This window comes from Hyla sarda, chromosome 10, assembly GCF_029499605.1.
Source record: "Hyla sarda isolate aHylSar1 chromosome 10, aHylSar1.hap1, whole genome shotgun sequence".
NCBI lineage: Eukaryota > Metazoa > Chordata > Amphibia > Anura > Hylidae > Hyla > Hyla sarda.
The window spans coordinates 36,927,705-36,999,793 of record NC_079198.1 but is presented as its reverse complement, the minus strand read 5'-3'; the positions used below and the strand labels follow the sequence as shown (position 1 = coordinate 36,999,793).

The 72,089-nt window shown below is 43.4% G+C and overlaps 1 protein-coding gene across 1 annotated transcript; it reads right to left on the bottom strand.

Moving 5' to 3' along the window:
- Nucleotides 1-29,156: 29,156 nt before the first annotated feature.
- Nucleotides 29,157-71,576, bottom strand: LOC130293198 (uncharacterized). Its single transcript, XM_056541700.1, has 5 exons — nt 71,539-71,576; nt 68,729-68,818; nt 64,437-64,473; nt 30,024-30,124; nt 29,157-29,928 (listed from the first exon to the last, which is right to left on the bottom strand). The coding sequence occupies exons 3-5, from the start codon at nt 64,449-64,451 to the stop codon at nt 29,157-29,159; spliced, it is 888 nt and encodes a 295-aa protein (XP_056397675.1). The 5' UTR covers nt 64,452-64,473; nt 68,729-68,818; nt 71,539-71,576.
- Nucleotides 71,577-72,089: the final 513 nt, after the last annotated feature.

The window sequence follows — 72,089 nt, the reverse complement described above, 5'->3', positions numbered from 1 at the left end:
CTTCTCCACTATCGTGGCCCCCATAGTGGCCTTGACCAAGAAAGATGCGAATCCGAGATCCTGGCCTTCCCAAGCAGAAGAAGCTTTTACTCGCCTTAAAGCCGCCTTCGCCTGCGCACCAGTCTTGACCAGGCCTGATCCTCTGAAGCCATTCTTCCTCGAGGTGGATGCCTCTTCAATTGGAGCCGGAGCGGTTCTTCTTCAGAAAAATGCTAAAGGGAAAAACGTCACCTGCAGTTTTTTCTCTAAAACATTTTCCCCTCCTGAAAAAAATTACGCTATTGGTGACCGAGAATTGCTGGCCATTAAAATGGCACTCGAGGAGTGGAGGCATCTCCTGGAAGGGTCTCTCCACCCGATCACCATCTACACTGACCACAAAAATCTGTCATACCTGCAGTCCGCCCAGCGTTTAAATCCTCGCCAGGCCAGGTGGTCATTGTTCTTCGCTCGCTTTAATTTCCAGATACATTTTCGTCCTGCAGACAAGAATGTCAGGGCGGATGCCCTTTCTCGTTCCACTGATGCCACGGAGGCAGAAACCGCTCCTCAACACATCGTTTCCCCTGAGTGTCTGATCTCTGCTGCTCCGGCTTCCCTGGCACCAGTTCCTCCAGGAAAAACCTTTGTCCCTCCACGTCTTCGCCTCCGGATTCTCAAATGGGGTCACTCCTCCCACCTGGCAGGTCACGCTGGAGTCAAAAAATCCACTCAGTTGATTGCCAGACACTATTGGTGGCCTTCCCTTGAAAAAGATGTAACTGACTTCGTACGCTCCTGAACTGTCTGCGCACGTGATAAAATTCCTCGCCAAAGACCCGCGGGTCTTCTTCTTCCTCTGCCAGTTCCCGAACAGCCTTGGTCACACATAGCGATGGACTTCGTCACTGACCTTCCTGTATCCCATGGCAACACTGTCATCTGGGTGGTCGTTGATCGATTCTCCAAAATGGCCCATTTCGTTCCTCTCCCTGGCCTTCCTTCTGCGCCACAATTGGCGAAGCATTTTTTTTTGCACATTTTTCATCTCCACGAACTGCCTACACATATCATCTCCGATAGAGGCGTTCAAATTCTGGAGAGCACTCTGCACCCAATTAAAGATTAAATTGAATTTTTCCTCCGCCTACCACCCGCAATCTAATGGACAAGTGGAGAGAGTAAACCAAATCCTTGGTGACTACCTGCGACATTTTGTCTCCTCCCGCCAAGATGATTGGTTGACTTGTTACCCTGGGCCGAATTTTCGTACAATTTCAAAGACTCTGAGTCATCCGCCAAGTCTCCATTCTTTGTGGTGTACGGCCGTCACCCACTTCCCCCCCTCCCTATCCCCACTTCGTCTGGAGTCCCTGCCGTAGATGATTTGACCCGGGACTTTTCCTCTATCTGGAAGGAGACTCAGAGGTCGCTCTCGCTGGCCTCCTCTCGTATGAAGAAACACGCGGACAAGAAGAGAAGAATTCCTCCTGTCTTTGCCCCTGGTGACAAAGTGTGGCTCTCTGCCAAATATATTCGGTTCCGTGTCCCTAGCTACAAGCTGGGTCCACGTTACCTCGGGCCATTCAGGGTCAAAAGTCAAATCAACCCTGTCTCTTACAAGCTTCCTCTTCCTCCTTCTCTTCGTATTCCTAACTCCTTTCATGTTTCCCTCCTCAAGCCTCTCATTCTTAACCGCTTTTCTCCCAAGGTCACCGTTCCTGCTCCTGTCTCGGGCTCCTCTGACGTCTTCTTGGTTAAAGAGATTCTCGCTTCAAAGTTTGTCAGAGGTAAAAAAAAATTTCGTGTTGATTGGGAGAATTGTGGCCCCGAGGAGAGGTCTTAGGAGCCAGAGGACAATATTCTAGACAAAGAACTCATCTACAGATTCCTCGGCTCCAAGAAGAGGGGGAGACCCAAGGGGGGGGTACTGTCACGCCGAGCGCTCCGGGTGCCGCTGCCTTTCCGGAGCGCTCACGGCGTTCCTCTGGCTGCAGCGCTCCGGTCGGCATTGCTGACCGCGAGCGCTGCTCTCTGGTCCCCGGAGGGGACGCGATCCGAGGCACGGCTCGTGTCCGCCCTCTGATTGCGCCCCGTCTCTCTCACCTCTCGCTCCCGTCTGCTTCCTCCCGGCACGCGCGGTCCCGCTCCCTAGGGCGCGCGCGCGCGCGCCGACTTGCTTAAATTTAAAGGGCCAGTGCACCACTAATTGGTGCCTGGCCCAATCACGCCCTAATGTATATAAACCCACTTCCCCTTCCTCTCCTGGCCGGATCTTGTTGCCTTGTGCCCTGAGAAAGCGTTATACTGTGTCCCAAGCCTGTGTACCTAGACCTTCTGCTGTTGCCCCTGACTACGAACCTCGCTGCCTGCCCTGACCTTCTGCTACGTCTGACCTCGCCTCTGTCTAGTCCTTGTGTACCGCGCCAGTCTCAGCTGCCAGAGAGGTCGAGTCGCTACTGAGGAACACGACCTGGTAGTTACTGCCGCAGCAAGTCCATCCTGCTTTGCGGCGGGCTCTGGTGAACACCAGTAACTGCTTAGAACCGATTCCCCAGTACGGCCCGCGTCATCGCCTCTCTGGTACAGGGGATCCACCTCCAGTGTTATCTCCAGCCACTAGCCCGGACCCTGACAGGAGTCATGCTGAGGGCTAGAGATGAATTGGGGATCTATGCTGTTGACCAGGAATGAGATGGGGAACCGTGCTGCAGACAAGGAATGAGGATTAGGGATGAGATCGGGAGCCATTTTTGGGACCAGTAATAAAAGGAGGAAGCATAATGGGGACCAAGAATGAGATGGTGAGTCATGAGTGTAAATAACAGAGTAAAGCTGGGCAATAGGAATTAGAACAAAGTCATACTGGGGCAAGCAATGATAAACAAGTCCATCAGGAGTGGGAGGGAAAACCATTCTAGGGGACCAGCAGTGATATTGAGAGCCCTACTGGAAATTAGAAATGAGAGGGCATAGTAGATATGATTTGGGGCTGATCATTATTTGTATATATATGTGTGATCTACGTGTTTGCTCACACTATTAGACACTTAACCTGCATTCTTTATATGTTTCTTCTTTATAACGGACCCCCCTATAAAAACATTTCAAACTAGAAAGTCCTTCATTACAGAATAGTTATTAATGTTTAAACATGACTGATAGGGACACGCAGAAGCTTAAACCTTCAATGTTGCACCCTGGTCACAGAACAATGTTTCAGGGGCAGACCTCCCTAATTATGCTCACTGATCACTGGGATCATGAGATATTAAGTAAGCATGCATCAGCTTTAAATAACTAACAATTTTATATACATATAAATTGTACATGCAAAAATCATGAAAAGTATGAAAATGCTAAAAAAAAAATTTGAAGCAATGCAAATGTAGCAAACAAAAAAGTAAAAGACAGACCGAGATTGGCGCTATATAGTGCCGTTATCCTTGTGGAGAATGGTTCCAAAGAAGAAAAGTATAGAAGATGCTCACCTTATTGTGTTACGCTAGCAGGCATAACACTGTTCATAGCTTTTGTTATAGACCTGGGATCTTGTGTCCAGGATTTGGAACCTTCTGGCCGCCGGTACTGTGTTCATCATGGAGTGGTAGAAGATTTTTAGTAATAAGTTTGGTGGGGTATTCCTGGCTAGTGATGAACAGCATTGGCCATATTTGAAATCGTGATATTTTGCGAATATATGGGTGAATATTCGTCCTATATTCGCGAATTTCGCAAATTCGTTCTATTCATTGTGTATTTGCGTATTCGTTGCATATTTGCGTAATCGTGAATGCACGTATTCGTTACATATGCACATAATTGCGAATGCGCATTTTCATTGCATATTCATGTAATTTTGAACTCCCGTATTTGTTGCCTATTTGCGTGATTGCACATGAAACTGCAAAAAAAAATGCTGCTGGGAGGAATCTTATATAGTGAAGGTATGCAAAACTTTACTATTGGTTGCTAGGGATGGTGATAACCTCTGACAAGTGTATTTGAATCATTCTCATTGGCCCACAAGCTAAAAGAAGGAATATGCGAACATGCGCATATGCAAAATATTTGCACTCCACAGTCTCACACAGCAACTGGTATTGGAGCATTCTTTAGACCACAAGCTGGAAGCATGGAGGGATGATGATCACTGTGATGTGTTCTGTGAAAAAATATTAATATTCATAATTTCGAATATATAGCGAATATATTCATAATATTCACGAATTCGCAAATTTGCAATAAAAATTTGAAATGTGAATATTCGTGCCCAACACTATTCCTGGCAGGGAATCCCCCCTTGAGCTCCAACTTTGGAAGAGTGTAGATTACAAGGTACATCAGAGATGATGAAGAAATAATAAATGTTTATTTAGACTACTCTTCCAGTGAACTGGACCTGACGAAGGGGAGAGTAGTCCTCCTGAAATATGTTATCCGTACTTGTATTTCTAACTAAACATTTATTATTTCTTCTCCATCTCTGAAACACCTTGTAATCTATACTTGGTGAGTGCTTTAAGCCAAAAGTTGGATCTCAAGGGGGATTCCTTGCCAGGAATACCCTGCCAATCTTCTTACTCTAAATGCCTCTGAAGCAAACATTTTCTATTTTGCTGTTCATTTGTGTGTACTGAGACTTCTTCTATAATTTGCCATTTAATACCTGCATCATTGTGTCAATACTCCTTAAAATGAAATGTTACCATCGTTTCACCATACTTAATACTGACAGATTCTGATACATACATTCTGTATATTACTCACTAAGGTGTTTAATGGGGAGGGTGCAGCTGTGATTGGGGAGAAGATGGCTAGAAAGGTGGAGGAGTGTTTAAACTAGGGACTTGGGGGGAGGGAACCTACAGCAAAGAGGGGGAAGATAGTGTAGATAGAGAGGTGGGAATGATAAATGTACCTGGGGGTGGAGCGGAGGGAGGGGTTAGAATAGTTAATAGGAATAGGCTTCATAGGAAAATAAAACTTACACCCTTGAATCCCATTAACCCCAATAACATAAAGGATGGAAATGTAAAGTGTATTTTCACAAATGCCAGAAGCCTAGCAAATAAAATTGGGGAGCTTGAGGCCTTGATACTGGAGGAACATATTGATATAGTTGGGGTCACTGAGACATGGCTGGACTCCTCGCATGACTGGGCTGTCAATCTGCAGAGGTTTACATTGTTTCGGAAAGATAGAATGAACAGAAAAGGTGGTGGAGTCTGTCTGTATGTAAGAAGTGGTATGAAAGTCAGTGTGAACGATGCCATAGTGTGTGATGATTCTGAGGATGTGGAATCACTGTGGGTAGAATTACAAAAGGAGGGAAATACTGAAAAAATTATATTTGGTGTAATCTACAGACCACCTAATATCACTGAAGAGATAGAAGGTCGGCTGCATAAACAAATAGAGAGGGCCACCCGGGCAGGTAGAGTGGTAATAATGGGAGATTTTAACTATCCAGATATAGATTGGGGTCGGGGGCTGGCTAAAACTACAAAGGGGCGACAATTCCTAAATTTATTGCAGGATCATTTTATGGGCCAGTTTGTGGAGGACCCAACAAGAAGTGATGTCTTGTTGGATCTGATCATTTCCAACAACGCAGAGCTGGTTGGTAATGTAACTGTGAGGGAAAACCTTGGTAATAGCGACCACAATATAGTTACTTTTGACTTAAAATATAGAAAACAAAGACAGGCGGGGAAGGCAAAAACATATAACTTTAAAAAGGCAAACTTCCCTGGGCTGAGAGCTGCTCTACAGGACATAGACTGGGGGTAGGTGTTGTCAAATACTGATACAGAAGGTAAATGGGACATCTTTAAATCAACTCTAAATAACTATACAGCTAAATATATAACAAACGAGAACAAATATAAATGATTAAAACTAAATCCTACATGGCTGACAAATTATGTTAAAAGAGCAATAAACAACAAAAAAAAATAGCCTTCAAAAAAATCAAATCTGATGGGTCAGCTATAACATTTAAACAGTACAAAGATCTTAATAAAATCTGTAAAAATGTAATAAAAACAGCAAAAATTCAAAATGAGAGACAGGTGGCCAAAGAAAGCAAAACTAATCCTAAATATTTTTTTTAGATATATAAATGAAAAAAAAACAAGGACAGAGCATGTAGGACCCCTTAATAATGATAATGGGGAGGTTGTCACTGGCGATAAAGAGAAAGCAGAGCTACTGAATGGGTTCTTTAGTTCTGTGTATATACTAGGGAAGAAGGAGGAGCTTATATTGGACAGGTCCGTGCTGGTAACACATCATGTAATGTACTGAACTGGCTTAATGTAGAGATGGTACAAGGTAAGTTAAGTAATTTAAATGTAAGCAAATCTCCAGGGCCAGAGGGATTGCACCCAAGAGTTCTTAGAGAACTAAGTTCAGTAATATCTGTACCCCTGTTCATGATATTTAGAGATTCACTGGTGTCTGGTATTGTGCCAAGGGACTGGCGCAAGGCGAATGTTGTGCCAATCTTCAAAAAGGGCTCTAGGTCTTCCCCAGGAAACTATAGACCGGTAAGTTTAACGTGCATTGTGGGTAAATTGTTTGAAGGACTTATAAGGGATTACATACAGGAATACATAGAGGATAATTGTATTATAAATAGCCAGCATGGGTTTACTAAGGATAGAAGTTGTCAAACCAATCTAATTTGCTTTTATGAAGAGTTGAGTAGAAGCCTTGACAGAGGAATAGTGTTCTGTGGACTGTGGATATAGTGTTTCTGGATTTTGCTAAAGCGTTTGATACTGTCCCTCATAGATGTCTGACAGGTAAGTTAAGGTCTTTGGGATTGGAAATTTTAGTTTGTTACTGGCTCATGGATCATACCCAGAGAGTGGTGGTCAATGATTCGTACTCTGATTGGTCCCCGGATATTAGTGGTGTACCCCAAGGTTCAGTACTGGGCCCGCTGTTGTTTAATTTATTTATCAATGATATAGAGGATGGTATTAACAGCTCTGTTTCTATCTTTGCGGATGACACCAAGCTTTGTAGCACGGTACAGTCTATAGTGGATGTGTATAGGTTACAAGATGACTTGGATAGACTAAGTGTCTGGGCATCCCCTTGGCAAATGAGGTTTAATGTGGATAAATGTAAAGTTATGCATCTGGGTACTAATAACCTGCATGCATCGTATGTCTTAGGGGGATTAAACTGCCAGAGTCACTGGTAGAGAAGGATCTGGGTGTACTTGTAGATCACAGACTACAGAATAGCATGCAATGTCAGGCCGCTGCTTCCAAGGCTGTCAGGATATTGTCATGTATAAAAAGAGGCATGGACTCGAGGGACAGGGACATAATACTCCCCCTTTATAAAGCATTGGTACGGCCTCACCTGGAATATGCTGTTCAGTTTTGGTCACCAGTCCATAAAAGGGACACTGTGGAGCTGGAAAGGGTGCAGAGACGCGCGACTAAACTAATATGGGGCATGGAACATCTTAGCTATGAGGAGCGATTAAAGGCGTTACAATTGTTTAGTCTTGAGAAGAGACGTTTAAGGGGGGATATGATAAATGTATATAAGTATATTAATGGCCCATACAAAAAATATGGAGAAAAACTGTTCCAGGTTAAACCCCCCCAAAGGACGAGGGGGCACTCCCTTCGTCTGGAGAAGAAAAAGTTTAGTCTCAAGGGGCGACACGCCTTCTTTACCGTGAAAACTGTGAACTTATGGAACAGTCTACCTCAGGAACTGGTCATAGCAGGAAAAATTAACAGCTTTAAAACAGGATTAGATACATTCCTGGAACAAAATAACATCAATGCTTATGAAGAAATATAAAATCCCATCCCTTCTCCAATATCGCGCCACACCCCTACCCTTCAATTCCCTGGTTGAACTTGATGGACGTATGTCTTTTTTCAACCGTACTATGTAATCACTGCCTTGTGTTCAGATAATTGCATTTTAGTGTTTTTGGATGTTTGATCATAGCCTTAGCTGCATGGACATTTAAATACAGTGGTAGAAAACTTTAATCTGAATTTGATGTCCTTTTGATGGATAATAACTTATGTCTCCTATGATAACACTACTACAATGTACACAGGACAAGCATGCAAACATTCCTTGGCAGCAAGAAGATAAAAAAGCGTGTCTGTCGTTTTTGTTTTCTAATATATCGCTCCTTATTAAAGGGAACTCCGGTTTCAAATCAACTGGCTCCAGAAAGTTAAACAGACTTTTAAATCACTTCTATTTAAAAATATCAACCTTTCCAGTACTTATCAGCTGCATAAACTACAGATATACTACAGAGAAATTTGTGCTCTCTGCTAACACCTCAGAAACTGTCAGGAACTGTCCAGGGCAGAAGAGGTTTTCAATGGGGATATGCTTCTAATCTTGACAGTTCCTGACATGGACAGAGGTGTCAGCAGAGAGCACTGTTGTCAGACTGGAAAGAACTTCACAAATTTCTCTGTAGTGTACAGCAGCTGATAAGTACTGGAAGGCTTCACAATTTTTAAAAGTAATTTACAAAATGTTTAACTTTCTGGCACCAGTTGATTTGAAAACATTTGTTTTCTACTTGTTTCCACCGGAGTTCCACTTTAGGAATTTACTTAGAATCAAATTTTAATAAACTCAGATATTTTTTAATTGTATGTCTAAGTTAGATTTCATATGTAGAAATAGACAATCAATGGTTTGGCTTCTTCTCCAGGGCTAGATATGCTACGAGTGTGCTGGGCTGTATTGGGTGGGTGTATGTATTTATAAGTATGTCAATGTGTATGTATATAAATGTGTGAATGAGTGAGAAGAGAATGAATGAGAGTGACAATATACTTAATCTGCTTGTGGTTTAGAGGATGGTGGTTGAAAATGTATTGTGGGTTAGTTAGAATGTGACTATGTAGAGGTGTGAAACTATGTAGGTGAAAGATGTGGTGTGACACTGTATCAAATAAATCAATGTCTATGTCCAAGATATAAAAAATAATAATTTTATTGAGCTACAGTATAAAATTACATAAAATGGGAGTGCAGGATCCTTGCACTCACTAAGGCAATTACACTCATCAGATACAGTAAGTTGCTTAAGTTAGAATTAATAAAACATATTTGGCAAGTGTGATATGTGTCCAGATAATAAGTAGTACCAGTGGAGTGTGGTAAGAGTGCCTGCAAGTGCACTGCTGGAGGCCCCCTATTTGGAGCCCACTGTTCGTGCAAAGAGCAACTCAGTTCAATAGACAAGTATAGTCAATAGGTTTAGCTGAATCCACCAGCCCTCTGGGTCACAACAGAGCGGCGGCTGTATGATAAGGTGAATATAGGCAGCACGGCAGCTGTCAATGACAAATCACAGCACGGCGGCTGTCATGAGATGAAGTCCAGCCAGTACACAGTACAGCTTACCCTTAGATGGAGGATGTGGCGGTCCTCAGTGTTGGAGTCGGGTACAGCGGTGCAGGGTCAGGTTCCAGCGGTCCTGGAGCCGGGCAGTAGTGGAGTCGGAGGATATGGCAGTCGTCAAAGATGGTGTCGGGCGCAACGATGCAGAGTCCGGTTGCAGCGCTGCTGGAGTCAGAGGATATGGCAGTGGTAATGTCGAGCCCAGCGACGCAGGGTCTGGGTGCAAGGGAGCACGGTCCGGAGTCCAGATGTAGGTCTTAAGTGGGAACGCCCGCTCCTATGTGGAGGAGCGATGAATGGGGTGGAAATACAGCTTTGATGCCGGTCTGGGTCCCGGTGCAGTAGGGTGAGTTGCAGGGTGCTTCGCTGATGGTGCTAATATTATCTGTGTGTGGATCAGACGCGTTCAGTCCGCCTAGGACCTTCCTCAGTGATCATGAAGTATGCAATGAGTGTAGGTGCTTATATAAGAGCAAATTTGGCGGGAAAAGGTAGTTTGAGCCAAAACCCGGTTAGGACCATTTGGACATAGACAGGTGTTTGAATGGAAGATCAGGAATGGAGTTGTCTGGATGGGTATGATTAGTAAATGAATGGTGATCAGAGTCATAATTTACTATATGAATCGGTGTGTATGAGTATATATAAGTGTGGGATGAGACTATGTGGATATATAGGGGGAATGAGGTGTTGTATTTGGAGGAGACTGTGTAGGTGTACGGATGAGTATAAATGAATGGATATTATATCATGGTGAATAATCTAGTCTGGTCGTATGGTCACCATGTGTTATAAGGATAGGAATCATTAAAGATAGGAATACTAAAATAATATGTAAGATAAAATAAATAAAATAAAAAAAATAGTAAATAATAAATAAAAAAAATAATAAAAAAAAATAAAATTAAATAAAATAATAAAAATAAAATAAAATAAAAATAGAAATAAAAAAAATAATAAAACATAATAAAAATAAAAATAGATATAAATATAAAAAATATATATAAAAAAATATAATAATAAATAAATTAAAAATAATAAAAAATCTATACAAATAAATGAAATACAAAAATAAAATATTAATATTAAAAATAATATCAATATTAATAAAAATTATAATAATAAAAATAATAAAAATTATTGAAATGTTATAAAAATTATGGTAAAATTGTATGATAAAAAATGATGAGAAAATATTTTGATGCAAAGATGTAATAAAATCTATATAATGGGGAAAATAATACTCAAAGGAAGCCAAAGATCTCCATCTCTGAGTTTAAGCCATATGGTGCTATTGATTGGAACTCGTAAATGTTTCTACTTTCTATGCGTGACATCTTTGTGATATGGTTCCTGGCTTTCCAATCTTTTTTGACTGATTGGATTGCTGAAAAGGTTATACCTGATGGATCTTGGTTATGGTGTTCTTTAAAATGAGAAGATAATGAGTGGTTCATAAATCCTGTTTTGATGTTATAGATATGCTCTTTTATTCTTGTCTTTAGACTTCTTTTGGTCCGTCCTATGTACTGCTTTTTGCAAGGACATGTGATGATGTAGATAACGGAGGTGCTGTCGCAGGTTAACAGTTCGTCTATTTTGTGCTGATAGGCGTTAACTGTTGAGGTCACTGTTTCTGTCCTCTTCTGGAAGGTGGTTTGTTTGCAGTTGGTACATTTTCCACATCTGAAAAAACCTTGTAATGCCAACCATGTCTGAGACATCTCTTGTTTCTTGTTCAAAATAGGCTGCTTCGTGGTTGGTGCGATCTTCAGACCTAGGTTTTGTGCCTTAGTGTAGATTATTTTTGCCTTATCCGTCAGCATGGTAGCTAGTACTTTATCTTGTTTCAACAATGGCCAGTATTTGTTAATAATGCGTTCTATTTTTTTGTGTTGATTGTTGTAAGGTAAGATAATCTTCATTGGTTGTTTGTCTTCGTCTCTAGTTGTGATTTCTCTTTCTTCGAAGTAGGTCATCCTATCTTGTTTCCGGATTTTTTCTAGAGGTGAGGTGATTGTTTCTTCTGGGTAATTCTTCTGTTTAAACTCTTTAGTCAGGGTCTTGGCTTCTTCTTCAAACTTCTCTTCGTTTGTGCAATTTCGCTTCAGTCTCCTAAATTGGCCTTGAGGTACGTTGATTAACCATTTTGGTAAATGACAGCTTTCAAACAGAATGTATGAATTTTTTGCAGTTGGTTTTTTATGGGTTTGGCACTCCAGTTTTTTTCCTTTAACAGATATTTTTAAATCTAAAAACTACACGTAAAATGTGGTGATAAAAGGGGTAAAAATGAGGTTAAAATCATCGGAATTGATATGATTTAAAAAAGTTTGGAGATCTTCATTGGAACCTCGCCATACCAATAGAATGTCATCTATGTATCTCTTCCAGAGGACCAGATCTGCGCCTATGAATGGGTAGATATAGATGGACTCCCATTCCGCCATGAAAAAGTTAGCATAGCTTGGCGCAAATCTGGTCCCCATAGCGGTCCCGACTTTCTGGCGGTAAAATTTGTTGTCCAAACAGAAATAATTGTGGGTTAAAATGAACATAATACTTTCAGTTAAAAATCGATTTGTAATGGTGGCATATCTTCTTTTCCAGATAAAATGTTAAAAACTGCTTGTGTGCCTTGTTCGTGATTAATGCATGTATATAGTGAACTTACGTCCAAGGTCACTGATTGTCTATTTCTACTATTTTCTGTAGTGCTGAGAGGGTATCACTCCTTGGCTAAATTCTCGGTCAGATTTTTGTGTGGTAGATAGAGTACCTCCATGCTTTATTGTTTCCCATAGATTTCATATGTACTGACATACATTATTCTGTTCTTCTTTACATATTTACTTATTTTCCCTTTCTCTATTTTTTCAATCTTTCACCTATCATATCCCATTTTTTTTCAATAAAAAAATAAATAAAAAACAAATTTTTTTCTTTATTTCTTTAATATTCCTCATCCATGTTAGCAATTCCTCTGACCACATGAATTGGCTCTTTAAAGGGGTACTCCGGCGCTTAGACATCTTATCCCCTATCCAAAGGATAGGGGATAATATGCCTGATCGTGGGGGTCCTGCCACTGGGGACCCCCATGATCTTGCACGCACCATCCCAGTTAAAATCAGTCCCCGGAGCATGTTCACGATGGAGCAAGGTAAGGGGATCTCCGCTCGCATCCTAGCTGATCGGGACATCACAATTTTATCGCGATGGTCCCGATTAGCCCGACTGAGCTGCCGGGAAGCTTTCACTTTCATTTTTGACACTTTGATCGCCGCCTCTAAAATGAAAGTGAAAGCTTCCCGGCAGCTCAGTCGGGCTGATCGGGACCATCATGATAAAATCACGATGTCCCGATCAGCCAGGACGCGAGCGGAGGTCCCCTGCTCTGTTGCGTCCGATCGGCGATTGATTGCTCCAAGCCTGAAGGGTTAATAGTGTGCGGCACAACGATCGGTGCCGCAAACTATTAGCCCAGGGTCCTAGCTATCATTAGCCACCGGGACCGACTCGGTATGAAGCGGGGTCATGGCATGACCCCGTTTTATTTACCCGGTCCTGGCGTAGGGCGTACAGGTATGCCCTACGTCCTTAAGAGGTTAAAACTTTACTTTTGTAAGTAGAAATGTTAATTAAATCTTGAATAATTCTTTGTAAAAAGAAGATCTAATAAGGTCATAGAAAAGACATCATCCTTGTGAGGAACTGTGGGGTTAAATGGTTCTGACAGCTCTTACTCTGTTTTGTTTTGCCTTGGGCTATGCCCAGCTGTCTGGACTGGTCAGCTGACCTTGATGTGAGCACCTGGTCTGGGCCTATTTAAAGGGGTACTCCAATGGCCAGCATGGAACTAAATGTTCCCAACACTGTTTTCGCCCCATCAATGCAAGTCTGTGGGAGGGGGTGTGAAGGCTTTCATGCCCCCTCCCACAGACTTGCATTGAGGGGGCATGGTCATGATGTCATGAGGGGCGTGACTGACCCTTGCAGCACGAAAACAGCATTCGGAACATTTAATTCCATGGTGGCTAGTGGAGTACACCTTTAAGCTGTCAGTCTACTATCAATCCCTGCCTGCTAAAGAGCTCACTCTGTACTCCTAGCTAGCTTTCTACTGTTTGTGTAATATCTGGCATATTGACCCTTTGGCTCCTGGTTTAGACGGGGATAGTGGACTTTGACTTACTTTGTTAGTTTTGCTTCTGTTAGTCTGTCTAACAGACTAGTGTCTGTTACACTACAGATACAGTGTCTTGACCTGTGTCTGTATTTTTGTATTTTATTATTTTGACAGTGACTCCCATCACTTGTCTATGGAGGGACTGTCACCATGGTTATGGACCCGTTGCCAAGGACGGGTACGTAAGTTGGCAGGGATAGTGGGGTGAATGAGAATAGTGTGCACTCCTTCCCTGCCCAGACATGACAGTCCCTCCCTAGACAAGGTACTAACAGAAGCAAGGCTATCACACTCACACAATAAGTCAAAGTCCACTATGCATGTCAAAACCAGGAGTTGTCAAAGTACAAAATCGCTAATACCAGAGAAGAGTCAGAGAGTGAAGCCAAAGGGTCAAAATGCCAGATATTAGAGATACAGTGGAAAGCTTGCTAGGAGTACAAACTGAGCTCTTTAGCAGGCAAGGATTGAAAGTAGACTGCCAGCTTAAATAGGCCGAGACCAGGTGCGCACTGTCAGCACCAGCAGGGTTAACAGGGGCTGACAAGGTTTTGTTGCAAGGTTGCCGGGTTACGCCCTGCTGTCTGAGTGGCTAGCTACTGATTGACCACATGTGCATCTCCCTATTTTACCAGACATCAGTCACTGGGAAGATGCCTGTGAAAGCGGTCATTACCCAAGTAGCTAGCAATCCCTTATTTTATTGTATACCCGGCAACTTGACTTCTGGCTTCTTATCTGACTTTTCTTTTGTTATAGCAATTTGGCACCTCTTCCCACTCCTGGCTAGACTCGGTTTGACTGACATTGACTTTATGTGTGTATGTTTAGTTTGTCTTTGTTAGTTGCTTGTTTCCCTGTTGCTCCTGACTACGGACAGGATTGTATTTTATTGTGTTTACATTTGACTCCCCTCACTTATTTAGGAAGGGATTGTCGACCAGTTGCCGGCCTATCTTTTAGGATAGGCGAACAATTAGGCAGGGACAGGGGCGTGGGTGAGCTTAGCGAGCACTCCTTCCCTGCCCATACGTGACATTTTCACAGGCCCAAACTACTACCTGCATCTACTAAGATGGAAGCAATGACTGCTTTGGTAGAGCAAATGCAGGGATTAACCCTTTCAGTACAATCTCTTGCTGAGAGGGTTCAGGCTCAGGAGACAGCTAATGGTCAGTCAGTGGTCTGTCCTCTAGCTGTTTCAAGTGACCCTAAAATTAATCTTCCTGACCGTTTTTCAGGTGACCAAAAAAAATTTGTTGTTTTCAGAGAGAGTTGCAAGCTATATTTTCGCATAAGACCACAGTCTACTAGCACAGAGGACCAGAGAGTAGGACTTATATTGTCTTTGTTGCAAGAAGACCCTCAAGAGTGAGCTTTCTCCTTACCTTCCTCAGCTCCTGAATTAAGTTCAGTGGATGCTTTCTTTTCTGCTTTGGGCCTTCTTTATGATGAGCCAGACCGTGCAGCCTTTGCAGAATCACAGCTAGTCAATCTTAAGCAGGGAAAGAGAACAGCAGAGGAGTCCTGTGCGAGTTTTCGGAAGTGGTGCACGGCTCCGGGTTGGAATGATCCAGCCCTTAGGTGTCAGTTCAGACTAGGATTATCTGAAGGATGTTTTAGTAAGTTATCCATCACCTGACTCATTAGAACAAGCCATGACATTAGGTATACGACTTGACAGACGTATGAAAGAAAGAGATCGAGAGTGGACTTTTAATTCTGTTCCTCTCTCTCGTTCCTCCATGTTTTCTTCTTCTCCTGTCTCTGTCTCTTCCGAGGAACCCATGCAGAGAGGGCCCAACAGCAGAGAAAATCCTTTCGGAAGAGACGTCAGCGCCTAAAGGACAATCAGGGAGGTCGTTTAGGCGCACATGTACCTTCAAAATTATCTTCAAAAATGTTGTTACCAGTGCAAATATGTTTTCAAAAAAGAAAAATATTTGGTAAAGCTTTTGTTGATTCTGGCTCCGCTGCTAATTTTGTGGATCTAAGATTTATTAAGTCTCTAAATTTACCTTTGAAACGGTTGGAGAACCCGACTATCATTTCTAGAGTGGATAATTCACCCTTGTCAGGCGGTTGTGTCAGTTTTTCTACTTCCGAAGTTGGATTATTGGTCGGTTCTATACATTTTGAAAAAAATCACCTTTTTTGTTCTTAGAAATTTGTCTGTAAATGTGATTTTGGGTTTACCCTGGTTAAGAAATCATGACCCTGTTTTTGATTGGACCTCAGGGGAACTTATCAAGTGGGGACCTGAGTGTTCTAACAAATGCATTACAGTCTCTCTTACTACTCTCGGTGTGGGTAAAAGTATTCTACCCAAATTTATTTCAGATTTTTGTGACATTTTTTCTGAGGAGGCTTCCTCTGCTTTGCCCCCACACCGAGATTATGACTGTGCTATTAAACTTTTACCTGATGCCAAATATCCTAAGGGGCGTTTTTCTAATTTGTCTGGTCCCGAAAGGGAAGCTATGAAGGATTATATTCAGTCAAGTTTGCAAAAAGGTCATATTCATCCATCTGTTTCTCCTATGGGAGCAGGGTTCTTCTTTGTAGCCAAAAAAGATGGAGGACTCAGACCTTGTATTGATTATCAAGGTCTGAACAAGATCACAGTCAAAAATCAATACCCATTACCTCTGATTCCAGACTTGTTCAATCAATTGCAGGGGGCTTGTTGGTTTCCTAAACTGTACCTTCAAGGGGCTTATAATTTGATCAGAATAAAAGAGGGTGATGAATGGAAAACTGCTTTCAATACCCCTGAGGGTCATTTTGAGTATCTGGTAATGCCCTTTGGTCTCAATAATGCACCGGCTGTGTTTCAAAATTTGGTCAACGATATCTTTCGTGAATTTATGGGTAAATTTCTCGTAGTGTGTCTTGATTATATTCTAATTTTTTCTCGAGATTGATCGGCTCATGTTAATCATGTGCGTTCTGTTCTGCAGGTATTACGCCAAAACAAGTTGTTTGTTAAACAAGAGAAATGTGTTTTTGGTGTTAAGGAGGTTCAATTTTTGGGGTACATCTTAACTCCAGGACATTTTAAAATGGATCCTGAGAAGGTTAAGGCTGTATCTGACTGGGTGCGACCTATGTCATTAAAAGCACTACAGAGGTTTCTGGGTTTTGCAAATTATTGTAGGAAATTTATAAAGAATTTTTCTATTGTCGCAAATCCCTTAACTGATTTGACTCGTAAAGGGGCAGATCTGGTTAACTGGTCTCAGGAAGCAGAAGCTGCTTTTGAACATCTTAAGGAATGTTTCATTTCTGCTCCAATTTTAGTTCAACCAGATCAGACAAAACCCTTTATAGTTGAGGTAGATGCTTCTGAAGTAGGCGCCGGAGCAGTTTTGTCTCAGGGAACTGCCTCTTTTACAAATTTGCGTCCTTGCGCTTTCTTTTCTCGAAAATTTTCCACATCAGAACAGAATAATGATGTTGGAAACTGAGAACTTTTGGCTATCAAATGGGCTTTCGAGAAGTGGAGACATTTCCTTGAGGGGGCAGTTCATCGGGTCATGGTGATTACTGACCATAAAAATTTAACTTTTCTGGAATCTGCCAAACATCTCAATCCTCGTCAAGCCCGGTGGGCCTTGTTCTTTACACAGTTCGACTTTGTTATTACTTTTCACTCGGGTACTAAGAATGTCAAGGCCGATGCCTTGTCTCGAAGTTTCATCGCTTCTCAGCCTATAGACTCTAATCCTGAGACTATTCTTCCAGAAGGTGTGGTTATCTCTGCAGTATCTGCCAATTTAGCATCTGAAATTTTGAGTAATCAAGGTTTGGTTCCTCCAAAGAGTCCTAGAGGCAAAATCTTTGCACCTAGTCAGTTTCGCCTCCGTATAATTGAGGAATCTCATTGTTCTCCATTAGCAGGTCATCCTGGTATCCATGGTACAAGGAGATTGCTTCAAAGGAAATTTTGGTGGTCAACTCTGAACAGGGATGTGTAAGCTTTTGTTGCTTCTTGTGATGTGTGTGCCCGAGCTAAGACTCCTCGGATTCGTCCTGCAGGGGAGCTGTGTCCATTATCTATTCCTAAGAGACCCTGGACTCATATTTCTATGGATTTTATGACAGATCTGCCACCATCTGAGGGAAAAACTGTTTTATGGGTGGTGGTGGATAGGTTTAGCAAACAGTGTCATCTTATTCCTTTGAAAAATCTTCCTTCAGCTAAGATTCTTGCTGACTTATTTATGAGGCATGTTGTTAGGTACCATGGATTACCAGAAAATATTGTATCAGATCGAGGAGTAGAGTTTGTCTCTAAATTTTGGCAAGCTTTTTGTAAACAATTAGGTGTTCAGTTATCTTTTTCCTCCACTTTTCATCCGCAATCTAACGGTCAAACTGAAAGGTTTAATCAAAGTGTGGAACAATACTTGAGATGTTATGTGGCAGACAGGCAGAATGAATAGGTGTCCTTTCTGTCTATAGCTAAGTTTGCCTTGAATAACCAAGAACATTCTTCTACCGGTATGTCACCATTCTTTTGTGTTTATGGATTTAATCCACGGTTTTCTTCCTGTACCTATACAAATAGTGATAACCCTGAGGTCAACACCACTGTGAGTAAACTGTGCACAGTTTGGGCTCAGGTTCAGAAGAACCTGGAAAACGCCCAAGTACTACAAAAGGAATCTGCTGACAAGAGACGTACTTGCGGCATAAAATTTAAAGTTGGTTATAAAGTGTGGTTATCTACGAAAAATCTTCGTCTAAAGGTTCCGTCTAAGAAACTGGCATCTAGGTTCATTGGAGCTTATGAGGTAATTGAAGTTATTAATCCTGTGAGTTACAGATTAAAATGACCATCTTCTTTTAAGATTCATAATGTGTTCCATTGCTCCTTATTAAAACGTTATGTTCCTACTCAGTCTCCAGTCCCGAGACCGCCTCCTCCGGTTGAGGTTGACGAGAGCTTGAGTATGAGGTCGCTAGAATACTGGATAGCAAAAGGGTACAGAATTCTGTCCAGTACTTAGTTCATTGGAAAGGTTATGGTCCGGAGGAGAGATCGTGGGTTCCGGCCTCTTCTGTCCATGCGGCCACTTTAATTAAGAAATTCCACAATTCTCACCCAGACAAACCTAGACCCAGTTTTAAGGGTCCGGTGGCCCCTCTTAAAAGGGGGGGGGGGTACTGTCAGCACCAGCAGGGTTAACAGGTGCTGACCAGGTGTTGTTTGCAAGGTTGCCGGGTTACGCCCTGCTGTCTGAGTGGCTAGCTACTGATTGACCACATGTGCATCTCCCTATTTCCCCAGGCATCAGTAACTGGGAAGATGCCAGTGAAAGTGGTCATTACCCGAGTAGCTAGCAATCCCTTATTTTCTTGTATACCCAGCAACTTGACTTCTGGCTTCTTATCTGACTTCTCTTTTGTTATAGCGATTCGGCACCTCGTCCCACTCCTGGCTAGGCTCAGTTTGACTGACATTGACTTAATGTGTGTATGTTTAGTTTGTCTTTGTTAATTGCTTGTTTCCCTGTTGCTCCTGACTACTGACAGGATTGCATTTTATTGTGTTGACATTTGAGTCCCCTCACTTATTTAGGAAGGGATTGTTGACCAGTTTCCGGCCTATCATTTAGGATAGGCAGACAAGTAGGCAGGGACAGGGGCGTGGGTGAGCTTAGCGAGCACTCCTTCCCTGCCCATATGTGACACGCACATCAAGGTCAGCTGACCAGTCCAGAAAGCTGGGCGTAGCCTAAGACAAAACAAAACAGAGTGAGGGCTGTCACTGACAATCCTGTTATATAATGTAGAATTATTGGATAATATTTCTCTCACACAATTAATACCCTCTTGATTAGAGATATTAGTGTAAAGACTTTGAACATGCAAAGTATTTGAAGACTGTCCGAGTAAGTTTGCACCTAAATATTTCACAGTTACAGTTAAGAAAGACTAGATTGTTAACTATAGCTTAAATATCCATTACAAAATTGTTTAATGAAACTGGCAATACATTCCTACTTGAATTACACTCAGCAATCATCTTGTAGGTGTCTCTGCTTGTTTGAAGTATATTTCTGTTCTTGCCAATTGATCATTAAGCAACTGTGAATGCAGACAGAACTGTTGAAGATCACTTAGATATTCTCTTTTCGTGTTATATCTTCAGTAATGTTAGATGCTCATGAAGCTCTTTGTAGTGCAATTGCCTTAGGAGATGGTTGTATAACAATAATTAACACTTTGCTCTTAACAGGGTAATTCTGTTTAACGGTAGTGAATCATTGTTTTCTCTAAGTAGGATCTATCCTTAATACTTAACTACTGTACTTTTATACTAAAATTTGTGGATTGTAGAAAAATGTCCTCACAAAGAGGCATTATGAGTACCATTATGTAAGACATGAAATTGAACATTCTAAACAAAGTGATTATTTTATTGTACCAAATAATGTTTGAGCTTTAAAGATACATTTAGAAAAAAAGAACAAAAGAACAAATGATATATTCTGTTATGTAAATACATATCTGTGTATCATGAGTCGGAAGTAACAGTAAAATCACAATAACCCTAATTTATTAATCTGTCGGGGACCAAAGAACAGCCAATCACAGATCAGCTTGAATTTTTACCAGAGCTGGTCAAGATGTGAAGGCTGAGCAATGTTTTGTTGCTAAGGGCAAATCACTCCAGTTTTTGTTTATGACAGATTATGAAAAAATCGGCATTACTGCCCAGATTTATCAGTTAAATGATCATTCAACACACTTTGCATAATCAATAGTTTAATTGAATATGATAAACTTTATAATGTATTTTATTAGAGAAAGATTCTTACACAACGTATTAGGAAACTCCCTCCTTATTCCCCTAAACTTATCATTCACAAGAAAAACTACTAAGAATACATCTTGAGAGACAAGATAAACAAAGAGAGCAACTAAATGAAATGGAGACAGACTTTTTCTCTTACTACAATGCTTTATTAACAGCTTTCAGTACTGTTCTATAATGTCATCCACGATGCTTTTTCAAAGAGTGTACTAAATAAATTAAGTAGAGCAGGTTTTCCTCTTCTGTGAGCAGGGTATGGGAGATATCCCAGCTATTCTTTACCCACTAACACAGGAACAACAAAAAGTTTGAGTGGAAACCTGGTGAAAAATATGCCAGTCATGCAGATGTCTCCAACTTTAATTTTTCCTTAGTTTCACCATTTGTGCTTAAAATGCAGTCAAATCTGCAGGCATTATGTTACAGAGCCAAAGAAGCTGAATAGTGAGAATTTATCAAAAATGTGGTTCAACTACTCAATTCAAACCTCAACAATTGTTTGGTACTGACTGAACTATTTCTGTCAGAGCCTGATATTATTTTATTTTACTTTAAATAGATTCTCTGGGCCAGGTGCCCCACACACTACCCAAGGAATCTTTTCCCAGTCTAACACAGTAATCTAGGATACTATACACAGCTGTCACGATTCGGCTTACAGGTTGTGGATCCTCTGTGTCAGCGAGGGACTGGCGTGGACCGTGCTGGTGGACCGGTTCTAAGAGGCTACTGGTGTTCACCAGAGCCCGCCGCAAAGCGGGATGGTCTTGCTGCGGCAGTAGCAACCAGGTCGTATCCACTAGCAACGGCTCAACCTCGCTGACTGCTGAGAAGGCGTGGGACAGAAGGACTAGGCAGAGGCAAGGTCAGACGTAGCAGAAGGTCGGGGCAGGCGGCAAGGTTCGTAGTCAAGATGGATAGCAGGAGTTCAGGTAACACAGGCTTTGGACAACACTAAACGCTTTCACTGGCACAAGGAAACAAGATCCGGCCAGGGGGTGCAGGGGAAGTGAGTAGATATAGCCAGGGAACAGGTGGAAGCCAATTAAGCTAATTGGGCCAGGCACCAATCATTGGTGCACTGGCCCTTTAAGTCTCAGAGAGCTGGCGCGCGCGCGCCCTAGAGAGCGGAGCCGCGCGCGCCAGCACATGACAGCAGGGGACCGGGACGGGTAAGTGACTTGGGATGCGATTCGCGAGCGGGCGCGTCCCGCTGTGCGAATTGCATCCCCGACGGCCATGTCAGTGCAGCGCTCCCGGTCAGCGGGACTGACCGGGGCGCTGCAGGGCAAGAGACGCCGTGAGCGCTCCGGGGAGGAGCGGGGACCCGGAGCGCTCGGCGTAACAGTACCCCCCTCTTAGGTCTCCCCCTTTCTTTGTCCGGTAACTGCTTCCCATGGGATGAGGACACCGGGAGTGATTGAAGGGTTTCCTCAAAGGCAGGCCGTACAGCAGGAGTGGGAATGGGGAGGGAGGGCAGAGGGTGAAGCTTGGCACGGGGCAGGGTGACACAAGGACGGGGGCCATGAGGAGGCACTGAGGCTTGCCTGACAGGACTGGGAGGGGAGGAGAGGCATCTCTTGTGGCAAGCAGAGTCCCAGTTCTTGATCTCCCCGGTGGTCCAGTCAAGGGTGGGAGAATGAAGCTGGAGCCATGGCAGACCGAGGAGGACCTCAGAGGTGCAGTTGGGGAGGACGAAAAATTCAATCCTTTCGTGGCGGGGTCCAATGCACATTAAGAGGGGTTTTGTGCGGTAACGGACGGTGCAATCCAATCTAACTCCGTTGACCGCGGAAATGTAGAGCGGCTTGACGAGACGGGTCACCGGGATGCACAATTTATTCACCAAAGAATCCAAAATGAAATTCCCAGAGGCACCAGAGTCCAAGCAGGCCACGGCTGAGAGGGAGGAGTTGGCTGAAGGAGAAATCCGCACGGGCACCGTGAGACGTGGAGAAGCAGACTTTGAACCAAGAGACGCCACACCCACGTGAGCTGGGTGCGTGCGTGCGTTTCCCAGACGTGGAGGACGAATAGGGCAATCCACCAAGAAATGCTTGGTACTGGCACAGTACAGACAAAGATTTTCTTCCCTACGGCGATTCCTCTCTTCCTGGGTCAGGCGAGACCGATCCACTTGCATGGCCTCCTCGGCGGGAGGCCCAGGCGTACATTGCAAAGGATACTGTGGGAGAGGTGCCCAGAGATCTAAGTCTTTTTCCTGGCGGAGCTCCTGATGTCTCTCAGAAAGACGCATGTCAATGCGGGTGGCCAAATGGATAAGTTCTTGCAGGTTGGCAGGAATCTCTCGTGCGGCCAGCACATCCTTGATGCTACTGGATAGGCCTTTTTTAAAGGTCGCGCAGAGAGCCTCGTTATTCCATGATAATTCGGAAGCAAGAGTACGAAATTGGATGGCGTACTCGCCCACTGAAGAATTACCCTGGACCAGGTTCAGCAGGGCAGTCTCGGCAGAAGAAGCTCGGGCTGGTTCCTCGAAGACACTACGGACTTCAGCGAAGAAGGACTGGACTGTGGCTGTGGCAGGATCATTGCGGTCCCAGAGCGGTGTGGCCCAAGACAAGGCCTTTCCTGAAAGAAGGCTCACTACGAACGCCACCTTAGGAAACAAGTCCGACAACATCTCCATATGCAGGGAACATTGAGACAGAAATCCACGGCAGAGTCTAGAGTCCCCATCAAATTTGTCCGGCAGGGACAAGCGGAGGCTAGGAGCGGCCACTCGCTGCGGAGGAGGTGCAGGAGCTGGCGGAGGAGATGGTTGCTGCTGTAGCAGAGGCAGAAGTTGCTGTAGCGTGGCGGTCAACTGCGACAGCTGCTGTCCTTGTTGGGCAATTTGCTGCGATTGCTGAGCGACCACCGTGGTAAGGTCAGCGAGACTTGGCAGCGGCACCTCAGCGGGATCCATGGCCGGATCTACTGTCACGATTCGGCTTACAGGTTGTGGATCCTCTGTGTCAGCGAGGGACTGGCGTGGACCGTGCTGGTGGACCGGTTCTAAGAGGCTACTGGTGTTCACCAGAGCCCGCCGCAAAGCGGGATGGTCTTGCTGCGGCAGTAGAAACCAGGTCGTATCCACTAGCAACGGCTCAACCTCGCTGACTGCTGAGAAGGCGTGGGACAGAAGGACTAGGCAGAGGCAAGGTCAGACGTAGCAGAAGGTCGGGGCAGGCGGCAAGGTTCGTAGTCAAGATGGATAGCAGGAGTTCAGGTAACACAGGCTTTGGACAACACTAAACGCTTTCACTGGCACAAGGCAACAAGATCCGGCCAGGGAGTGCAGGGTAAGTGAGTAGATATAGCCAGGGAACAGGTGGAAGCCAATTAAGCTAATTGGGCCAGGCACCAATCATTGGTGCACTGGCCCTTTAAGTCTCAGAGAGCTGGCGCGCGCACCCCCTAGAGAGCGGAGCCGCGCGCGCCAGCACATGACAGCAGGGGACCGGGACGGGTAAGTGACTTGGGATGCAATTCGCGAGCGGGCGCGTCCCGCTGTGCGAATCGCATCCCCGACGGCCATGTCAGTGCAGCGCTCCCGGTCAGCGGGACTGACCGGGGTGCTGCAGGGAGAGAGGCGCCGTGAGCGCTCCGGGGAGGAGCGGGGACCCGGAGCGCTCGGCGTAACAGTACCCCCCCCTTAGGTCTCCCCCTTTCTTTGTCCGGTAACTGCTTCCCATGGGATGAGGACACCGGGAGTTACGCTCGGCGTAACAACAGCCTTGGCTTCCTCTTACTAGCTCAGAGATAAAGAAGATTGGGACTGCTTCTGCCATTATTACTCCAGTGCTCACCATAACCGAGGGTGCTGAGAACAGCCAAGTATTATTTCATGAATAAAGAAAAAAAGAAAAGAAAACAGAAAGTTGGACCACATTATTGTGCCCAATTTTGGGCACCTGTATATAAGAAAGACATGTCTGAACTGGAGAAGGTGCAAATGAGAGTAGAGTAACAAAGGTAATTCCTGGAATGTGTGGATTGCACTACCAAGATAGGTTATAAAGCTTGGGGTTATTTAGTTTAGAAAATACATCTTCGGGGCCATTGGATTACATGTACAAATATATGAATGAACAGTACATAGATCTTTCTAGTGATCTTTTTAGACCTAACCAATGGTAACCATGACATGAATCCCCTATGTCTAACGGAGAAAAGGTTTCACCATCATCATAAAGCACAGCGTAAGATTTCTAAAAGCCCTACATAATATTGTTGGGATCGCCTAGAAATGCATTCAAGTAGTTTCAAAGTGTTTTTGAGACAAAGTTATTGTAAATGTTACGGCGAAATCGGATAACCTATGGTAAACAACAGCTTGTTTAAAAGCACAATGCACTAGCAGATTTTGTATGTTTTTGAACATTAAAAAAAAAGGAGCATAACGCTTCCCTTTTTGTTGGCAGATGTCTGCCGGAGTTAAAATGCACACAGAAATATCAGAGGACGCAATGGCTTTTTCAAAGTGTTTCAAAAATTAAAACAAAAGTTACAACATGATTGGTATGTATCTCAAAATAGTGAAGAAAATAATTAAAAACATAATTTAAAATGTTCTCTTTATGGAAGTGGAAAGTGTCTCAAAATAATTTTTGGGGATCATGGCGGGTTGTGTATGTCTAGGCCTGGCTGGTATTATCAGTACAAGCCTTTGGTGGGTTTATGTCCGGTTTGAATACTGGATGTAAAAACTTTGTCATCATGTACTCAAACATGAGGATCCTGCTGCTCCTGCAGAGATAGCACTGGCAGATGGAATGAAGGGTTTACTAAGTAGGGAGCAGAGTGTTGACCTTTGTTCGGAAGATGTGTGCTGTTGGAAAGCTATTGTAAACTGGCTGCATATTTTCTTCATATAAAAATCCAGTTAAGCCTCCTTCTTGTAAAATAAAAATAAAAATCATCCATTCTGGCATTATACCGAGCGTCTAAGAATGTAAATATATCCTGTACTAAACTCTTTCATGCACTCTTCATGCACACAATACAACTGTCAGTGTCAGCAGACAGTGGAGGATAAGTGTTAACTGTAGCCAGAAAATAGCAGGCAGAGGTTGTTAATGGTACTTATTCTGATTGGGTGACTGTTACTAGTGGAGTACCACAGGGGTCCGTCTTGGGTCCAGTTCTGTTTAATATATTTATTAATGACCTTGTAGAGGAGTTGAATAGTAAAGTAACAATCTTTGCAGATGATACTAAACTCTGTAAAGCGGTAAACACAATAGAGGACAGTGCACTGTTACAACTGGATCTGGAAAGGTTAGAGGTTTGGGCTGGGAAGTGGCAAATGAGGTTCAACACTGATAAATGTAAGGTAATGCACATGGGGAGGAAAAGCCCGGGCTGGGATTATGTATTAAATGGGAGAACACTTGGGACAACATAGAAAAGGACTTAGGAGTCTTAGTTAACAGTAAATTTAGCTGTAGTGACCAGTGTCGGGCAGCTGTTGCCAAGGCTAATAAAATCAAGGGGTGCATCAATAGGGGCATAGATGTCCACGACAAGGAAATAATTCTACCGCTGTACAAATCACTAGTCAGACCACACATGGAATACTGTGTACAGTACAGGGCACCAGTGTACAAGAAAGATATAGTGGAGCTGTAGAGGGTTCAAAGACGGGCAACCAGGGTAATACGGGGAAAGGGAGGACTACAGTACACAGAAAGATTATCAGAATTAGGGTTATTTAGTTTAGAAAAAAGAAGGCTTAGGGGAGACCTAATAACTATGTATAAATATATGAGGGGGCCATACAGAGATCTCTCCCATGATCTATTTATACCCAGGACTGTATCTATAACAAGGGGGCATCCTCTATGTTTAGAGGAAAGAAGGTTTCTACACCAGCACAGACGGGGGTTCTTTACTGTAAGAGCAGTGAGACTGTGGAATACTCTCCCAGAGGAGGTGGTCGTGGTGAACTCTGTAAAAGAGTTCAAAACAGGTCTGGATGCATTTTTGGAGAATAATAACATTGCTGGTTATTTATACCAGATTTATAGGGACAGAACGTTGATCCAGGGATTTAAATATGATCAGCCCACTGGTTCTTGGACTAGCCCACATTCTTCCTTTTAAATACGCCCCTTATCCAGTTTGCAATCTCCATTTTCCTTTTTGGTCAAGTTGTGTTTTTTCTTGTGGCTTGGTGTTTGGCTTCCTTTCAGCTTTTTCTCCACACTAATTTAATATAATGTCGGATCTTACTTCTCCTGCAATCATTCCTGCCGTGGAACCACCAATTACGCACTTGCAACCCCCTGAGATGCGTGCTTTGATGAGCATTTTGGTGAATGTATTGCGTCGTCACAGGCAGCGTCAGGTAATTTCTTGTCAAACTTCTTTGTAAATTTAAAGGATGTTTTAATCAACTTTGTACCAATGTGAAATAGCTTTCATTGTGTATGTTGTTTTTAGTTGGAAGCCAGGAGGCTTCACCGTTATTGGGTTCACCCCATAAATCTGCTGCATGACGACTGTGGTCATATTGGTCATCTTTATGCTGAGTGTATATATGTATCCTGTAAAATTTTTATGTGTTTGTTACATATTTATTAACTTTTTTTTTTATTTCTATTGTAGTTTTCCTGATAAATTCTATGACTTTGTTTGTATGCCAATGGAGGCATTTGATAATCTTTTGTCCATTGTTGGACCACATCTTCAGCATTCCCACACACATTTGCGCAAAGCAATCTCACCAATGGAGCGTTTGTTGATCACCTTGAGGTAAATGTAATGTATTATTTGGATTCCTATGTGTAGTTTGATTATCAAACATTGTATTTTGTCTTATTTAATTTTCTTAGTTTGTTTTTTTATTTTATTAACTCATTAGAATGTAATATAAATCTTCAAAGCATTTTGTAGTATTTTCAAATATATATATGTTATGATTCAATAATGTTGACATAGATTTATATGTGACCTTTGGTCATACAGCTGTTTTTTTTTTTTTTTTTTCTTTTTTAGATTTCTTGCGACTGGGGAGAGTTATGCCTCGTTACATTTGCAATTCCGTGTTGGCAAATCAACCATCAGCGGTATTGTGAAGGAAACATGCACCTTGATTTGGCAGTACATGCAGCCAATTTTGTTGCCCAGTCCAAACCAGGAGAGATGGCTTCCGGCAGCATCAGGATTTCAGTCTGTTGCCCACTTTCCCAAATGCATATGCGGTAAGCATATTCGTGTAAGCCACCGGGATCCGGATCACGCTTCTACAATTATAAAAAGTATTTTTCAGTGGTCCTGATGGCGGTGGCTGATGTTCAGTACAAGTTTATTGCTATTGAAGTTGGTGCCTATAGCAGTACCGGGGACTCACGGGTGCTGATGTCTTCAGAATTTGGCCGTCATGTCCTTCAAAATCAACTTACTCTGCCTCCACCAAAGCCACTTCCTGGTACCATGAATCCTCTTCCCTATGTTTTTGTCTCTGATAAGGCTTTCCCACTTCTGCCAAACCTGATGCGCCCATACCCACAAAGGGGAATTGATGACCGGAAGCGAGTGTTCAACCAGAGGCTTACCCGGGCACGACACTTCGTGGAGTGCGCATTTGAGACCATGGCTGGGAAGTGGAGGATCTTGAGCACTGCTATTCAGTTGGATGTTACATAGTTACATAGTTAGTACGGTCGAAAAAAGACATATGTCCATCAAGTTCAACCAGGGAAACATGTTGAAACAGTAGACTCAGTCATTAAAGCGACATGTGTTCTCCACAAGTATATTCTGGACTATGCTAGCCCCGATATAGAAGAGAAGGAACATGTGTCGTGGGGTGAGTCTGCTGGGTCATGGGGTTCTGGACGCACAGCTCAACAAGCGATAGTGGTTAGAGAAGCATTCCCTTAGTATTTCCTGTCTACTGAAGGTGCCGTTCCCTGGACAAATTGACAGCCTTTTGTTGATAAACAGGTTGTCCATTTGAAGATGTCTTCTAGACACAAGAAGATGCTCATTGTTGTTCCTTCTTATGTCTTTTTTGTTAGATATGAAGAACATCATCCTTTGTAAATGTTGGATCATGCCTAATTTTCTGTGTTATTATTTTTTTTTACAAAAGCATGAGGAGTAAACTGAAATGATAATTTGCCTCAATGTCTTAAAAAATATATCTTTACCATATCCTGTATTCAACGTTCTGTATTGTGTTTCAAATTGATTTGAAGATGTATTTTACTTGTCATACTCTTCAAACCAAATTATACAGAAATGTATTGAAAATGTTGTGTGTATTAACCATGGCATCCTGAGGTCCTGTGTGGAAAATAGTTCAAAGTAGTAGATTTTGCCATATACATGTCACAATATATCAATGGTCAATGTGATTAGATTATAGTGTAAGGAATTTTCAAAGTGATTAGAATGACAATGTCATTGAATCGAAAATCTGCCACCTACATTAAATTCCCATGTTGAATCAACTATACATGACCATGGATATGTTGTAAGCTCAATATCCCAATATAAAGACCAGAGCAAGATTATAGACCCCCTAACTCCTTGAGGATCTCATTATATTTGTATAATAAATTAACAGACACAAAATTTAGATTTTTAGTGTAATTGTAAATTTGGCTAACTAGTCATAAAATTACACTTTATAAACATTTTCACATTTTAAAGCAACAATGCCTTAAAAATATTTTTACAAGATAAATATCTGGAGCAAAAATGTACAAACAATGCAACAAGAAAATATGTGGACCAACTTCAATGATGCTCATGGGAAAAATATGTGGGTTCTGAAGAAAAAGACTCCAAAGCAGATGATGCAGAGGGGTTGTGGTGGCTAATTACACTGCTAGGGTATTGTCTTTCAAAGGGAGGATAGTAGGGGTAAACCACAGAAGAGGACTGAGAAGGCAGGGGGTTGTAAGTACCCACATAAAAACCCTCGGTTTGTGTGGAAATATTGTATGCAGGTGGTGGAGGGCTGGGGGCCCTGTGTCCAGCTGTGATGTGCAAATTTTTTATCATATCCTCTAATGGAGACAGGGCCTCTAATGGAGGCACAGCGTGACAGTATGCTTTAAAATGGTTTTGGCGGTCAAGAGGCACTTTACGGCAGCAAGATGCCATTTCATAACCAAAATAATAACTGTCATCACTGCTGTCAACCCTCCGAATAAATGATAGAGCTTGACTTTCAACCTCAAGCTGACTATCAGTTATTTGGAGGGATCTACGGGTCCTTCGAGCAGTGGGTGGTCTGGTCGATGTTTGTGAAGAAGGTATGTTTTTTGCTTCCTCCATCTCTTCAATCTCATCAGCAGCTGATGTAGGTGTGCTGCTGGGAGGAAGATCACTGCTAAGGTTAGACACATCCTCCTTTACATCCAGATGTTGGTCAAAATATTCCAACGGATTGGATGGGCCTGGTGCTTCAGATTCCAAAGGTGTGTCTGAACGTACTGGCTCAGACCTTGGCTCTTCATCTGCATCTTGTTGTGTATTGGATGGTGCCTGAAAGTTGCCTGAAGTTCTAGAATAAACAGATGTGACATTTTTAGGTTAGATACTTTTTAAGGGGGAGTAGGGAGTGATGAACCTGCATGCACAAATTCAACATGTACTTACGGTCTGAGAACTCTGTTAGGGCGTAAAAATTGAAGTTGGTCCTCATAGGGTATTTTTTTCCTTTTGCCACCAGCTGACCTTTTTTCTGCTTTCTTGATACCCTTAACAAAATAGTCGCTCACAGATTTACATTGGTTTCTGATGTCCTTTACTATATAGCATTTTAAAATGTAGCAAAAAAATTAAAAACGATTTTTATCTTGTAAAAATATAATAAACCAGAGACAGGTACAAAAATTCAAGCAAACTCATCCATTAACAAAATTAGTGATGATTGTCTTGCAATATGTAAGGCTATGATTATTGTACATGTGTACACCAAGGGAATATGAACACAAAGATAAATAGGGATAGAAATACTTTGAGCAACTTCACCTATCTTTCATAAGATAAAAGTGTACACGAGGAATTAAAAGTACAAAGATGTATGTTACTTAGAACAATTAGAATGGCATCCTTTTCATTATTTTATGTTGATAAATTTAAGTTATAAATAAACTAAATAAAAATTATACAAAACTTTCAAATCTCATTCTGAATTGAAGAAGACATTTGATCAAAGTTGTCAAACAAGGCTACTGCAATCTCATGCCACGCTTCTTCACATCTGGTTCTATTAAAATATTCACCATAGCCCTCATCCCAAATCCAGGGACGACACTCTATCTACAACCACATTTTTTGTACAAAACAAAAATTAATAATACCAGATTCACCATATTTTTAGAACAATATGTGCTTGTCAAAATGCAAATTTCCTCAAGCCCATAGTACACTGTACATGCTTCCATTAGCAAAGTGTGTGTATTTGGAAACATGTGCTGGGCTACATGCAGATCTCCTCATGGCCGTATTACACTGCACATGCTGCCATTAGAAAACTATGGCCCTCATTTACTATTCTAAACCCGACCTCTTTTGTCGGGTTTTTTTGTCGCATCTTTGTCTGCGCCATGTCGCAGACATCGTGCGCCAGTCTGCGACACGATGCGATATTTTTTCCCGACGGACCCGATGTGGATTCTCCCAAACCCGAAAAAGGGGCGTTACCCGACATTTCTGAGCTTTCTCACGTATTTATTAAGGTTTCCAACCCGAATTTGTTGAATTGTTGTGGATTTTTTTCCCGACAGCTCAGAGGAGTTGGAAACCAAAACCAACAAAACCCACGTGCGACAAACAGGATGCGACATAATAATAAATACCAGGGGGAAAAAGCAGTCAGGAAAGAAAGCAAGATAGACTTACAACCCGATTTTCTTAGTAAATGAGGGCCAATGTGTATTTGGAAACATATGCTTGGCTAAATGCAGATCTCCTCATGGCCGTATTACACTGTACATGCTCCCATTAGCAAAGTGTGTGTATTTGGAAATGTGCTTGGCTAAATGCAGATCTTCTCAGGCCCATAGTCACTGTACCTGAAAACACATATGCCTATTTTGTGGACATGTTATAAAACATTACAAAGAGAAAGCAATATACAAAGTTGACTTTGGGTACAGCAAATAGTAGGTGACATAGTTTATACCTCAGTGATGACATCCTCTGTGCTTATACACATTCGGGAATAGGCTTGCCAGCTCATGTCTGTACCTCAGCAGCTTACTTCCCCAGCCAAACTTGAAGAAATTGACGGACCTGGGTCGAGTCATGTGATCACATGGTCCAAAAGGGGCTGAACTTGGCTCTCAGTGCACTCCCACTGTTTTCTGCGTCAAATTTAAGCGGAAATTTAACCCCTTAAGGACCCAGCCTAAATATACCTTAAGGACACGGCCATTTTTTGAACATCTGACCACTGTCACTTTAAGCATTAATAACTCTGGGATTCTTTTACTTTTAATTCTGATTTCCGAGATAGTTTTTTTGTGACATATTCTAGTTTATGCTAGTGGTAAAATTTTGTCGATACTTGCATCATTTCTTGGTGAAAAATTCCAAAATTTTATGAAAAAAGTTATTTTTTTTTTACTTTGAAGCTCTCTGCTTATATGGAAAATGGATATTCCAAATAAATTATATATTGATTCACATATACAATATGTCGACTTTATGTTTCCATCATAAAGTTGACATGTTTTTACTTTTGGAAGACACCAGAGGGCTTCAAAATATGGCAGCAATTTTCCAATTTTTCTCAAAATTTTCAAAATCGGAATTTTTCAGGGACCACTTCAGTTTTGAAGTGGATTTCAAGGGCTTTCTTATTAAAAAATACCCCATAAATGACCCCATTTTAAAAAAAACTGCACCCCTCAAAGTATTCAAAATGACATTCAGAAAGGTTTTTAACACTTTAGGTGTTTCACAGGAATAGCAGCAAAGTGAAGGAGAAAATTCAAAATCTTCATTTTTTACACTCACATGTTCTTGTAGGCCCAGTTTTTGAATTTTTACAAGGGGTAATAGATGAAAAATCCCCCCAAAATTTGTAACCCAATTTCTCTCGAGTAAGGAAATACCTCATATGTGGATGTCAAGTGTTCGGCGGGCGCAGTAGAGGGCTCAGAAGGGAAGGAGCGACAATAGGATTTTGGAGAGTGAATTTTGCTGAAATGGTTTTTGGGGGGCATGTCACATTTAGGAAGCCCCTATGGTGCCAGAACAGCAGAAAACCCCCACATGGCATACCATTTTGGAAACTACACCCCTCAAGGCATCTAACAAGGGGTCCAATGAGCCTTAACACCCCACAGGTGTTTGACGAATTTTCGTTAAAGTCGGATGTATAAATGAAAAAAAAAAAAATGTTTTCACTAAAGTGCAGTTTTTTCCCCAAATTTATCATTTTTACAAAGGGTAATGGGAGGAAATGCCAACCAAAATTTCTAACCCCATCTCTTCTGAGTATATAAATACCTCATGTTAGGACATAAAATGCTCTGCGAGCGAACTATAATGCTCAGAAGAGAAGGAGTCACATTTAGCTTTTGGAAAGCAAATTTTGCTGAAATGGTGTTTGGGGGGCATGTCACATTTAGGAAGCACCTAGAGTGCCAGAACAGCAAAAAACAAAACACATGGCATACCATTTTGGAAACTACACCCCTCAAGGAATGTAACAAGGGGTACAGTGAGCCTTAACACCTCACAGGTATTTCACGACTTTTTGTGAAAGTTGGATGTGTAAATGAAAAAATATTATTTTTTCACTAAAAGGCTGTGTTTTCCCCAAATTTTACATTTTTACAAGAGGTAATAGGAGAAAATGACCACCAAAATTTGTAACCCCATTTCTTCTGAGTATGGAAATACCCCATGTTTGGACGTCAAGTGCTCTGCTGGCGCACTACAATGCTCAGAAGAGAAGGAGCGCCATTGAGCTTTTTGAAAGAGACTTTGTTTGGAATGGAAGTCGGGGGACATGTGCGTTTACAAAGCCCCCCGAGGTGCCAGAACAGTCGACCCCCGCACATGTGACCCCATTTTGGAAACTACACCCCTCACAGAATTTAATAAGTGGTGCAGTGAGTATTTACACCCCACTGGCGTTTGACAGATCTTTGGAACAGTGGGCTGTGCAAATGAAAAATGTAATTTTTCATTTTCACGGATCACTGTTCCAAAAATCTGTCAGACACCTGTGGGGCGTAAATGCTCACTGTACCCCTTATTACATTGCGTGAGGGATGTAGTTTCCAAAATGGGGTCACATGTGGGGGGATCCATTGTTCTGGCACTATGGGGGCTTTGTAAACACACGAGGCCTTCAATTCCGGACAAATTTTCTCTTCAAAATCCCAATGGCACTCCCTCTCTTCTGAGAATTGTAGTTCGCCCGTGGAGCACTTTACATGCACATATGGGGTATGTTCTTATTCAGAAGTAATGGGGTTACAAATTTTGGGGGGCTTTTTTCCTATTTTCCCTTGTGAAAATGAAAAATTTAGGGTAACACCAGCATTTTAGCAATTTTTTTTTTTTTCTCATTTTCCCATCCAACTATTTTGTCAAACACCTGTGGGGTGTTAAGGCGCACTATACCTCTTGTTACGTTCCATGAGGGGTGTAGTTTCCAAAATGGGGTCACATGTGGGTATTTCTTTTTTTGTGTTTATGTCAGAACCGCTGTAAAATCAGCCACCCTCGTGCAAATCACCAATTTAGGCCTCAAATGTACACAGTGCGCTCTCACTCCTTAGCCTTGTTGTGCGTCCGCAGAACATTTTACGCCCACATCTGGGGTATTTCCGTACTCAGGAGAAATTGCGTTACAAATTTTGGGGGTCTTTTTTTTGCTTTTACCGCTTGTGAAAATAAAAAGTATGGGGTAACACCAGCATGTTAGTTTAAAAAATAAAAAAAAGTTACACTAACAGGCTGGTGTAGACCCCAACTTTTCCTTTTCATAAGGGGTAAAAGGAAAAAAAGCCCCCCAAATTTGTAGTGCAATTATAGTAGAGTACGGCGATACCCCATATGTGACCCTAAACTGTTTCCTTGAAATATGACAGGGCTCTGAAGTGAGAGAGCACCATGCGCATTTGAGGACTAAATTAGGGATTGCATAGGGGTGGACATAGGGGTATTCTACGCCAGTGATTCCCAAACAGGGTGCCTCCAGCTGTTGCTAAACTCCCAGCATGCCTGGACAGTCAGTGGCTGTCCGGAAAGGCTGTGAGTTGGTGATTTGCAACAGCTGGAGGCTCCGTTTTGGAAACACTGCCATACAATAGGTTTTTCATTTTTATTGGGGGGGGGGGGGGGCAGTGTAAGGGGGTGTATATGTAGTGTTTTTCCCTTTATTATGTGTTAGTGTAGTGTAGTGTAGTGTTTTTAGTGTACGTTCACACTGGCAGGCATTTAGTGAATTTAATGCTAGGAGTTTGCAGTGAAAAATTTGCCGCAGCCCAAACTTGAAGCAGAAAACGAACTGTAAACCTGCCCATGTGAATGTACCCTGTACATTCACATGGGGGGACAAACCTCCAGCTGTTTCAAAACTACAACTCCCAGCATACACTGACAGACCGTGCATGCTGGGAGTTGTACTTTTGCAACAGCTGGAGGCACACTGGTTGGAAAACCTTCAGTTACCTAACTCAGTATTTTCCAACCAGTGTGCCTCCAGCTTTTGCAAAACTACAACTCCCAGCATGTACTGATCGCTGAAGGACATGCTGGGAGATGTAGTTATGCAACAGATGGAGATACACAACTACAACTCCCAGCATGCCCACATAGCAGTTTGCTGTCTGAGCATGCTGGGATTTGCAGTTTTGCAACATCTGGAGAGCTATAGTTTAGAGACCACTGCACAGTGATCTCCAAACTTTGGACCTCCAGATGTTGCAAAACTACAAATCCCAGCATGCTCAGACAGCAAACTGCTATGTGGGCATGCTGGGAGTTGTAGTTTTGCAAGATCTGGAGAGCGACAGTATAGAGATCATTGTGCAGTGGTCTCAAACTGTAGCTCTCCAGCTGTTGCAAAACTACAAATCCCAGAATGCCTAAACAGCTCTCTGGGCATGCTGGGAGTTGTAGTTTTGCAACATCTGGAGGGCTACAGTTTAGAAACCAACAAATCACTGATATATGGAACATGAATTCAATTTAGCTAATTAAAACCAACCAAAATAGCTAAAATTTAACAACTTTTATTTAATCCAGTTAAAACCTATATTTACTATAAAATGGATACAGAGTCATCGGTCTACAGTATATAAAGACTCAAAACAGGGTAAATTCCCTCCAGGGTCAATCCCCTATTTAACACCCTTGTCAAAACCCGACGCGTTTCCCCGTGGGTTAGATAAGTCCACGGTTCATCAGGGGTTATACTTAAACCCCGGATACACAGTGGAGAAATATACCTTATTCTATTCAATGTGTAACAGACAGGATAGGCACATAAAACATATAGCATATAGCAAGCAGGGTTAGTTAGTGTGCAATATAGTTTCTGTGGGATTCCTCTTCGTATCTAGTCTCCAAAGATGTATTTGATAAACAATAGAGCCAAGGTCCTTAATATGACCTCCAGATTTAGTTCCACTTCCTGAATATCAAAATACAGCAAGGAATGCCCATATGATATGGAGTGGGCTAATAAATACAATTATTTTCTTCCTCAACGATGGCCCCTTTTAACTCCGTGTGTATACATTGATGATAGCCATGGTACTGTTATGGTTCCCACAAAATCCACACTTTAAAGATAGGTTTCCTCCATGTGAGGGACTAAATAGCCCATAATAATTCTCACACTTCCTATCCTTCACTGCAGAAAGGCTCAATATATCCCTGACTGCCACAAATCCACACAGGTCAAACTCCCCTGCTTACTTGGGGTCTACCCTGTCTCCACTATGATCCGGGTGCAGATAATGACCATACCAGACTCCGATCCAGGCTGGCGGCATCTACAGTTTAGAAACCACTCTATAGTGGTCTCAGACTGTAGCCCTCCAGATGTTGTTAAGCAACTCACCGGCTTCCGTAGGATCCACGGAGCTGCGTCGCCGTCCTCTTCTTCCGTCGATTGTTGCCTGCTGCCGCCGTCGATCGTCGCCCGCTGCCGTCGCCGATGGGTGAGTGGATCTTCGGCGCCGGTCCTGTGTCGTTTCCCCATTCTGCCCTGCCTATTGTGGGTGGGCAGGACGGGGAAACCGAAAGTAAAGCCCCCCATCCCCGATCTGCTATTGGTCATCGCGTCATGATGACCAATAGCAGCGATAGGAGGCGTGGCACCCCTGCCACCTCACTCCTATCGCTTCAGGGGGATCATGGGTGTCATGGACACCTGCGATCCCCCTTCTATTCCGGGTCATCGGGTCACCATAGACCCAAATCGGCGCAAATCGCAAGTGTGAATTCACTTGCGATTTGCGCCGATTGCCGACATGGGGGGGGGGGTCCCCTGGGCATTTGTGCGGGGTGCCTGCTGATCAGCAGGCACCCCGGTCCGGTCCCCGCCCGGCGCACGGCGGGGACAGAAATTCCCACGGGCGTATGGATACGTTCTGGGTCCTTAAGTACCAGAAAGCCAGGGCGTATCCATATCCGCATCCATGCCCTAGGTCCTTAAGGGATTAAAGCTGATTTAGTGGCATCATTTCCGTTCGGAATAGCGGCAGATTACTCGCGGAAATGACAAAATTACGCATGAAACTGAAAAACGCCTCTGGAGGCGGAAAATAGTTGCAAAAAATTTTGCAAGCAGACAGTCGGAAATTCCGTAGTCTGAACCTAGCCTTACACTGAGGGTTTGGAGAGGAATTTCTGCAAGTAATTCTGCTCGCTTATTCCTCTCCAAATCATTCAGCAGTGAAAAACCCATAGTATGTAAGGAAAATTCTGCTTATCAGTTCACACTGAGGAATTTCCGCTAGCGGAATTCTGTCACTGAATTCCGTTCCGCATGAAGTATGAACATGTTCTTTCTTCATGCGGAATCCGTGTGATAACTCCATAGAAGTCAATGTAAAAATTTTTTCAGGCCGCCACACTTCCCTGCGAAATTCACACGGAATTCGCGCGGAAATTGCATGAAATTCCTGCAAAATAATTTTTTTTACAATGTCTCCTATGCCGCGCTGAACACGCACTGATTTCTGTGCAGAATTCCGCACAGATTCCGCGCAGATTCCTCACGGAAAAAAACTGTCATTGCTGAGCGGATTTGTTCAGCGCAAATTCCTCGCACATATTTGTCAGTGTTAACGTACCCTTACGAAGTGGCATGATGATGCATGAAAGAAGAATTTGTCTACATGTCTTCTGTTCGCAATGTATAAAATGAAAAATAAATAAGCCACATGAATATAACTGAACCTCTTTGGGAAAAATAAGATATAAAAAGCTATTTAGCATAAATATGCATGGTGTGTAGTTGTTTTTAGTTTTGTATAATTTTTTGCTATTGTCAGGTCGCAGTTATGATGACCTAATTTGCTTTGCTTAGACACAATGCAGCATTGTGACAAGGCAATCTTTGGTTCCCTTACGTCCTAACCAGTAGCACAGATGGGGTATTCTACCCCCCGCGAACTGGTAGGACAGATGGAATTTTTATTGATTAATAAACTAATTAGCAAACCACACCCACTATGCCCTGTATAAAGGAGGGGTCACCCTCTGTCCCCTTGTGTTTTTTTCTGTCCTCCCGGACAGTGGGACAGATGGTGACCCTCCGTGCTTAGGAGGTGTTCTCTCTTTTTTTCACTGCCAGTTACTGGCTCCCCTTGAACAGCCTTCTGCGGCTGTGGGGAATAAATCTATAGTTAGCTCTGCTCACCTTCGGGCAGGCTCTCTCCTTTGCTATCCCTCTGATGCCGACCTGGCTCTGAGGTTCCGCCCACCGGCCCGGCTCTCTATGTGCGGCTAAGCCCCGCATCTCGGGCCGGCGGAAGTGACGTCAGCGGCGTCTTACATCACTTCCCCTCCTTTTTTCTTTTCAAAAAAAAAAAAAAAAAGGGGGGCATGAGAGGAAAGAACAACTTTTCCTATGTAGAGATTGTTTCCCCAGGCGGGGGGTTTTCTCTCTTCCAGTCACTTTTTAGATAATTACATTTTCTTATTAGAATAAACTATTTTCAGGTTGCTCCGCCCTAGTGGGCGGAGCTTCCTTTAGGCGCCAATTTTGAAGGGTATTTAATCCCTTCCAGAGTGCAGCTCAGTCTCTTTGAGTCCAGATGCTTTGGCTTGTCCACGTATCTGTCTTTGAGATTGTGACCTTAGGCCTGTACTGTCCCTGCGGAAAGTACTGTGACTTATTTTTCACTCGCGCTTTTGCTGCTTTTTGGTAGTCTTCTTTGCTTTAGATTTTATGAATCTTTTTTTCTCTGAGCTTGCTTAATAGTAATATCAATATCTTCCTCAGATTATGTCTACGGAAGGCTCCGCTGACCGTGAAGGTCCTGGAAAAAGGACCTCCAAGCGGAAACACCTCGCTTGCCATGATTGTAGTGTTCCGCTAGAAGATTCTTATGAATTTTCTAGATGTCCACCTTGTAGGGCGCCAGGAGATTACCTGGCCACCCTGGACTTAAAGGATGCTTACCTCCATATCCCTATTCATCCTGCATCCAGGAAGTATTTAAGGATCGCTGTTCAGGTAGGGGGAGTTCTAAAACACCTCCAGTTTGTAGCCCTCCCGTTTGGGATCTCTTCTGCCCCTCACACATTTACCAAGGTTGTGGTGGCTGTGGTAGCTGCTCTAAGGCTCCAGGGGCTCAGCATTGTTCCCTACCTAGACGATTGGCTCCTCAGAGCTCCATCTCAAACGATCCTGTCCCAACATCTCCAGCTAGCCGTATCCTTCCTTCATCAGTTGGGTTGGATAGTCAATTGGGCCAAGTCCAATTTCCTCCCGACAACATCAGTGAGGTTCCTTGGTTTCATAGTCGATACAATCTCAATGACACTCTACCTCACTCCCGAGAGAAAACTCCGGGTTCAAGAATCGGCTCAACATCTTTTAATATCCCGGAAAGTGTCTATTCGCACTCTCATGCGGATGTTGGGACTTATGTCCGCTACCGCAGACGCGGTACCTTGGGCTCTTTGGCATCTTCGCCCTCTCCAAGCAGAGGTTCTTGCCATTTGGAATCACCGGCCATCCGGCCTGAACAGGTGTCACTCCCTGTCTTGCGCAACCCGTTCTTCTCTGAGGTGGTGGTCTCACCTAGAGGACGGCCGGTCCCTGATCCAACCCTCTTGGATCATACTTACTACCGACGCATCCCTTGTAGGTTGGGGAGCGCATCTTCAGGATCTGACAGTGCAAGGTGCATGGTCTCCTCAGGACAAACTATTAACCTCCAATCTCCTGGAGATTCGTGCAATCAGGCTAGCATTGCTGCACTTTGCTTCTGTCCTCCAAGGGAAAGCTGTCAAGATCCAATCCGACAGCATGACGGCTGTGATGTACATCAACAAGCAGGGAGGCACTCGGTCACAAAACCTCCTCAGAGAGGTGGGTCTGATCTTGGATTGGGCAGAAAGGAACCTCACCCACCTGTCCGCGGTTCATATTCGAGGTTCCCTCAATATGATAGCCGACCGCCTGAGCAGAGGACTCCTAACCGCAGAATGGTCTCTCCACCCAGTCATATTCAGAGAGATAACGCTCAGGTGGGGTGTGCCAGAGATAGACCTCATGGCAACGAGGTTCAACTCCAAGTTGGAGAGGTTCTGTTCCCTTTACAGGGAAGACAACCCGGTGGCAATAGATGCTTTCTCAATCCCGTGGATGTTCAGGCTGGCCTACATCTACCCTCCAATTTCCTTGATCCCAAGGGTATTGATGAAGATCAGGCAAGACCAAGCATCCGTCATAGCCATAATCCCATTTTGGCCCAAGAGAGCTTGGTTCACCCAACTCTTTCAGATGAGTCGGGGACAATTTTGGAGGCTTCCCCCAGAGCAAGCATTAGTGTCGGGGGACACGCACAGCTGCTCGAATCTTCAGATGTTCAACCTGACAGCCTGGAGGTTGATCAGTCCCTTCCACATTTAGAAGGGCTTTCCAGTGCGGTCTTGAAAACACTCTCACACTCCAGAGCGGAGTCAACCAATAAGACATACAAAAGAATCTGGACAATTTTCCAATCTTGGTGCTCCAAGAAGCAAGTTGGAAGAGATATAGCTGCTCCTACCATTCTCAGCTTTCTCCAGGATGGACTAGACAAGAATTTGTCTCCTTCTACTCTCAAGGTCCAAGTTTCGGCCATTTCGGCTTACATTAATAAGCCTTTATTTCAAGACCCACTGATCAAAACATTCTTGAGAGGGGCCTCAAGGTTGAAACCTACAATTATACAACCAGTTCCCACTTGGGATTTATCAGTCGTACTCAAGGGACTGTCATCTCCTCCCTTTGAGCCTATGGAGGACGTGGACATAAAGTTTGTTACCATTAAAACAACATTTTTACTGGCTATAACATCTGCCAAGAGAATTGGTGAATTACAAGCGCTCTCTGCGTTTGAACCCTATACAAGATTCTTGCCAGATAGGGTACTATTGAGATTTATTCCATCTTTTATCCCTAAAGTACCATCCTTCCAGAACATAAATCAAATAATTTCTCTTCCAGTCCTAGCTCCACGTCCATCCACTGACGAAGAAAGAGGCCTGCATTGCCTCGATATTTCTAGATGTCTCCGGATCTACTTAGAAAGATCTAAGCTGTTTAGGAAGGATGAAAATCTACTAATCCTTTTTGCAGGGGCCCGGAAGGGTCACAAAGCCTCTAAACCTTCCATCAGTAGATGGGTAAAAAATGCCATTTGTGAAGCAATGGTATCTCAGAACATGGAGCCTCCTGAGTTCGTAAGAGCTCATTCTACCAGGTCTGTATCTACTTCCTTTGCGGAAAGGAATTTAGTTCCCTTGGAACACATATGCAAGGCTGCATCCTGGAGTTCACTCTCCACCTTTATCACCCACTACAGGCTTGATAGTAGAGTTGCCGATTACTCTTCCTTTGGACGGTCAGTATTATCTGCCGTCAGGCATGAGAGCCCTCCCTCATAGGGTATTCTGCTTGCCATATCCCCATCTGTGCTACTGGTTAGGACGTAAGGGAATCGTTAATTTCTAACGATAATTTGTTTTCCCTTAGTCCTAACAGTAGCACAACTTTCCCTCCCTAGTATTATTATTATTATTATTATTATTAGTTCTTCTTGTTACAACACAAGGGGACAGAGGGTGACCCCTCCTTTATACAGGGTATAGTGGGTGTGGTTTGCTAATTAGTTTATTAATCAATAAAAATTCCATCTGTCCTACCAGTTCGCGGGGGGTAGAATACCCCATCTGTGCTACTGTTAGGACTAAGGGAAAACAAATTATCGTTAGAAATTAACGATTGTGCAGCCTCTGTTGTGGCCAAAATTGGCAAGAAGTCAAAGATATTGCATTACATTTCATTAAACAAGAAGGGGGGGGGGGTTCCTAACAGTCCCTACAAACACTCAAACTATACCAATAGACCTGCCTATATCATACTTTCTTGTTCACGTTTGTCAAGCAAGCACCCACTGCATACAACACATAAAACCTGCCTAAACTAGTCCCAATCTGCAATATCATGTTGTTTGAACTTTAGGCAAGCTGCTGCTCTCTGGTTTCTGCCACACTCTATGCTCCATCATGGCAATAGTTAATCTGTGTTCCTTTAGGTTTCATTCAGCTGACTCATGTTACTCATCAGGTTCTGCTATAAAAACAGCCTCTTGCCCTATGCCATTGCTTGAGTGTCTGTTAAGTTTAGGTCATGTCTTGGGTCTGTCCAGAGTCTGTTTCCATGTTCTGGTTGCCTCTATTCCTTCTTTATTCTCCACACTGACCTGTTTTTCAGCCTGTTTACAGTTGACTTATGGTTTCAATCTTGCCCTTTGTATTCCATGCATAGTCCCATTATTCTGTGTCCTTAGCTCCTGTGGATATGATTAGGGATGAGCAACTTGAATCAGACGAATCCAAATTCGTTATGAATTTCAGGAAAAATTTTATTCACAACGAATGCGAATATCGCAACTTCATTAACCTGTTGGGGACCCCGGTTGTATGGGTATGCCCTTGCGACCTGGTACTTAACTCCTTAACGAAGCAGGACATATATTTACGTCCTGCGCCGGCACCCGTGATAGAACGCATCATATCGGGTCGGTCCCGGCGGCCGTTAACGTCTGGGACCCACAGCTAATACAGGACATCACCGATCGCAGTGATGCCCTGTATTAACCCTTCAGACGCTGCAATCAACATTGACCGCTATGTCGGAAGGGAAACTGAAAGTATCCCGGCAGCTCAGTCGGGCTGTTCGGGACCGCCACGATGAAATTGCGGCGTCCTGAACAGCTTACAGGACCCTGGGAGGATCCCTACCTGCCTCCTCAATGTCCGATCGGCGAATGACTGCTCTGCGCCTGAGATCCAGGCAGGAGCCGTCAAGTACCGATTACACGGATCAATGGCATGTTAAAGGGGTATTCCTGGCAAAACCTTTTTTTTATACATATCAACTGGCTCCGGAAAGTTAAACAGATTTGTAAATTACTTCTATTGAAAAATCTTAATCCTTCCAATAGTTATTAGCTTCTGAAGTTTTCTGTCTAACTGCTCAATGATGATGTAACGTCCCGGGAGCTATGCATGATGGGAGAATATCCCCATAGGAACTGCACAGCTCCCGGGACGTGAGTTATCAGAGAGCAGTTAGACAGAAAACAACAATTCAACTTCAGAAGCTAATAACTATTGGAAGGATTAAGATTTTTTAATATAAGTAATTTACAAATCTGTTTAACTTTCTTGAGCCAGTTGATACATGAAAAAAAGTTCTGGCCTGGAATACCCCTTTAATAAATGCCAGTGATCAGTTTAAAAGATCATTGTGTTCAGTATGGACCTACAGAATAAAGATAAGGTGGCATTATTACAGAAAAATGCACTGCGTAGAAATGGAAGCCCCACAAAATTGTGTTTTTTTCAATTTTGTTGCGCAATGATTTTTTTTTCCATTTTCTCTGTGGATTTTTGGGTAAAATTACTGGTCACTGCAAAGTAGAATTGGTGGTGCAAAAAATAAGCCATAATATGGATTTTTAGGTGGAAAATTGAAAGGTTTATAATTTTTAAAAGGTAAGGAGGAAAAAACAAAAATGCAAAAACTGAAAAACGGGGTTAAGGACCAAGGGCGTACCTGTAAACCTGTGGGAATTACGATCCCCTCCGCTAGCCGGATGGGGATCGGAACGGGATGCCTGCTGAAATCATTCAACACCCCTCCCCCCCCCCCCATGTCGGCGATCGCCGCAAATCTCCGATCATTTCAGATCGGCGATTCGCAGAGATTCCGGGGTGATCAGGTCTCTGATGGCCCGATAGGCCAGAAAATATGGACGATCAGAGGTGTCAGAGACAGCCCCAATCATCCTAAAGGATAGGAGCGAGGTGGCAAGATACCACCTCCTCCTAACCCCTGCGATTGGCCGATCAGGACTGACCGGCGAATCGCAGGGCAAGGGCGGGCAAAGCAGGGGAAATGAACTTTCACCCCTGGAGGATGTCGGGGCAGAGTGGGGGAAGATGGCAGCGATGTGCTGGGGCCGTGGATGCATCGGGAACCACCGGCGGCAGTTACCTCGGTTCACGCGGGGACCAGGGACCGGCGACTAACAGGAAGCAGGGACCGGCGGCTGTGTCCCAGATGCAGCAGTGAAGATTGCCGTAAAGTGATCATCACTGCTGCTTGTAGGAGTTTCAAAACTACAACTCCCAGCATGTCAAGACAGCTTTTGGCTGTCTGGGAATGCTGGGAGTTGTAGTTTTACAACAGCTGGAGGGCCAAAATTTGGATACCACTGTCCATCCAGATGTTGCAAAACTACAACTCTCAGCATGCCCAGACAGTCCTGGCATGCTGGAAGTTTTAGTTCTGTAACATCTCGCCCTTCAGATGTTGCAGAACTACAACTCCCAGCATGCCTGGACAGTCTCAGCATGCTGGGAGTTGTAATTTTGCAACATCTGGAAGGGCACAGTTTGGAGACAACTATACAGTGGTGTCCAAACTGTAGCGCTCTAGATGTCAATTCAAAGCATGCCGAGACTGTCCAGACTTGCTGGGGGTTGTAGTTCGGCAAAATCTGGCCCTTCAGATGTTGCCGAACTACAATTCCCAGCATGCCTGGGCAGTCTGGGCATGCTTGGAGTTTAAGTTTTGCAACATCTGGAGGGCTACAGTTTGGAGACCACTACACAGTTGTCTCCAAACTGTTCTCCTCCAGTTGTTGCATAACTACAACTCCCAACATGCCCATCGGCTTACTGGGCATGCTGGGAGTTGTAGTATTGCAACAACTGGAGGCACACTGGTTAGGAAACATTGTCTGTTTCCTAACTCAGTGTTTCCCCACCCTTGAGCCTCCAGCTGTTGCAAAACTATAACTCCCAGCATGCACTGACAGACCATGCATGCTTGGAGATGTAGTTTTGCAACAGCTGGAGGCCTATGGGTTGTGAAAAACTGTATTAGGAAACAGAGAGTGGTGCGGAAACACTGCGGTAGTCTGTTACCTAACTCAATGTTTCCCAATCCCAACCAGTGAGTGTGCCTCTAGCTGTTGCATAACTACAACTCCCAGCATGCATGGTCTGTCAGTGAATTCTGGGAGTTGAAGTTTGCCCCCCCCCCCATGTGAATGTTCAGGGTGCATTTACATGGGTGGGGGTTTACAGCAAGTTTCCTGCTTCAAGTTTGCAAGTTTGCAGTGGGAAAATCACTGTAAACCCCCCGCCCGTGTGAATGTAACCTAAAAACAAAGAGTAAAGAGTAAAACCCTCATATACACTACACCCTTACACTGTTGAACACCCCCCCCCAATAAAAATTTTAAACATCTTTTACATCAGTTTTTTCAAAATAGAGCCTCCAGCTGTTGCAAAATAACAACTCACAGTATTGCCGGACAGCCATTGACTCTCCAGGCATGTTGGGAGTTTTGCAGCAGCTGGAGGCACCCTGTTTGGGAAAAACTGACGCACAGTATTTTTGGTGGAGGAGGCAAGTGTAACGCTTGCATCCGGGTACACCCCTATGAGAATCCCTATCTTAGGCCTCAAATGCGCATGGCGCTCTCTCACTTCAAGGCCCTGTCGTATTTCAAGGCAACAGTTTAGGGCCACACATGGGGTATCTCCGTACTCGGGAGAAATTACACTACAAATTTTGGGTGGCTTTTTCTCCTTTTACCCCTTATGAAAAGGTAAAGTTGGAGTATACACCATCATGTTAGTGTGAAAAAATGTTTACACTAACATGCTGGTGTTGCGCCATACTTTTCATTTCCATAAGAGATAAAAGGAAATAAAGACACCCAAAATTTGTAACACAATTTCTCCCAGGTACGGAAATACCCCATTGTATTGGCCGTAAAATAAAAATAAAAAGAACACAGCACACTGTTACAAAGATCTGTTTAACGCCAGTGGGGTCTAAATGCTCACTGCACCCCTTGTTATGTTCCTTGAGCGGTGTAGTTTCCCAAATAGTATGCCATGAGTTTTTTTTTTGCTGTTCTGGTACCATAGGGGCTTCATAAATGAGACATGCCCCCCAAAACCATTTCAGCAAAATTTGCTTTCCAAAAGCCCAATGTCGCGCCTTCCCTTCTGAGCCCTCTAGTGCACCTGCAGAACACTTTACATCCACATATGAGGTATTTCCTTACTTGAGAGAAATGGTGTTTCAAATTTTGGGGAACATTTTCACCTATTACCCCTTGTGAAAATGAAAAATTTGGGGTAACATCAACATTTTAGTAAAAAAAAAGATCATTTTTCATTTTCATGTCCAACTTCAACACAAAGTCGTCAAACACCTGTGGGGTGTTAAGGCTCACTGTACCACTTGTTACATTCCGTGAGGGATTTAGTTTCCCAAAAAGCATACCATGAGGGGTGTTTTCCGCTGTTCTGGCACCATAGGGAATTCCTAAATGCGACATGGCCCCAAAAACCATTTCAGCTAAATTCGCTCTCCTTCTCTTATGAGCCCTCTAGTGCACCTGCAAATTACTTTACATCCATGTATGATATATTTCCTTACTCGAGAAATATTGGGTTGCATATTTTGGGGGGCTTTTTCTCCTTTTATCCCTTGTAAAAATAAAAAATATGGGTCTACAAGAACATGTTAGTGTGTTAGTGAATTTTCGCCTCCACTTTGCTGCTATTCCTATGAAACACCTAAAAGGTTAAAAAACTTTCTAAATGTCATTTTGAATATGGTGAGGGGTGCAGTTTTCATAATGGGGTCCATTATGGGGTATTTCTAACATAAAACCCCTTAAATTCACTTCAAAATGGAACTGGTCCTTGAAAAATTCAGATTTTGAAATTTACTTGAAAAATTGAAAAATTGCTGCTATACTTTGAAGCCCTCTGATGTGTTCCAAAAGTAAAAACATGTCAACTTTATGATGCCAACATAAAGTAGACATATTGTATATGTGAATCAATATATAATTTATTTGGTATGTCTATTTTCCTTACAAGCAGAGAGCTTCAAAGTAATAAAAATACAAAATTTTCTACTTTTTCATGAACTTTTTGAATTTTTCACCAAGAAATAATGCAAGTATCGACAAAAATTTACCACTAACATAAAGTAGAATATGTCACGAAAAATCTCGGAATCAAATTCAGAAGTACAAGCATCCCAGAGTTATTAATGCTTAAAGTGACAGTGGTCAGAATTGCAAAAAATGCTGTGGTCCTTCGGGTGTAAATAGGCTCAGTCCCCAAGGGGTTAAACTCCATTTAGTGCGGTCCAGGCTCCACGGAATCTAAAATGGCAGATCCATGTGTGAGGACAATTCGCAAGGAATCCTGGTAAGGTGGGACCATGTCCTTGAATCACATGTAGCATGCAGCCTATCAGCAGCCAGACACCCCTGTGATGTCCCAGCCCTATATAATCGGCAGCCATCTTGCGGACAGTCACTTCAGCCTTTTATTGCAGAGAGAGAGGGACAGACAGCAGTGTGTGCTTCACAGAAAAGCATTCTTACAGCAGCGATTCACCCCCCACTCACATCAGCGTTCTATTGCAGAGAAGGACAGAGAGCAGTGTGTGTTGCAAAGAAAAACTTTTACAGCAGCGATTCACCTCAAGCCCGAATCCAGCCTAAAAGCACTGATAGAGACGGGAATGAGATTGAGAGAGAGTGCAATTTTGGGTGTGTACTCCTGATGTTGTAGACAAATACTGTTTTAAGTGTAATGGAGTGCATTGTCCTCCCCTCATAAATGCATACCACATACATACATTTAAGTGGTGTACTATTTTGTTCCTGTTAGGCTAGGTTCACACTACGGAATTTTCGCTTTGAAACTGCAGGCAGAAATTCCGCTTACTAAAATTTATAGTATAGTGAATACATTTCCATTCACAAATTCACACTTCGGAATTTTTGAAGCAGAATTTGTGAACGGAAAATACGCTTGAACATTTCTGCCTGAAGAATGGCGTTTCTCATTCTTCAGGCGGAAATACTCGCGGAACACATTGCATTATATTGGAGACTGCAGTGTCCGGAGACTCCGCAGTGTTAACCTAGCCTTAAAGTGTTAAGGGCCTACACATACTGTGAAAGGCCAGTCAAAAGTACACACCTGCTGGTGTTGTAGACAAATACTGTTTTAAGCATACTGGAGCGCATTGTCCTCTCCTCATATACGCACTAAGCATATCAGGCAGAAAAGTGCCAGGACGTGCACAGAGGAGTGGCAGAGGCCTAAATTCATTAGACAGAGGTTGCAGCAGACTAGGGGCGAGTGGCAGCAGGAGTCGCAGTAGTTGTGTCTCGACCAGCAACTCATCTGCCGTCATCGATTGGTTAACACGGTCATCCACTTCATCACAAGTGACATCTGACACCACTAGTCAATAGTCGGTTGGTTCCTCAGACACAACCCTCAGTTGGCAGTAGTCCCTGTCCTCCCATTGCTTCTGTCCTATGCTATGGTGGGAAAATAAGCTAATCGGCTCTCAGGCCGTTGGTCCTGTGACAGTGTGCCACTCCGCCTCTTCATCTTCCACTGTGTCCTCATCCTCCACTGCACGGAAAAGTCTCAGTGTCCCTCCAGCATTCCATATATGCAGGGAATGGTGGTGTCACACTGTTCTTCACATGGTTTGCCTTGGCGAACAGAGTCACACAGGGGAACTACTAACAGTAATTAATCAAGAAATCAAATCATGGCTTACTCCACAAAAACTGGAAATGGGAACCATGGTGACCGACAATGGGAGGAACATCTTGTCTGTGCTGCGACAGAGAAGCCTGAGATATGTTCCCTGAATGGGACACGTGTTCAATCTGGTTGTCAAGCGATTCCTGAAGTTTTCACCCCATCTTCAAGACATCCTAAAAGTGGGAAGGAAAGCACACCCTCCTTGAGCTGCAGCGCAGAATGGCATCCCCCAACATAGTCTGATTTGCAAAGTTTCCACACGTTGGAATTCCACCCTCCATATGTTGAACCGACTATACGAACAGAGAAAAGCCATCACCGATTTCTTGATGATCCAAGCGGATAGGGGTACTCCTCTGTGTAACTTCAATGTCAACCAGGGGCAGCTCATACTTGACACCTGCCGTTCACTCAGGCCCTTTGAGAAAGCCACATTATTAGTCAGTTGCTAATATTACGGGTTGAACAACGTCATTGCACTGCTTCATCTACTACAATACCTGTTGGAAACAATGGCTGGTCAGGGCACTGGAGACATGGCACCTACATCTCACGGCCACATGAGCCCTGTGGGGGCTGAACTGGAGGAGGAGGGGGAGGGGCACAGTGGAGTACAGTTTCGGTTTCCCAAGATGGGCAATTTTTCTAATCATCTGATAGGAGAGGAGGAGCAGGAGCAACCAGAGGAGCAAGAGGGTTATGAGGAGGGCGAGACAGAGGACCTAGACACACCGTGGCAGTATACAATGGAGATGGAGGCAGGGAGTCCCTCCGAGTCCCTTGCACAAATGGCAAGATGCATGCTCACTTGCTTGTGGGATGACTTCTGGCTCTCCACCTTATTGGACCCTCGCTACCAGCACAAAATGGGGGCATTTTTTACACCCACTGAGGGGGAGGACAAACTCACTACAGAGACATCCTATGTAGTAAGTTGGCCGATGCCTATCTGTGCCATCGTCAATCCTCTCGCAGGTCTGACTCAGGGGGCCCTCTACGCTCACCTTCCACTGCCATGGCTGCTGGGGAGGGGTGAGGTGGCAGGAGCAGCAGCAGTCTGAGCCTAAAGTTGCTGATGAGTACCTTTCTTCACCCGCATAGTGAAGCAACTCATCAGCAGCAGGTAGACCTGGAGCACGACCTGAACCATTAGGTGGTGGCTTACCTTAATATGACCATGCCAACACACTTTGAGGATCTGCTGGACTTCTGGCAGCCAAACTTGATTTGTGGCCGCAACTAGCAGAGTTTGCTCTGGAAGAGCTGTCCTACCCAGCCAGTATAGTGCCATCAGAGCGGGTGTTTAGTGCTGCGGGGTCCATAGTCACCCCAAGGAGTATTCATCTGTCCACCAAAAAGTGGGGAGAGACTGGATTTCCACCCACCAATGCCTGATGCATCAAAGTAGATTGACCATGGTGCCATATCAACACTTCACAAATATGAATAGCGCCAAACAGATTTAAGGTGCTGCTCCCTAGTTACAAACATTCCTCTGCATCAGACCTTTTTTCCCCCACCTTCATCACCGGGTACTGGTATTGCCATCCACTGTACCACTGTCACCAGGTCACTTTCAGGACTCCTGATGCTGCTGCTGCCACCTCCAAGCTGTCTCATTCTGCCGCCATATGTTCTCCTCATGCTACCGCCATCTCCAGGCTGTGCCATTCAGCCACTATATGGTCTCCTCATGTTGTCGCCAACTCCAGGCTGGGCCATTAAGCCACTATATGGTCTCCTCATGCTGCCGCCAACTCCAGGCTGTGCCATTCAGCCACTATATGTTCTCCTCATGCTGCCGCCACCTCCATGCTGTGTCATTCAGCCACTATATGGTCTCCACATGCTTCCGCTACCTTCAGGCTGTGTAACTCAGCGACTATGTGGTCTCCCCATGCTTCCGCCACCTCCAGGCTGTGCCATTTAGCCACTATATGGTCTCTACTTTCTGCCGCCAACTCCAGGCTGTGCAATTCAGCCACTATATGGTCTCTTCATGCTTCCGCCACCTCCAGGTTATGTTATTCAGCCACTCTATGTTCTCCTCATCCTGCCGCCAACTCCAGGCTGTGCCATTCAGTCACTATATGTGCTCCTTATGCTGCCGCCACCCCCACGCTGTGTCATTCAGCCACTATATGGTATCCTCATGCTGCTGGTACATTACCTAAACATTTTTATGGTAGCACTGGTTACCATTAATGTTTAATTTAAATTTGAAAATTCATCATTTTATGTTAGGGGTTGTGAGGCCCTATGGTCTACTCATGCTGCTGGGACATTACCTAAACATTTTTATGGTAGCACTAGCTACCATAAATCTTCAATTTAAATTTGAAAATTCATCTTTTTATCTTCGGGATTATGAGGCCATATGGTCTCCTCATGCTGCCGCCAACTCCAGTCTGTGTCATTCAGCCACTATATGGTCTCCTCTTGCTGCCGCCAATTCCAGGCTGTGTCATTCTGCCAGATAACGGTCTCCTCATGCTGCTGCCACCTCTAGGCTCTGTCATTGTGCTGCCATGTGACTCTTTGTTAGATTGGGTTTTGTGGTCATACAGTATTAGTTCAAAGTTCAAATGCTGGAACATTAAACTTGGGAATCTAATATGAATCTTAACTTGGAATTATCACATGAATCCAATGAAACAGCTTAGAGCAGTGGTTCTTAACCTTGTTGGAGGTACTGAACCCCACCAGTTTCATATGCGCATTCACCAAACCCCTCTTAATTGGAAAAATAAAATATGATTTTTTCAAATTCAAAACATAGGAGGTATATATTTATACATCGGTGCACAAAATGAACAAAACCATTAAGAACAAAAAACAAAACCATGAAAATATGATTTTCACACAAAAACATAATGAATATTTACTGCAAATCAGTGTGACTTCTGCTGTTGTCTTTCAGAAACCAGTTCAGAAATGCGCAGCTTTACCTTGGCAAGTGCCACTCTCATGTCATTTTCACAACAATGGCAGTGTTCCCCCACATTAGGCAGAGAGAGTTCCCCCACATTAGGCAGGTAGTGTTCCCACACATTAGGCAGACAGAGTTCCCCCTACATTAGGCAGATGGAGTCCCCCCTACATTAGGCAGGCAGTGTCCCCCCACATTAGGCAGGCAGTGTCCCCCCACATTAGGCAGGCACTGTCCCCCCACATTAGGCAGGCAGTGTTCCCCCACATTAGGCAGGCAGTGTTCCCCCGCATTAGGCAGGCAGTGTTCCCTCACATTAGGCAGGCAGTGTTCCCCAACATTATGTAGGCCAGTGGTCTTCAACCTGCGGACCTCCAGAAGTTGCAAAACTACAACTCCCATCATGCCCGGACAGCCAACGGCTGTCCGGGCATGCTGGGAGTTGTAGTTTTGCAACATCTGGAGGTCCACAGGTTGAAAACGACTGATGTAGGCAGTGTTCCCCCACAGACAAACAGCCTCCAGCCATATACAGTGTATGGCTGGAGGCTGTTTGCCTGTGTACTGTGTACTGCCCACTTCAGTTTTTTAAACTTAACGCGGGGCCGCAAGGAGTTAATAGTGATGTGGTGGAATTGCCCCGTCGCTACAGGACGGGCAAACACCGGCTCTGCTCGGGGCCCCGGGCCGGCCCGGGGCCCCAAGCAATTGCTGGGTTTGCCTGTCCTGTTGTGACCTCCCCCGCCGAACCCCCGGGACTTACTCGACGAACCCCTGGGGTTCAATTGAACCCAGGTTCAGAACCACTGGCTTAGAGTAATAATAATGAACCATAACTGATTAAATTAAACATTTGCACTTTCACAGTCAGGGCGGCGCTGAGAGGCAAGGGCTGGAACAGGTGGTATCTTGCCTGGTGGAGGACCACCAGCTCGATGCTCACCAGAATGGGTAATAATAAAAAAATAATTTAAAATAATTTCTAATTAATTTAAATAAAAATTACATAAAAAATCTGCCACATCCAGACGCTCCAGTGATTCTAATAGCAATGCCTGTAATCTGCATGTCATACTGAATAACAGTATTATTTCACTAACACAGCACACTCCCTGTGCGTGTTGGGACAAGGCAAAGTGTTCTACACCCCTATTGAGCCTCTCTGTAGGCCAGAAATAGCTGGTTTTAATAGAGATTTGCCACAAATAAATTTGGACCGAACCAAATTTTTCAAAGTTTTCAAAAATTCACTCATCTCTAATCCTGTTGTATTGGCAATAATTTAAAAGCATTGGTAATGTCTACCTCCGTCAACCAAGCACCGACCCCCAACTCTGAAATGGCTTTTATACAGTAGCTTGGTCGATGGAGCACACGAGCACAAATTTTCTGAAGGAATTAAAGAATTAACAATAGGTACACTGGAAGAATAGGGCACAGATAAATAATAGATAATATGTATTTTATTGATAAGTTTTTTTTTTTTGGTCACAAAACCCCCAGGACTGACCCTCCAGCTATCAAATAGAGGTATTGCAAAGGGCCAAATCATGAACACTCTACATAACTCCGCTTGTAATAAATCAGAAACTATTAGAGGCTCCCTGAGTGCAGATAACAAGTTTCTACATTCATAGTTGCTTTGCGGGAAAGCAACCTTGTGTGGAATCCGTGCCTGAAGCCTTCCAGCAACCACTCCACCCAACCTACGTCAGCACCTGCACCTCAACCCTGCCTAGTCATGCTTGCTGCGCCTGTACTAGGGTGAGCTCAAAAACATAAAAACCAGCCACGCTGAAATGCCCGCAGCAGTTACCATAAATATTGTAAATGCGAGTGGAGCCCCAGGGAAAGGCTGAACACAAATACAAAAGGCATCTGCCTTGCGAAACGCGTTGTCTCTATGTTATTTTAAACAATAAACCCGCTTGCTTTTACCTTGGCTACTTGCTGTGAATCCGTACAGACAGCCACCCTGCAGCGCCAGATCACGATCCTCACCAGCGAGAGGTATACACCTCTCCAATTTTCAGACTGCCAGACCGCCATCTTTGATGAGCGGGACAAGGACGCTAGGCTGCCGCAGGGATTCCTACAGAGGATCTTTATCCTTATATGCGCATCGCAGTGTTGCGCCTGCAGCACAACACTGAAAGGTGAGTGTAATACCTCACCATTTGCCAGACACCACAAATCATTGTATATATTATATATACAGCATCTGAACTATTTGGGAACATCTACACTTAGAGAACGCCCTTTTTTTCTGTTCTCTTTTTTACATGTACTCCCCAATGAGCTAAATTGGCATCAGAGGATTCTCTTACATACCTCGAGCTGCTGGATCAATGTCCATTTATGCAGCCTGGCTCAGCCAGACTGTATGAGTGGAGTGCAGATCACACTGTATTATGCAATGTAATAGGCATAACATTAAACAGTGAATGCAATATAATGATTTCATATAAATGTCCCCACTGGGACTTAAAATATGCAAAAAACAAAACAAAACACTGCTTTGAATTTTTTTCCCATTTTCCCAAAGAATAAAATGAAATATAAAAAAATATAAAACACACCATTCTACAACAAATTACACCTCAAATCTATGTTTTCTGCAGGCTCTCTCACCTTCCTTGTTACGTCAGTGGAAGCTATGGCAGGCGGCGCTAAGCGGAGCACATTTTAATGGCACAGCGAACTACAGTGTAGCGTATGTACACAGTGGCTCCACCAGCAGAATAGTGAGTACAGTTCTGGTGTATAATACAGAAAATAACTCAGGATCAGTACAGGATAAGTAATGTAATGTATGTACACAGTGACCCCACCAGCAGAATAGTGAGTACAGCTCTAGAGTATAGTTGCACATTTAGTCGCAAGGGTTAAAAAAATGTACTGAAGTAAGAAATGTGATCAGCACCAGATTTATCACATGCCCTGTGCCATGCAATAAATTTGGTGCAGTTACACAGTTTCCACCACATGAATTAATGGGTTAACAAGCTCTGCACCTGATCCCATTTCTTACTTCAGTACGCCACTTTGTATGGTTCCCCCTCTGCGACTTTTCAGCCAGTGCAAAAAATGGGCGACTTTTGTACAATGCTGTTTTCTATCAGTTTTGTGAGCCATGTCAGGGCTGGTGTACATTTGCACCTCAGTTGTGAGAAAACATGCAACAAACTAAAAAAAAAAAGCACATGATATATTACTGACCACTGCATGACATCAACTAAAAACAGTGCCTGGTATGTCCTTTTTAAAAAACCTTCTAAAGCAAAAGTCACAATGAAGTCTCTAACCAGCATCTGAGACAAACCATGCAACAAATTTACACCACAAAACCAAGGTAAAACCAATGACTCCACCAGTCATTGGTTTCACCCCAGTGACTCCACCAGAATAGGGGATCAGAGATGAACAATGGGATCAGGGATGGACAGATGGATCAGGGATGGACCGAGGGGTCCCCTCTCTGGCTGCTTCTGTCATGCAGTGTGAGGGTTAAAATTGCTGGAATAAACAAACCTTCCTGATAATACAGGGGCAGCCAGAGAGAGGAACCACGTCCTTGGCCCTGATGATGATTGTACCTCACAGCCCTGGCCAGGATGACAGGAGACTCCCTCCATGTAAAAAAAGATAAGATAACTGACTAACATAACTTACAGCCTTCTTCCTCAGCGGCGGGCTGTCTCTCCCTCTCTGTCAGTTCCGTCCTCACTGAGGAAGGAGTAGATTAGGCCTCTCACCCCCCTCCCTATCTGTGCGGCATCCTAGGGCTGCAGCTCCACAGTATTTAAGAAAGGCAGGGGGCCAGTCTGGCAGGGCAGTAGCCAGCATACTTACATGCTCCATGTAGGCAGACTCGTGCTGGCTGTCCTCTCCTTTATCTAGCTGGCTCTCTCAAACTCCTCTCCCGCCCTGTCCTTCTCCTCAGCGCTGAGGATGTTCAAGACAACTTCTGCTGAACAGCTTCTTCCTCCTGCGCTGTGCTGGCTCTAGGCACCCTGTGCACCACGCACCCACGTGACAGCAGTGGGACCATTATGCTGACACTTGTGAGTATCCTGCCCCTTTCCGCTGTTGCTGCACAGCCATCGTGGAGCTTTTGGAAGGGCTGGCGTGCTCCAGCAGGCTGTCAGGCTGGCTGGAATGGCAAGTAATTTAGTTTGAATGGGGACCTAATTCAGTTTGGGGGGCACATGGGAGGAGCACATCATAATGTAAGGCAGGCCGTGCCCCCCTCTTGCACATCCTTAGAGACGCCACTGGTGACGAATACAAAAAACTGCATAATATTCTATCTCAATCCATCTTAAATTTCTAATTAACCCCTTAAGGACCAAGGACGTACCGGTACGTCCTTGGTCCTGCTCTCCTGATATAACGCGGGGTTACACAGTAACCCCGCGTCATATCACGGCGGGCCTTGCGTCATAGTGAAGCCGGGACCCGCCTCTAATAGCGCGCAGCGCCGATCGCAGAGCTGAGCCGCGCGGCTAAAAGTGAAAGTGAAAGTTGCCGGCTAGCTCAGTCGGGCTGTTAGGGATAGCCGCGGCTAATCGCAGCATCCCGAACAGCTGACAGGACAGCGGGAGGGCCCCTTCCTGCCTCCTCGCTGTCCGATCGCCGAATGACTGCTCAGTGCCTGAGATCCAGGCATGAGCAGTCATGCGGCAGAATTGTTGATCACTGGTTTCTTATGAGAAACCAGCAGGGCCGGATTAAGAGCATCATGGGCCTGGTGCTGAAGATTTTGATGGGCCTTTTTATCGGAATATATAAAATGAAAATGCAACACAAAGTAATTTTTCTTAACACAAATAAAGCGCATCTGTCACATGTTTTATGCACATTAAATTACCAGGATAGCTGAATATATGTTAGTGTCCAGAGGAAAAATTGATGAGTTAACCATAGCAACCAATCAGATCGCTTCTTTCATTTTCCAGAGGCTTTTTCAAAAATGAAAGAAGTGATCTGATTGGTTGCTATGGGCAACTCAGCAACTTTTATACTGGAAGAAAAGAGATTTTGTCTAAGGCAAAGGAAAGGGTTTTTTACACTAAGAACAATAAGGATGTGGAATCCTCTGCCTGCAGATATGATCTTATTAGAGTCTGTAAAGACGTTTAAACAGCAAATGGATGAATATTTGCAAAAACATAACATTAAGGGATATAGGCCCTGATTTTTTTAGCATGTTGTGATGCCCGCGCTGTAGCATATTGTGATGCCCGCGCTGTAGCATGTTGTGATGCCCGCGCTGTAGCATGTTGTGATGCCCACACTGTAGCATGTTGCAGAAAATTATTTCCAGTATAATAATCAAATATACCAACTGCCACAGAATGGGAAAGTGCTAAAAAACGTTTTTACCATTTAAAATTACAGCTCCCAGTATGACCTTAAGTATGTGGTAAGGCTATGCTAGGAGTTGTTGTTTCACCCCTCATTACTGCAGAACTTACTAGTGACTCCAGCTCTGATAGGACATAGTGAAGAGAATACACAATGATATCAGTGACTACAGGTGACGTCTTCTCTATAGTGAGGAGAATACACAATGATATCAGTGACTACAGGTGACATCTTCTCTATAGTGAAGAGAATACACAATGATATCAGTGACTACAGGTGACGTCTTCTCTATAGTGAGGAGAATACACAATGATATCAGTGACTACAGGTGACGTCTTCTCTATAGTGAGGAGAATGTACAATGATATCAGTGACTACAGGTGACGTCTTCTCTATAGTGAGGAGAATACACAATGATATCAGTGACTACAGGTGACGTCTTCTCTATAGTGAAGAGAATACACAATGATATCAGTGATTACAGGTGACGTCTCCTCTATAATGAGGAGAATACACAATGATATCAGTGACTACAGGTGACGTCTTCTCTATAGTGAAGAGAATACACAATAAAATCTGTTACTACAGGTGACGTCTTCTCTATAGTCTTTTCTTATCTAATTCAGATGGTACATACCGCCAGGACTTGTTTCAGCTAAATGTTCACTCAGCAGAACTTGATGCCCACACGTCTCCTCACTATGTCAGCGGATTCTGATCCTCTATATGAAAACAATAATTATTATAATACTGCCAAACACCATATCCTTTGAATATAATACTGGCACACACTGTACCCTCTGAATATGATACTACTACACACTGTACCCTCTGAATATAAAACCGCCACACACTGTAACCTCTGAATATATTACTACTACACACAGAACCCTCTGAATATATTACTACAACACACTGAACCCTTTGAATATAATACTACCACATACTGTGCTCTCTGAATATAACCTTGCCATGCACCCTCTAAATACAATACCGTAATTATGTGGCCCATAAAAACCATACTACCCCAAAATTCCTTATAATATACACTATGGCCAACATGTATAATTGTCTTTAGACTGTTTTTTTGTGTCTAAAAATGGTGCAAAAAAGGCGCAAGCAGGGTTTATTTGTTCCTTTTTTGCGCTTGAGTTGTAATCCACTGATTTTGGCCATACACATAATATGGACGGGTTTTATGAACTGCACCTTTTTGTGAAAAGGTACAAAAAATGCGCAAAACCACTGAAAAGTCTCTAAAATTACACCAGCCCAGACTTAGCTTTTTGGTGTATGTGAAGAGTGAAATTTTAGAAAATGTGACCTGCACAAAATTTATCAAATGGTCTGCTACCTTTTAATAAATTTGGTGCTCCATTAAAAATGCTTCTCTTACACCTACAATAATAAATGCCGGCCCATACCTCTGAAATGCAAAACACTCTGTGCCCCTCATATATGGTAATAATGCCCCATCCTGTGCCCCCACATATAATAATGATAACCCGTCCTGTTCCCCCCACATAATAATAATGCACTTTGTCCTGTGCCCCTCGCATATAATGCACCCTGTCATGTTCCCCTCACATATAATGCCCCCTGTCCTGCCTCCTCAGGGGGCATTACATGTGAGGGGCACAGGACATAGGACATTATATGTGGGGGGCACAGGACAGCACATGGGGCATTATGTATAAGGGGCACATGTCAGGGGGCATTATATGTGAGGGGCACAGGACATGGGGCATTATATATGAGGGGCACATTTCAGGGGGCATTATATGTGGGGGGGCACAGGACAGCCCCCCCCTGTCATGTGCCCATATAATGCACATATAATGCCCCCTGACATATGTCCCTGACTTATAGTGCCCCCTGTCCTGTGCCCCTAAAATATAATGCCCCCTGAGGGGGCAGGACAGGGGGCATTATATGTGAGGGGCACAGGACATGGGGCATTATGTATAAGGGGCACATGTCAGGGGGCATTATATGTGAGGGGCACAGGACATGGGGTATTATAAGTAAGCGGCAAATGTCAGGGGGGCATTATATGTGCATTATATTGGCACATGACAGGGGGGCCCCTGTCATGTGCCCCCACATATAATGCCCCCTGTCATTTGCCCCCCACATATAATGCCCCCCTGTCATTTGCCCCCCACATATAATGCCCCCTGACATGTGCCCCTCATATATAATGCCCCCTGGACATGGGGTATTATATATGAGGGGCATTATATATGAGGGGCACAGGACATGGGGCTTTATATATGAGGGGCACATGTCAGGGGGCATTATATGTGAGGAGCAAATGACAGGGGGGCATTATATGTGGGGGCACATGACAGGGGGGCATTATATGTGAGGGGCACAGGACAGGGGGTATTATAAGTAAGCTGCAAATGTCAGGGGGGCATTATATGGGCATTATATGGGCATTATATTGGCACATGACAGGGGGGACCCTGTCATGTGCCCCCACATATAATGCCCCCCTGTCATTTGCCCCCCATATATAATGCCCCCTGACATGTGTCCCTCACATATAATGCCCCCTGGACATGGGGTACTATATATGAGGGGCATTATATATGAGGGGCACAGGACATGGGGTATTATATATGAGGGGCATTATATATGAGGGGCACAGGACATGAGGTATTATATATGAGGGGCACATGACAGGGGGGCATTATATGGACACATGACAGGGGGGGGGGTCCTGTCATGTGCCCCCACATATAATGCCCCCTGACATGTGCCCCTCACATATAATGCCCCTGAGGGGGCAGGACAGCCAGGGGCATTATATATGAGGGGCACATGTCAGGGGGGCATTATATGTGAGGGGCACATTTCAGGGGGGCATTATATGTGAGGGGCACAGGACATTGGGTATTATATATGAGGGGCACATGACAGGGGGGCATTATTTGGGCACATGACAGGGGGGTTCTGTCATGTGCCCCCACATATAATGTCCCCCTCATATATAATAAACCATGTCTTGCAACCTATAATGCGGTTGCTGCCCCCCTGACATGTTAAATTGTGCCCCTCACAGTGCCTTACATTATAAATGGCCCCAAGGGCTGTCACCTTTCTCTCCGGGACCCGGTGACCCGGCGGCTGCTGCTCAGTCCTTGTGTCAGTGGGAGCCGCGGGGACATGACTTCCGGGCGCCGCCGTGAAGTGGATGACCTCACCGCAGCTCTCACTGACAGCTGCCGCAGCGCGTGTGACTGGCGGAGGTGACGACGGCCCAGGTGTTGTAAGATAGTGAGGAGCGGGGGGGGCGTTAGGTGTTAGGTGTCGGCGTTAGGTGTTGGCCGCAGAACGGGAGGCGGGTCACCGGTCCGGGCGGCCTATGCGGGCCGCCTGTGCAGGCCACTGGGCCTATTTTAATGTAAGGGCCTGGAGCGGCAGCTCCATCCGCCCCTACATTAATCCGGCCCTGGAAACCAGTGATCAATGATGAAGATCAGTGTGTGCAGTGTTATAGATCCCTATGGGACCTATAACACTGCAAAAAAAAAGTGAAAAAAAAAAAGTGAATAAAGATCATTTAACTCCTCCCCTATTAAAAGTTTGAATCACCCCCCTTTTCCAATAAAAAAAAAAAAACACAGTGTAAATAAAAATAAAAATAAACATATATGGTATCACCGCTTGCGGAAATGTCCGAATGATAAAAATATATCATTAATTAAACCGCTCGGTCAATGGCGTGCGCGCAAAAAAATTCCAAAGTCCAAAATAGTGCATTTTTGGTCACTTTTTATATCATTTAAAAATGAATAAAAAGCGATCAATAAGTCCTATCAATGCAAATATGGTACTGTTAAAAACGTCAGATCACGGTACAAAAAATGAGCCCTCATACCACCCCAAACACGGAAAAATAAAAAAGTTATAGGGGTCAGAAGATGACAATTTTAAGCGTATTAATTTTCCTTCATGTAGTTATGATTTTTTCCAGAAGTCCGACAAAATCAAACCTATATAAGTAGGGTATCATTTTAATCGTATGGACCTACAGAATAAATATCAGGTGTCGATTTTACCGAAAAATGTACTACGTAGAAACGGAAGCCCCCAAAAGTTACAAAACAGTGTTTGTTTTTTTTTCAATTTTGTCGCACAATGATTTTTTTTTCCCGTTTCACCGTAGATTTTTGGGCAAAATGACTGACGTCATTACAAAGTAGAATTGGTGGCGCAAAAAATAAGCCATCATATGGATTTTGAGGTGCAAAATTGAAAGAGTTATGATTTTTTAAAGGCAAGGAGCAAAAAACGAAAATGCAAAAACGGAAAAAACCACGGTCCTTAAGGGGTTAATATATACAGCAATAGCTATTGCTGTATGACATTAAATTGTGACAGTTTTTCTGTTCATTGAATAGATGTCTATTTTATATAGTTTTTAAAAAAGAACTCTAGTTCTTCTTTCATTTTTTATTTATTATGCCTGGGCTGCCGGAATAAAAATAATAAATTTTAAGGCTATGTTCACTTGCTGTTCGGAAACTGCAGTTCGGGGACTGCACATTAATGCTCCATCTCATAGATAGCTATATAATCCATGCAGAGTCCGCAGAACAGGTTTATTCTTTCTCTGGACAAGGAAAACTGAATTTCCGTGCCATAAGCTTCTGGCACATAAATTCCACTGTGTGTACAGTGCAGCAGAATCCCATTGAATACAATGACACTGCTCCGGAATCTCTGGCAAAATTCCAATGCAGGATTGCGCATGAAAATTCCAGACATGTAATCATGGCCTAACTTACCTTCCGCAGCTCCCTTGGTGCCCCCAATATCCTCGTCCTGTCCTCTGTCCTTGATCTTTTTACAGCTTTTGGTGCCGACACATCACACTGTGGCTAAGCTAATTGCTGGCCATAGTGGTGTCCCAGCCTTCTTTCTGATGCCCAGACCTGCTACATTACACTGCCGCTCAGCCTATCACTGGGCAAGGTGGAGCATTGCTGTGGATGGTGATTAGCTGGGCACAGTATGACTTGTCGGGCCCCAAAAGCCGGAAGAAGACTGTGGATGGGACAGGGATATCAGCGACACTGGGCGGAGCAGCAGAAGGTAAGTTAAGTTTTTTTTTTTCCAGCAGCCCAAAATAATGCATTAAAAAACATTTCACTAGAGTTGAAAAAAAGGTTGAAAAAAAGACATATGTCTGTCCAGTTCAGCCTGTTACCCTGCAGTGTTGATTTAAAGGGAATCTGTCATCGGCATCTCCCATAGTCACCTATTAGTATAAACTTGTAGTGCAATTGTTCTACCATTTCCAGTACCTCCATTCCACCAATATTCCAAGTCTTCTTAATATACAGGGTGGGCCATTTATATGGATACGCCTTAATAAAATGGGAATGGTTGGTGATATTAGTTTCCTGTTTGTGGCACTTTAGTATATGTGAGGGGGGAAACTTTTCAAGATGGGTGGTGACCATGGCAGCCATTTTGAAGTCGGCCATTTTGAATCCAACTTTTGTTTTTTCAATAGGAAGAGGGTTATGTGACACATCAAACGTATTGGGAATTTCACAAGAAAAACAATGATTTGCTTGGTTTTAACATAACTTTATTCTTTCATGAGTTATTTACAAGTTTCTGACCACTTAAAAAATGTGTTCAATGTGCTGCCCATTGTGTTGGATTGTCAATGCAACCCTCTTCTCCCACTCTTCACACACTGATAGCAACACCGCAGGAGAAATGCTAGAACAGGCTTCCAGTATCCGTAGTTTCAGGTGCTGCAGAATGGGCAAAACAAAAATTGGAACAGGAGCCTCAGTTTACGCAGATTTTGTTCAGTGATGAGGCAAACTTATATGAGAATGGTGAAGTTAACAAATAAAACCACCGCTATTGGTCTGACACTAACCCACATTGGTTAGATCCCTCCAAGACTGTTGAAACACAAAAATTGATGGTATGGTGTGGTATATGGGGTACAAAGATAGTGGGGCCATTATTCATCAATGGAAACCTCAAGGCCACTGGATATGCGAAATTGCTACATGATGATGTCTTTCCCTCTTTATGCACTAAAGCTGGCACGTTCCCTGAGTTTTTCCGGCAAGATGGTGCACCACCACATTATGGGTGTCAGGTCCGAGCATTCCTAGATGAACAGTTTCCTGGAAAGTGGATTGGTCGCAGTGGGCCAGTTGAATGGCCCCCAAGGTCTCCCGATCTGACCCCCTTAGACTTTTATCTTTGGGGTCATCTGAAGGCAATTGTCTATGCTGTGAAGATACGAGATGTGCAGCACCTGAAACTACGGATACTGGAAGCCTGTGCTAGCATTTCTCCTGCAGTGTTGCTATCAGTATGTGAAGAGTGGGAGAAGAGGGTTGCATTGACAATCCAACAGGATGGGCAGCACATTGAACACATTTTATAAGTGGTCAGAAACTTGTAAATAACTCATGAAAGAATAATGTTACGTTAAAACCAAGCACATCTTTGTTTTCTTGTGAAATTCCCAATAAGTTTGATGTGTCACATGACCCTCTTATTGTAAAAACTAAAAGTTGGATTCAAAACGGCCAACTTCAAAATGGCCGCCATGGTCACCACCCATCCTGAAAAGTTTCCCCCCTCAAATATACTAATGTCCCACAAACAGGAAGTTAATATCCCCAACCATTCCCATTTTATTAAGGTGTATCCATATAAATGGCCCACCCTGTATTATTAAAGGAGCTGCCTAAAACACCAGGTGCCCGATGATGCCTCCTGCAAATATATGTCCAAAACCAAAAGCTTCACCAACCCACCAGATGGCAGACAGTATGAGATCAGGCAATTTATGAATTGTAGTAGTAAAAATGTAATTTACGTGGCAATGTGTTCATGCCCGCTCATATATGTGGACAAAACAATACAAGAGCGAAAAACGTATAAGCAAACACATTAGTACTATCCGAACAGGAATAGATGTGCCCCTGGCAAAGCATGTGAGACTGAAACACCAGAATAAGATTGAGAGCCTGAAATTTTGGGGCCTCAGACAAATGACATATGGACCAAGAAAAGGGAACATGGACAAAATGTTGCTCAAAGAAGAAGCCAAATGGATTTACCGACTCAACAGTAGAAATCCACATGGACTAAATGAGGGCTTCTCTTTTTCGGCATTCTTGGAATAAATACTGTTATTGAAATTAAATTTTACTTACCCAAATAGAAAAGAACTGCAGGCCTTATTGATTTTAGGATTAATACTTTTTAAACAAATAAACAAGCAAGCCTACAACCCTGTGTCTAATGTCCACAATATCATCAATTATGGGCAGATACCGAACAAAATGAAAAAGTATTGACATCATATATATAAGAAAGAAGAAAACTAATATTCCTATAATACTTACCATACCTCTGGACATGTGGATACATCTCTTGGTGACACTGTTAGGAAAACAAAATAACAGCAAGTATTACCACCATAAAGACACTATACAAGTAGATTGGATACATCCTATATTGAGTGTTAATTACAGAGCATCAAGTGCATACTTTACAATTATGACATGTAGTCCACCATAACATCAATACACAGTCTAAGACTGATTATGAGAAAAAGATATAGACTGGACTTATAGGGATCAAAAGAGTTAATCACATTAAAAAAAGTTCATTCTTATAATAGGTGCATTAATATTACCCTAAAAATTATTTCCAAGTGAGGCAATAATAGGCAACTTTATACCGGTTATTATGGCATATGGTCCACTAAGACTACATAATAGACAAGGATACTCTTCATATAACATTATCATTCAGCCTAAGACCAATATTATAATGTAAAACACAGACTTGAGTAATAAGGATCTAAAGAGTTAATATAAGAATGAGTGTAACAAGGGGTTTTTAACACTAACTAAAATTTCCCCTAGTAAGGTAATAACTAAATACCGGTTACTGGTAAGTATTGCCTTTCCCTTCCTCCCTTATAGTCCAACAATACTTACATTAGAACTCCAGATGATTCCCTTAATGTCAGGAATAAGTGCAATAGTATAACATCAAACTTTTTCTAAGTCTAAAGACATGCACATGAAACAACGGGTTACAGAATGTAATCTAAGTGCACAGACATGCGGAGGATATGCGGACACCACGGAATCTATCTCACCAAAGTCTGCTGACATGCGCGAGATACTACGAGATTACAGTAAGTGGGTCCTGATTGGTCAGTTTGCAATCAGGACATGACGCAGAACCGAGGCTTTATAAGAGCCAGCAGACACAAATGCCTGCAGTAGCCTCTGTGTCCTTGACAAAGTCGGTTCCATCGGCGAAACATCGGACAGGCTAATCATGCTATTTTAATTAGCAGTGTGCCGAACCATAAACATACTAAAGCATATGGTTATCAGTGGATGCATCTCCTCCGTGACCGCTGTTAATAAATGGATATGCTCACAGCGTGTCACATATAAATAAAGGGAGTTAAATGCAGTCCCATATATAGCTACTAGTGCAGTTGCACAATATGGGCAGCACACTGTGCTTTTAAATAAGTTTGCTATTATTTGGGTTACACACTCCACGGAGTATAATAAAGTTGATTCACTATTTTAGGGTTGGGGGTTTCCTAGATAGGGCATATTATATGAGGGCTTTCTTTCCCTCAGTTTGTTTTCCCGATGACGTTTGGCTTGAATTGTCATAGTAAACGTACTTGATTGATATTACTGTTCAGTGATATGCATCAGAACAGTTGCATGGAGGAGGTATGGAGGCCTCCAGCCACCATTTCAACTGATCGGACTCCCACAATTGTGCTTTAGGTCTGACAAAGTCCCCCTAATGCTTTAGATGCCGTGATCACTATTGATCACGGCCTTTGAAGGGTTAATGGAGGATATTAGCATGATTACTGATTGGACAGGCTACAATTTACACAGGCTCACCAAAATTGAATCATCAAAGACTGGAAGAACATTGCCTGTTCTGATGAGTCTTGACTCCAACTGCGACATTCAGATGACATCGTATAAACAACATAGCCTACTTGAGTATTGTTGCTGACAATGTCCATCCCTTTATGACCCTAATGTACCCATCCTATGATGGCTACTTCCAGCAGGATACTGCACCATGTCACAAAGCTCACGTAATCTCAAACAGTTTTTTTTTAACATGGCAATGAGTTCTACTGTACTCCAGAAAAGGTACAAAACAGGTTAAAATAAGTGTTAGGCGAGTTTTCCGAAAGTTCAGCTCTGGGGTTTCCAGAAAGTGTGTGGTTCGCAGTAGAACCATCTTCTGGTAATAGGTAATATCTTGCTGGGTTGAACGCTAAGCACCGGCCCAGCAAGCAAGGAGTTAATAAGTGATACTAACAGCTTTAGTTAAATCCTTGGGGCGGGAGAATGTGTACATTATATAGTTGTATAATGTTTACAGTGAAGAGAGTCCTACTTACCATCTTGTTGCTAGTCTTGGCATCTAGTTGTGTAGACCTGTCTCTAGCGGTGATGTCATGAGGGGCCAGATCTACACAAGATGAGGCCGGGGCCAGTGACGAGACGAGGTGGTAAGTATCACTCTCTTCACTGTATGCATTATACAGCCATATAGATGGCTGTATTATATATACCCCCTAAGGAGTTAACTTACGCTGCTCAGCAGTGCTAATTAACTCCTTCCTTGCTGGCCCAAGCTGTACTTGCAGCTGTCAGCTGCGAGCACACATCAGCCCCGACATTGCCAGGTTCACGTGAGCCAAATCTGCCAATGTTTGAAAGTTCGGCAAGCCGTAAAACCCCTGAAGTTCGGATCAAATGCCGGTTCGAAAGGCTCGCTCAACTCAAGTTAAAATGTTTTACATTGTGGCCACTATTACCTAGATGTCCCCCTGCCTGCACAATACTTATTCTGTCAGGTCTGTTGATCAATGTTAAGTCCAAAAGAACTCCTACCTGATAGTATACCACCCACACGAAAAGTAAAAAGATATATATTTTTTCTTTAAAAAAAAAAAAATGGATGCAAACTTTAAAAAATGTAATAGGTAGAATACTTTTTTTTTTGAATGGTTTGTCTAAAAATGTGTCTATTTTTGTTCACATACTTTTGACTGATCCTGCAAATAGTACAACTGACACCTTATTGGATGTCTAAAAACATGAAATAAAAAAAATACTGAAGACAAAGCATTTTAGGACTTCATGTGCAATTAAAATGTTCACCCAGTGTCATATTAACACTGAGCAAGTGAGCATATTTTTCTAAATCTGTATCTGCAAGCTTTAAACCAGCTCACACCTGGGCATGAGTTTTATAGCAGGTAAATGCCAACTGTGCAAGAGACAAAATAATTTGAACTTGTACTGAAGCCTAATCCATCTACTTCACAAAACACAGCTGAGACCCTTTGCTAATTGAGTTGGGATTTATAGAACTGGGTTACAAGTTGTGTTATGTTTACTTTCCCGTTGTATACTGCAGAAACTCGATTTTTTTGAAGATGTTCTTCATGTGAAGAGGAGGCTTTTTATATTGTATAGGGAAAACACTCGACTAATACACAAATTCTTTCCTAAACAGATAAAAGGAAATGGCTTGAAAGGGCTTTTAGTGAGTTCTATTACAGACAGAAATAAAGTTTGAATTCATTATATGGCTTTTTATGTCTGCTTGTCACTATTGCAGACTTTTTATGCATGTGGGTAGAGAACATTTGTATCTAAAAGTCTGACGCTCTCAGATTGAATGTTAGTTTAAAGTATAATTCCATTAATATTTCATTTAATGCTTAATCCTTTATTTTAGATTTATGGTATAGATTCATCAAGAGAGCTAAGATACTAATCATAAACTTCCATTACTGTGCTACATAGATATTCATAAATTCACAAAGTTGTCTCATACACAGAATCTGTACCAAGGCCCGCAGGAAAGTTGGCCCCCCTTCTTATCAGTTTCCAAATTCTGTTTTGCCTTGATGAACCTCCACAGTATGCTAATCTATTAGACTAATCCTACAATTTATCTGGTAAATTTTTAGCAGCATTATAGTTTATTAATATAAAAACGCCAAAGAAGTAAAAGATTATATATTAGGGAAAAAGAATACCCACTGCTGGGTATGGCCACACAAGAACTGCTCCTGTAACAGCACCGAGACAATTGCATTTTTCTCCTACCGGCAACTAATTCTCAGACCTATAGTAGACTAGCAATGACCATAGCTACTTCAGGCACAAAGGGGTTCATAATATCTGGTGGTCACAAGCCGCACCAACATTTTTTTTCCTGTGGAGAAGCCACAGCGGAGGCCTGCTAAAGATGGTGCCTATGTGCTCCCAGCTTTTATCCCAGTCTCCTCTGGTGAGATCACAGACATTCAACTAGCCTGTGCATATACCTCGGGACCCTAAACGCCACACACCAAATCAAAGGCTCGCTCTTCACTATCCATTATCATAATTGAAGCACTCTTGATTTGCCCAGAGGATCTTTACCCAATATTTTGCATGCCAAGCTGCCAGCACCTAGCAAAAAGCTCACTACCAACCTGCTAGACTTTCCTCTAGGCTTTGTTATGCCATCTGAAGGACATGTACCATCCTCATCACTAGTGAGTCCCCAGAAGCAGCCCCCAAGGCTGCAATCATCTCAATCAGCTGATGTCCTTTTTACTGAACCGACTGACCTGGATTCTCATGTGAGTGGTGCTGATTCCTTTCATAGTATCATTCTGCCTGCCTGGCCAGCTGTCACTTGTGGCACAGTGGGTCCATACCTGTGGGATGTAACAGCGACCTTGTTATCTTATACAGTTATTTGCAGACTATGATTTATTTGATACTTGTCATCTTCAACATGCTTCAGAACACGACTACAAAGACTTGGCAATAGAGTCCACAACATAATGGCTCTGATTTACTAAGAGTGGAGTGTAGTTTTGTTTGTGGTTTTAATCCCCTACAATTTTTTCCCATGGTATTTACTAAGGTTTCCTACATTTCGCACTTTCCCTACATTTTGCTTTTTCTAAACATGCTCTAATCTGTGAGGTTTTTCTCCACCACATTTTCTGTGGAAACCTCAGTAAATATGTTGGGTTTTTCTGAAAATGTTGTGTACTTTTCGGTAGTCACACACCCTTTTCCCAATGGCCTTGCCCCTTTTTTGGGTATTTCTCAGTAAAATCCCCATAGTAAACTTATCCTGCTCTGGACAGTTCCTGACATGGACAGATGTGTCAGCAGAGATCACTGTGGTAAGATAGAAAATAAATTAAAAAAGAAAAGAACTTCCTATGGAGCATACAGCAGCTGATAAGTACTGAAAGAGTTAAGATTTTCACAAATCTGTTTAACTTTCTGGCACCAGTTGATTAAAATTTTTTTTTTCCAGTGTAGTACCCCTTTAGTACTGTGCTAAACTAACCCTTATTCCTTAGATTTAAAGATTTTATATGGAAGGGATTGTTTCACAGGACTGGCACTATGCCAAGTGTTCAAATATATGAATGGACAGGATAGAGCAGCAATCTTTCTATTAAACATTTTTTATACCAGGCCAGTAACCATGACAAGAGAGCATCCTCTATGTTTAGAGGAAAGAAGGCTTCATTGTCATTATAGATCAGGATTATTTTCTGTTAGAGCAGTGAGACTATGGAACTTTCTGCCACATGTTATGTCTGACTCAATAAACAAGTATAAAAGGGGCAGAAATGTTTTTTCTGGAAATAAATTACAAGTTATGAATACTAGATTTACATGGATAGAACATCGATCCAGAGACTCATTTTTAATCAAATTTTTCCTAAACACCATAGGGTTTTAGGTTGAACTTGTGGACTTGCCTATTTTCCAGACTCATAAACAATGTAACTATGTACTGTTCTCCTAGATTCCATACATTTTCTAGACTGCATAGACACTGACCAGTAGAGGAGTACTAGACAGTTCCTCCAAAATGGGTCCATCGGAGAACTGACCTGGAGAACTGACCTGGACAGAAATTACAAGTTATGAATACTAGATTTACATGGATAGAACATCGATCCAGAGACTCATTTTTAATCAAATTTTTCCTAAACACCATAGGGTTTTAGGTTGAACTTGTGGACTCTTGCCTATTTTCCAGACTCATAAACAATGTAACTATGTACTGTTCTCCTAGATTCCATACATTTTCTAGACTGCATAGACACTGACCAGTAGAGGAGTACTAGACAGTTCCTCCAAAATGGGTCCATCGGAGAACAGTCCATCGGAGAACTGACCTGGACAGATCATGCCCTTTCTCACATTAACTGATGTTACACTTAATCACCATGGGACACATTTATCAAGCTTTTTGCACTGCTTTTGGTGTAAATTTATTGCAGATTTGTCGCATTTGTGCAAAAAAAGTGTGCAACTTTTTGCTAAAGTGATTTTGACCAGTTTTGTTTTTTTACTTTGCAGTGGTAAGAGATTTATGAACTGCAACTTTACTCAAAAAGTTGCAGATTTGTCATAATGCCCTCAGTCACATTACAGACATTCACCAGCTCAGACCTGGCTCCCAAAACTAGCTGTATTTTCAAAAAGCTGCATAGGGCGGAAATAGCAGAGAAGGAATCTTACAAAGTGGTGTTTTGAAGTGAAAAAAAAAAAAAAGGTTTACAAGCCCATATTTATCACATGCCCTGCAACATTTAATACATTTGGTGCATGTACACTCTACACCATCAAAAGCTACCGTATTTATCAGCGTATAACACGCACTGGCGTATAACACGCACCCCCATTTTAACAGGGAAATTTAAGTAGAAAAGATAAAATGTGAAATAAATGACTTGGACTAAATGCCACATCATCCCCCCAACTTCCTTTTCTTCTGCACCTCAGTTTGGTCCCTTCCCCTCCAGTGCCCCATCATTCCTTCCCTTTTATCAGTCCCTGTGCCACATTTACCCCTCTCATCGCCCCCCCCCATGTCTCATCATTTCCCCCTGTCATAGACCACCACTAGCCATACAGACGTTAAGCCTTTAGTGCCTCCCCCACCATCATTCCCCACTGTCTCATCATCCCCCCACCCAGTCTAATCATGTCCCCCATCATTCCCCCCTCATTATCCCCCCACCCTGTCTCATCATCCCCCCCATCATTACCCCCACCCTGTCTCATCATCCCCCCTCATCTCCCCCTCATCATTTCCCCGTCTCATCCCCCCATCATTCTCCCCCCTCATCATTTCCCCGTCTCATCCCCCCCTCATCATTATCCCCTGTCTCATCATCCCCCCATCATCCCCCCCCTCATCATTTCCCCGTCTCATCATCCCCCCATCATGTTCCTCCTATGGCATCCAGTGGTCTTCAACCTGCGGACCTCCAGATGTTGCAAAACTACAACTCCCAGCATGCCTGACCAGCCAACTGCTCTCCGGGCATGCTGGGAGTTGTAGTTTTGCAACATCTGGAGGTCCACAGGTTGAAGACCACTCTTCCCCTTTCCTTACTTGTCTGCACTTTGGCTGTCTTGCGGGGTCAGTGAAGCAGATGAGTTACGTCCTCTCCCGGCTTCTCTGTGCGGCATGTCACTTTTCGGCGGAGACTACAGGAAATGAAAAGTGACGTGAGTGATGCCGGGAGAGGAAGTAACTCATCTGCTTCACTGCCTGCAAGACCCCCGCCTGACCTGACCTGCCAAAGTAAAGACAGGTAAGGAAAATAAAACTATAAAAAGCAGGAAAGAGGGAATGATGAGGGAGGGGGAGGGAGGGGGAATGAAGTAAAAGTGAAACTCACTTGTTTTCTCCCGCACTATACACAGGTACTGGTGGATAGTGCGGGAGACGCTGATTAAAAGGTAGCTCAGATCCGGGCAAGGTAGGGCTCATTTTAATCAGCGTCTCCCGCACTATCCACCACACCAGTACCTGTGGATAGTGCGGGAGAAAACAAGTGACAGTGCGAGGAGGAGACGCCGCTGATTTAAAGTGACCATGGCCGTGCTGTTAATACTTAACAAGCAGACGCTGCTGCGGCCACTTTAAATCAGTGACCAGAA

Coding starts and splice junctions, on each gene's coding strand:
- LOC130293198 (XM_056541700.1), bottom strand. Junction 29,929..30,023: donor CCTAACAGAGTTCTCAGACC/GTAAGTACATGT, acceptor TGTTTATTCTAG/AACTTCAGGCAACTTTCAGG.